Here is a 72,089-nt window from a genome sequence, read left to right on the forward strand (position 1 = left end):
CATCAAGTCCAAACTCACTTTATATGCCTTGTGGCAATTGAAGTTGAGTGATTTGCTCTATGTCATACAGTTGATTATGACAAATGTGGAATTTGAGGCCTCTAACACCATTCTATTAATTCCCACCATTTTCCTATCACTGTTAACATGACAAATGCATCCACTTTTGACATTTTAAGCATGTGTGAAAATGAATGCACCTTCAAAGCTTGAGAATATTCAGCTTTATGGGATCCAAATAGCATTTTAAAGCAGGAATTTTTAGACATAATTTGTATTTGAATTTCTTTTGTCCCCTTTTCAATGGGTGACTATTAGTCAGGGTTCTCCAGAGAAACAGAACCAACAGGATATATCTCTATCTCTATCACTATCTCTATCTATCTGTATATATCTATTTCTAGAAAGAGAAAGATTTATTATAAGAAACTGGCTTACATAATTATGGAGGATGAGAAGTCCCACAGTCTGCCATCTGAAAGCTGAAGGCCCAGGAAAGCTAGTGGCATAGCTTCAGTCCAATCCCAAAGACCTCGAGAATCAGGGGAGACAATGGTGTAAATCCCAGTCCCAGTCCAAAGGCCTGAGAACGAGGATAAATAATGCTGTAAGTTCCGGTCCAAGTGCAGGAAAAAGCCAGTCCCAGTTCAAGTGCTCAGACAGAGAGCAAGTTCTCTCTTTCTCTGTCTTTTTGTTGTACTCAGGCCCTCAAAGGATTGGATGAGGCCCATTCACTTTGGGGAGGCCAACCTGCTTTACTCGGTTTACCAGTCCAAATGCTAATCTCATCTGGAAACATCCTAACAGACGTGCCCAGAAGTAATGTATAGCCAAGTATCTGGCACCCACGATCCAGTCAAGTTGACTAATAAAATCAACCATCACAGTGACCTTGGCAAAACTGCTTACCTTTTCTGAGCCTCAGGTACTCTGCCTGTAAAATGAGGGAATTACTATCTATTCCACAGGGCTATTTTAAGGTTTAAATAAGATAAATAAGTTAAGAGACCTATCCTTGCACATAATGACTGTTCAATCAATGCCAGTTCCTTTCCCTCCCTTTCCCTGTATTGCTTATGAAAAGATCAGTTTAGTTGTACTACAAACCTGTTGTTATGGGTTGAATTCAGTCTCCCCAGGCAAAAATAATTACATGTTGAAGTTCTAATCCCCAGTACCTCATAATGTAACTCTGTTTAGACACAGGGTTGTTAAACAGGTAATCAAGTTAAAATGAGATCATTAAGGTGAGTCCTAATCCATTACAAATTGTATGTCTATAAAAAGGGAAACATTTGGACACAGAGACACACACACACAGGGAGAACTCTACTTGAAGATTGGAGTTATGCTTTCACAAGCCAAGGCACTCAGAGGCTATGAGATGGGCCTGGAACAAATCCTTTCCTGGGTCTTCAGAAGAGGCATGGCCTTGCCAATACCTTGATCTCAGATTTCTAGCCTCCAGAATAGTGAGACAAAAAATTTTTGTTGTTTAAGCCACTTAGTTTGTGATACTTTATTACAGCAGCCATAAGAAACAAATCTACCTGTATTTCTTAGATTGATCATAATTTGAGATGACATCTCTTAGGGATAATTCCTTATTAGTTCTTATCAGAATATGTAAGGTTCTTCTTTTCCAATTTCAAAGAAACTAGGTCCAAAACCCCTTCTGGCCCAACTCTTAGTTAACATGCCTCTTCAAGAATGGAGAAGGTGGGCTTCCCTGGTGGCGCAGTGGTTGAGAGTCTGCCTGCCGATGCAGGGGACACGGGTTCGTGCCCCGGTCCGGGAGGATCCCACATGCTGCGGAGCAGCTGGGCCCGTGAACCATGGCCGCTGAGCCTGTGCATCCGGAGCCTGTGCTCCACAACGGGAGAGGCCACAACAGTGAGAGGACCGCGTACCAAAAAAAAAAAAAAAAAAAAAAGGAGGAGGTAAGAAATCTCCCTGCTATATGACCTGGTTCTAGTTTTTCAGACTCTTACTAAGTCTAGGCTACTCATACAGGTCATGGGGTTGATGGAACAGATAGGTAGAACAGATGGATAGATAGATAGGTAGATAGATAGATAACAGATAAATATAGAAAGAGAGAGAAGGAGATCTCTATTTCTATCTCTGTATGTATGTCTATATTTGTAGTTACATTATCTGTATCTATATCTGTTCTGCTTTTTAACAAATGTGATACCACAAGGTTTTTTCTCCCCATTTTGTCAAAAACTTGCTGAAAACACCATTTTAATAAAATTGTCATGCTGTACTCTCATGCATTTGTACTTAATGATGACTTGCCAACCATTAACATATCATTAAGCAACTGATGTCCTTTCGCCTTTTGGCCACATCTTTTAAATAAAGCTTTGCCCACATTTCAGAATATTTTTTTCAGACAGTGTACCAGAAGGTCAATTACTAGGGCAAAGGCCATAAACATTTTTAAGATTCTTGATACTTATTGCAAAATTGCTTTGCAGTGAAGTGGTGTTCCTTCCTTTGGGGTTCAATCCCAAGACAATTCTTTGTAGCAAGAGAAGAAAGAAAGAAGGTCATGGAGGTCAGTTGGGAGTATTAGTGTTCAACTGCCACCAGCAGCAAGTAATGAATATTTCCTTGTGAAAAAGCTCAATGCCATGCATAACGATTACATCATATGTAGGTAATTCAAGAAATCTCTGGCTCAATCTTTCTGGAGCCCCAACATTTAAGTGCAATTTGGGTATTAAATTGTCCATTCATGCACTGAGTTGAAGGTATCTCTGTCCCCTCTATTCTCTGAGTGTTTCTGCTGACCCGCACACTTGAGTGTTTAGTTCAGAGATAATTTTCAATAAACTGTTGTCACTTGAAAATAAACAGTCTGGACAATGTATGGTTCATTTGGAACACTGAGAAAATAAACAACCTAGGATATGCTTCCTTCCTGTTTTACAGCCCTTTTTGGAATGTGTGTTCCAGATATTTCCCCTTCTTCCCTAAAGAAGAAGGTTTTATTTAAAATAAAGCTGTTTATTTGGCACTTCTGGGCAGCGAACCACAGCAATGGGTGGCTTTGCAGCCCATCTTCGAAGGAATCAGTTCATCCTCCTGGTGCTCTTTCTTTTGCAAATTCAGAGTCTGGGTCTGGACGTTGATAGTCGTCCTACGACTGAAGTCTGTGCCACACACATAGTTTCACCAGGACCCAAAGGTGAGGAAAGAAAAATGAAATGCTCATATCTAGTAAGTAAGCTCTCTTACTTCATCTCTCAACCCCTCTAGCCCCCAATGACTTTCTCTACTCCCTTCCTTAGAGTTCTCTCACTTTCCTTCTATTTTAGAAAAATCAATGTCTTGTTACTTATTTTAAGATCTCCCTTGGTGTTAGGTAAGAAAACGTGGGAAGGCGCTGGAAGGCTGGGGCAGGGATGTGATGGAATTCACCCAGGGCGGGGGGAAGTTCCATCTTCCATGCTGCTCCAGGGGAGATACACAAGCAAGACATCAACCTTCCGGAATCCTTTCCTTAAGAGCATCTCTGTTCATGGGCTGTTTTTACTCCAACTGCTTTCTCAGACTGATTTTGGTAAAGCTACTAGACAAAAGCTCAGTAAAGTAAAAATGAATTCTTTCATGTATTTCATACATTAATGGGCTTCTGGGTTCCAATGAAGAGGAGAATTTTCATCAAGGATTGGAGGTGGCATAGAAATGAACATTTCTTTATTTGAAAGTGGAGTTTTAGGGCCAAGTGCCTTCAGCTGAAGGATGATAGAATATTGCAAACATTGTTTTTCAAGTAGAGCCAAGGTCCAAATGCGCTTCAAGCAACTGGTTGGTAAAAAAAAAATGCTGCTGTTTTCCTGGTTTCAGCTCTGACCCTTTTGTTCTGAAAGTGGTCACTGCAGTACAAATTGGTGCTCCCTCATTCGTAATTCATGCTATGTTTCTCCAGGCTAGATGGTGGAAGAACTGCATCTGCTTAAAATTTTAAGTAGAAAAAAAGGGTCTTTAAAAAAAAAAAAGAAAAACATTGCCCCGTGCTTGTCAGTTATTTAAATGTGTATTGCTTAAAGTGCATTTTTCTTAATCAGTGAATTAATTTCCTCCTAAGATTGCAATCCAAGTTTTAACCTTTGATACCATAAAATAAATGCAGGGAAGGACAATGAGGCCTTGGGGCTTCCAAATCATTTCTTGGGTGAATAAATGAATAATGCGAGGGTAAATGTTCAGAAAACAAAGTATCAATTAGAAATAAAGTACTTACTTAAAACCATTGCTGGACTTTTCATAGAATAGAGGACATTTTGTATTATTCCTGGGCTTTCATGGGAAATGCTAAAAATTAAAATTAAAACTTGGTCCCTTCAAATGGGAGAATCCATTTTAGAACAGAACTGTTAAGCAGTTTTCCTTGCAGAGAAACTGCAACTTTCAAACTGGAAGAAGAATGGACAAAGAATTGTTAAAATCGTGTCCAAAATATCGTCCCATTCAACAATTCTATTCATTCCAACTCAGCCAGCATACATTGCATACCTATTAAGTGCTAAGCACGATTTTAGGCACAAGTGATGCATTCAATTATATATATTAGTGTCATGAGCAATGGAGACGTAAATAATTTAGGAGGGAGAGCGGGGGGCAATTAATATTTGCTGGATACCAGCGTGGGGTCCACCATGAGGCTTCCAACCCTCATTTTTTAACGTAACACAAAACTTCTCCCTTCCCATTAGAAACTCCAAGGTTTCAAACAATGGAAACCTCTTTAACTCTCTTCCTGAGCCTGTGTAGAAATTATGAGATGATTACAAGCAGAAATGTGACAGAATGAAGAAGCAAGTGCTCCTGGGGAGGAAAGACTTGGGAAGGAGCCCTCTAGAGCTCCGGGTTTCGGAACTAAGTTATGGACTTGGTATGATTTCTCCTTCCCCTAGAACCTGGGGACTTGGCATCAAATGGGTTCTCAGTGGCTTTTTTTATTAAAAAGATTCCAAGATTCTGGAACATACTGCATACCAACTAAGTCCCAGGCATCATGTGGGATTCTAAAGGTTTCAAGCTAAGGAAGAACTTGTACCTACATTGAAAGCTGGTGTTAGAGTGCAAACTCTTGGGGTCAGTTAACTCACTTTTAGTTTGCAAATTGCCTGTATGTGTACCACATGCATAACATCAAAAGCCTATTCATCACTACCCTTCCTCTGCTCTATGTCCTGTGCTAGACATTGTGGATACACCAAAACACAAGACATGTTTTTTTTTTGTCTTCTCTCAAGATATAAACTGCCATCTACTCTACTTCATCCTGTCATGAACACGGTGACAGTCCTCCCCACCCATGAATAAGGCAGATTTGTATATTTATCTCTACAAAATGACAAAAAAAAAAAAAAAAAGCTTGATGGCTAAGCAAACATTTTAAAGAACTGGATTATTGCTTTTGTTTAATATATTTTTTTAAGAGCATGCTGGTCTATATTTTTCTCCATGGCTAAACATCTCAATACCATAGTTATCAGCACTGTGAGCAGAAACTTCCAGATACTCTGAGAAACAAACAATAAAAGGAGTTTTCCCTAAATTCATTTGGGAGACTTGGAATTTAATAAAAATATAGAGAGTTGCAAATGGAAAGCCATTAATGCTGCTCTGTCATATAATATATCGTCTAAGACAGACACACCATTTTTTATTGCACTACTTCCCAAGCTTGACTTAGTGGGAAAAAAAGACATTGGATTGAATCTGCTTGATCTTCAGGATGGTATTACATCTGTTTATGCTTCCGTTCTTTATTTGCAAAATGAGCCTCATCACAGACCTCTTTTAAGAATAACATCGGATAATCAAAGTGAACTTTAAGCTGTGTAGACATTATGAATAGATACTTAACAGATTCTATTTATCTTTCCTTCTTCCTATTTGTCTAAGTCTTTTGAGTAGTCATTTTGAGAATAAGTATTGCTCCAGTTATAAAAAATTCTTCGTTGAAAGCCATCTTTATTTTTCTTTCTATGCCTTAAGCTTATTTTATGCTGCTTAGTAGGAAAATGTTCTCTTCTTTTTTCCCCCCACGTTGGTGGTTTCTTTAAACAATTTGTGTGAAATTCTGACCTCTAGTGGTTTTACTTGAAAACAGCAATGACAAGAAATTTTAACAAGAACTGTTAAAAAGAAATGTAAAACCGATAAGAAATATTTGGGTGATGCTTCACAATTTCCAAGGAACTTTCAAATACATTATCTTGTTTAAGTTTCATAATTTTTCAACGTGGTAGCAATTACTTTAACCTGAAAGATAAGGAAACAGTCTCTATGAGGCCAAGTGGAGGTCCCAAGGTCTTCCACGTAGATGTTATACAGTCATGCAATTTGAACTTGACCCCTGGCCTTCTGGCTCTGTGTCCACCATCATTCCATGACATCTACTAGAGTCTATTAGAATCATGTTTGAAAATACAGCCCACTGACCCCTTTTTGATAAATGGATAGGACTCTGCCTCAGAACATGGAATTTATGCAAGCTCACAGCCCAACATTGTACTGGACCCTAAAACATGCTGAAAGTGATCACGTGCCTCATCTTTGATAATGAACTCCATCACTTCATTCGTTTGTTTGGAAATTAATGATATTTCACCCTATTGCTTATTTTGGTTTTTGGTTTAGGAGGTTTTTCTTTCAATGAAATTTGGGTGTATGTCTATGTATGTGGTCTTAAAGCTCCTTTGCGATCCATCTGGCTTCTCCCAACTTCTCCCACCTCAAACTACTTGTCCACTTGTAGTCTGCTTCAGGCATCCTTGCTTTGTCTCCCACTCCCGACCCAGGATTTTTGCACTTGATGTTCCCTCTGTCTGACCCAAACTTGCCCCAGATCTTCCCAAGGAGAGTTCCTTCTTCTCATTCTGGTTTTAGCTCAAATGCCATTTGCACAGTGGGGCCCTGCCTGACGACCCCCTTCACTCTCTGTCATAGTTCCCAAGACATTTTGTTGTTATTTTCACAGACTTACTACTAAATGAAAATCCCTTGTGTTTTTATATATCTACGGTCAGCCCTAGAATACAAGCTTCATGAAAGCAGGGACCCTGTTCATCTTGCTGAGTGTATTTTCCTGCTGTCTAGAAGAGTTCCTGACACATAGCGATTGCTCAATAAATACTTTTTTTTTAAGATTCCTTTTTTTTTAAATGGTACAGTTACTTTTTAATTTATTTATTTAATTTATTTATTTATATTACTTTTGGCCGTGTTGGGTCTTCGTTTCTGTGCGAGGGCCTTCCCTAGTTGTGGCAAGTGGGGGCCACTCTTCATCGCAGTGTGCAGGCCTCTCACTATTGTGGCCTCTCTTGTTGCGGAGCATAGGCTCCAGATGCGCAGGCTCAGTAGTTGTGGCTCACGGGCCTAGTTGCTCCGCGGCATGTGGGATCTTCCCAGACCAGGGCTCGAACCCGTGTCCCCTGCATTAGCAGGTAGATTCTCAACCACTGCACCACCAGGGAAGCCCTCAATAAATACTTTTGATGAAATAAACAAACCCAAATTTTCCAAGATCCCCTGACCGTTGCTTGAAAATAGTTTCCAAGGATGTCTTGCAGTTCCCCAAAATGTGTTGCAATGCTTCCAAGAAAACAACTGGTCTTGGGAGACACTGTCATTGTACCACTTCAGTGGTCAAAGAACTTTCCCACCAGTGGCCACTGGTTTTCTGTAAGCACAGCCGTGCCACCATTTCCCTGGTACCCCCTGTCTCAACCTGGCCTGGCCATTAACTCAGTGCCACTTCACTCAGTAAGGAAGGCTTTCCTTTGCTTCTGAGGGCACTGCAACTCCTACAAGTCGCCATCTTGACTCCACGCAACTGGCCTGTGATGAACTCATGGGGCCAAGCAAGGCTCTCTCCCCTTCAGCGTGACTGTAATGACAACCTCAGTCCTGGTGGTGGCAGCAGTAATACTAACATACATTGACTAGACGCCATTGACCCGGCACTGCGTGAGTGCTATCCAGCCATTTTTAAGTTGAACTATCTCAGTAGACTCTGAGAAAGAAGACATTATAATTCTCATCTGACAGATGAGGAAACCGAGGTTAGAACTATTAAGTCACTAGCCTAAGGCCACACAGCTGGAAGGTGGCGGGTTGAAACCTGATTCAATTCTAGTTGGACTTCATGCTCCAATCAGAATGCTAAACCGTCTAATCAGCTGGAGGGGCCCCTAAGCAGTGTTGACTGCATCACAGGATTTTACAGGGCAGGATGAAACAGCTACTTTAGTTTTTGCTTAAAGCTCCTATTGGTCCCTATGGAACCCATGCACGGGTGGTCCAGGGCCCACATCTGAGTGCCATACACTACGAGGTACATGTGGCTTTGCCAGGACGTAAACCTCTGTCTTATGGGATAGTTTCTTTCCCAGAAAACCCCTTACCTCTAGGAAATGGACTTCAATCTGGCCAGTATTTTTTCTGAACATGGCTCTGCATCCCAGCAGTTGACACACTTGAGTTACTTCCCAGAAGTGTTCTCAGCCTCCAAACAGATGGCCAGTATGCCCAGCAATATCTGGGTCACTTTCACACTCCAATCAGAAGTCTCACTATGTGTAAAATAACTTCAGAGTTTATTTGGTTTAACCCCAGTTATCTTTACATTTGTGAAAACTGAAACCCAGAGAGGTAAAATCACTTGTTCTAGTTTACACAGCTGTTCATTGGTGGCAGAGCTAAAACTCCTCTTCCAGATTCCCAAGCCAGTCATTGTTCCATTCCGCCATGTTCTACCATTGTCCTCAGGTTTTTGTTTTGTTTTGTTTTTGTTTTTTTGTTTTTCGATATGTGGGCCTCTCACTGCCGTGGCCTCTTGCGTTGCGGAGCACACGCTCCGGACACGCAGGCTCAGCGGCCATGGCTCATGGGCCCAGCTGCTCCGCGGCATGTGCGATCCTCCCGGACCGGGGCACGAACCCGCGTCCCCTGCATCGGCAGGCGGACCCTCAACCACTGCGCCACCAGGGAAGCCCTGTCCTCAGGTTTTGTCATCCTCATTAGGCATGAAATGATCCTTCCTTAGGTTTTATAAATTAACATTAGAAAAGGAGGTCAATGTATAAACATGGTACAGAACTGTTTTAGCTGGGTCACCTTGGTACAAATTAAGTTGCTGATTTCTTTCTGGTGACTTTATCAGAGAGGTTAAGCAAGTAGGTATTTTCCCAAAACCTTTTTTTTAATTGTATTAATTCACCGGATTCTTTCATTAAGAGTTTTAATGTGTATGTTATGCACAAGGTCAGACCAAAATTTTAAGAGGCTTGGCTTTTTCAACTTTATATTCCAATGGATGGATGTTCTGAACCAATTTTTCTCCTCTTTTTCTCTTTGAATAGATGCCAAGAAAACATTTCAAGGTTAGGTCAGGAGGGGAGAAATAAAAGTCCAGTCAATCAAAGTGTGGGCAAAGATGAGTGAGGATGTAATAACCAAAAAAATAAAAAATAAATTAGCTTGTTTCATTTAAGAAAGTCGTATCCTTTACCTATACCATTTCTCCCCCCAACTCACATAATAATTTGGCTCTATATCAGTTGTTACTAGGGACTGTAGTAATAGGTGCTTGCATGTTGGTAAAGATCATGGGCTTTGGAGACAATATATGGTTTTGAATTTGAGCTCTGCCACTTACCTACCAATGTGATCTTAAGTCTCAGTGTCCTCATTTTTTAAATGGAGATAATTTTATTGCCAATCTCAAAAGCTGAATTTGAAAATTAAGACACGTTTAGCGTATAGCTCAGCTATCATCATTATTTTTCATTAGCTTCCATTGCTGTTACTAGTCACCATAAGTCTTCTCTCCCACATCCCTAAACAAAGGCTCATAGGTTGTAACCTTGGTTCTACAAACAGAAATCTACCAGGGAAATGCACCGCCTTCTGCTCCTTGCTGCCATTTCCTACCTATTTTAGTCTCACTGCAAAGTCAACTTTTATTCATCAGACACTCAAAAACTTGAGACCACCCTTTCTCTTCACTAATGGTGCTTGCTTTCTGTAGTTCTCCAATTGAGCCTGGGGCTTCTTATCAATTAAATAGGAATAATAATAGTGTAAATACACCCTAGTAGGATTAAATGAATTAAGACAGAAAAAACCAAGCCTCAGTCCTTTTATCTGTAACATGGGTTAATAATGGTATGACTACTTCATAGGATTGTGATGAGGAGAAATCAGCTAAGCCACATAAAGCATTTAGCACCATCTCTGACACATTGTTAAGGATTCTTTAAATATTAGGAAACCACAGATTGGCAAAACCCAAGGGAGAATGAGAATTATTTTTCCTTCTTCTTCTTTTTTTCCTTTAAGGAATATTTTCCTTTAGCCACTGTCTGTACCCTAGGGAGGCAATTCTGTTGGTCTTAGGTCATTAGCCATATGTGTAGGCCAGATACAACTTAGATGTCTTTTTTTATTTGTGTTTATAAAATACTACTTCTGGAAACTTTCTAATTCTGTTAGAAATGGTTTTATTTGGCCTCTCCACATCTTTTCAGGATATTCCAACTGATAACCAGTCTGTCTGGTTTTCACACTGCTATATGATCTGCAATATTCTATAATTTTCCAAAATTCTTTCAGTTATATTTTACAGCTTTCTCTGCTCTTTTATAAAGGAATTATAAATATATGCAGTTAAAATCTGACACTCAGAGACTCAAGTCAAGTAGCATCTGAATAATTTAATTGTTTTCATATTGTTTATCATGATTGTTCTTGATTTGAAAACTCTGGAAGCATCCTTTCAGGTCTCTTGACAATACTTGTATCTGTGAAATAAATCATATAAATATGAGTCTTTAAAATTTACAAAGGGTTTATCTATTATTTCGCTTTAGCTCCACTGACGTATTATAGGAATCATTATCCCTATCTAAAGAGAAGGAAACTAAAGCACAGTACTCTTGTTTGTGACCCTTCTGAAGGTCATTTATGTAACATATCACCCAGGGATGGGTGTATGTGTAAGACATTACAATATTGGTTGCAGTCTAAAATATTTTACATGGTGTTGTTCTGCCTGGCCTGAGATGAACAAATATTTAGAAAAAGATTTTGATATTCAGAGCCAATAGCTATGACTATATCATCTCTCTCATCAGACCACATGCTGAGTGACCAAATGACAGGACAACCAAAAGGAAGAGACCCATATGTCCAATGGGAAGTTGGCAGCAAGGGTGACAGTGTGCTCCAGACCAAAATGAAAGTCCCCAAAGAGACTGGGAGACTTTGATATACCACAAAGGAGCGTCTCTGGAACTGTTTTATCAGTGTTGCCCTAGCACTTGAAGAGCAAGGCTTGGACAATGCCACCAATGATCTTGGGAAAAAGCCAGTACTAGACCATAGGCACAGACCAAATACACTGAAATAAAGCTCACCTAGAGTGTACAAAGGCAAGGGCTATGACCAGCCTTCCTAGATTAGAGTACTCCTAAGGGGACATTATATTTTTATTAAAATGGGCAATTTTTGATTAACATATACATAGGTATCTATATCTATATTGAGAAATAAAATATTGCCTGTCATATCAGTAAACAAAGGATGTCACAGGTATCCGCGATTACAGATTGCAGCCGCCTCCAAAGGCCAGCTGGTGAGCCCTGAGGGAACACAAGAAGGAAAGAATACCTGCCGTCCAGCAGCCATCAGACTGCAGCGACCCCCAGCGGTGAACCCTGAGGAAACTCAAGTGTGAAAACACAGGATACTGGCCCCAGAGAGCTGAGGTGCACATCAAAGGAATGATTTCTGTGAGCCCAGACTCTTGCATCTTCCCATACATAGAAAAGCACTAAATTCCTAAACTTGAGATATCTAGTTTTCTTTCATAAACAGTAATCTTTTGTTCAGACTACCTGCCCTTTGTTGCAAAACTCCTCTATATCCTAGCTGCCCCCTCGCCTCCCCAGAACAGTTTTCTCAGGGTTACCTGAGATGCTGCCTCCAGGGCTTGAAGTCCTGTTTGTCTGCCAAATAAAACATAAGTCTCAACTTTGAGGTTGTACCTATTTTTTAATCAACAATATCTATATCTCTATCTACATCTATCATCTCCTGATGATCAAGGAAAGCAATACCATGTTGGTATTATTCTAATGTTGCCCAACAATACTAACATGGAACTTGTTCCTGCTCCCTCTTTCTTGACTAACATTTTAACTCTGAACAAATGAGCGTATGCAAAACTAAAACGTCCAGCATTCACAGCTCCCAAGGTGTTCCTGTGCCTTCCTAGAAAGTTTTATTACTGGGAACTGAAACTACCAAAATGCATCGTTCCACTGCCTGTCCTCCTATATCCCTTTCTGTCTTACCTTTTGGAATGAGGTTAGGGCGCAGTACTCTGCCATGTCAAAAAACATCACTCATGTAACAAAGTGACTTGTCAGTAGAGACCTAGTCTTGGAGCAGGGGTGTCCAGTGGAAGAGGAACTTAAGTTTCGCTCTACCTCCTTTTAGGTAAATAGGATGGATTTTTTTTTTTTTTTTTTTTTGCGGTACACGGGCCCCTCACTGTTGCAACCTCTCCCGTTGCGGAGCACAGGCTCCGGACGCGCAGGCTCAGCAGCCATGGCTCACGGGCCCAGCTGCTCCGCGGCATGTGGGATCTTCCCAGACCGGGGCACGAACCCGTGTCCCCTGCATCGGCAGGCGGACTCTCAACCACTGCGCCACCAGGGAAGCCCTAGGATGGATCTTTTAATAAGGTAGAAGACAGAATTTTTTCCCTATCCCAGCTCCAGTGGCTTCTATGTAAATATTCATATGCTTCATTATGCTTCCTTAACCTCATCTTCATCGTACCTTGGGTTTTCTTTTTTCTTCTCTTTCTTTCTTTCTTTCTTTCTTTTTTCCAGGTTTCATAGCTATTCTGTAGAAGTTGTATTTATTGGGTCTGAGCAGCCAAATGATCGTATAAACCAGAGTAGCCAATGGAAGTTTTTGAGTAGGAGAATGATGTAATTAAATTTGTTTTTCAGGCAGGTAAATCTCTTGGAAGGGATGATGATAGACTGAGGGATGTGAGAAGCTCCTGGTGGAACATGAATTACAAACAAGGGATGCATTAAGGCTGTTGGGAGAGGGTGTATTAGAGAGATTTTAGAAGCAAAATGGCAGATTATAATGAGTTCCACACTGTGTTTGAGCCACCTATGAACATCCAGATGGAAAAGTCCAATAGGCAGTTGAAAATAGACATCATAAATACTTTTTAGGCATTTTTTCTTAATAAAAGCTAATCACATGACCTGTAGCCTCGACTCTTAGTTTTTATATTTTGTCTTATTTAGTGATAGCAGGGAGGACTGCCTTTCTCACAGATAGTCGGGAGGATATTCGTTTATATAATAGCAGTTATGACTTACACTTAATAACAACACTACTCTTTTTCTTTAAATTTGTTTCTGCCCCACTTTGTACTGAAAGAAAATTTAGACAGAATATTGTATGTTACATCTATAGAGTATTGTAAACATTTCAATGCCAGAAGCACAAATCTCTGGAAGCAAAAATATATATCAGCCAGGGCGTGGCAAATCCGCACAGCCAAGGTGTGAGCTAAAAGATGCATTGCTTCCCCTTGGCCTCTTCTTTTTATCCCTCTAATTTCTTTTCTTTTTTCTTTCTTTCTTTTTTTTTTTGAGGGGGTTTCTCATTCTCTTTATTTTATTGTTCTTTAAATTGAAGTATAGTTCATTTACAATGTTGTATTAGTTTCAGGTATACATATATATGTATATATAAGTGTGTATATATATGTATATATATCCAAGATATACATATATTTTTTTTCAGATTCTTTTCCCTTATAGATTATTACAAAATATGTATCCCTCTAATTTCTAGTGGCTGGAAACTCTGGGGGCCGATTGGATGATATGTCATAATGTAATATTTGCTGAGCACTCACTGCATTCCAGGCACCGTTTGGCCCTTCACATGTATCATCACATTTACTCCTCTCCACAGCACCCTGGGGAAGATGTTTCACTGTTCTGGTTTACTGATGAGGAAACTGAGGCTGAAAGAATTGAAGTAGTTGCAAAATCTCACAGCCAGTGAGTGCTGATCCCAGATGCCCTGTTCTTAACCACTGCATTGCATTGCAGAAACACAGCACTCAGTCCTAGATGGATGGGATACCTCCTCCTTGCATTTGTTTCTGCTGACTTGGCTGTGACTGCATTTGAATAATGAATGATATGTTTAGGCAGAAGAAAACCTGCCCCACAAAACTTAATGTTGTATTTTTCATTAAGGATAATGTTAGTTGCGTTTTGTTTTTTGTTTTTTTCCTCCCTGTTACTCAGACATGCAGTGACTGCAAAAGACTTGTAGGTTCCAAGTAGGAATTCTTTTTAAACAAAATAAGCCTGAAAACAAAGAGTGGGTGCTTTGTAATTCAAGTAGGAAAGATTGCAGGATTCTTGAAATTCTCACTTTTCTTTGCTAGGTTACACAGGACTGAGGTGAAGGGGGAATGAAGTTTATGGGTCCCTGGAATGGATGGGTAACAGTAAAGGGATTGGCTGACAGCATTCCATGCATATTAACAACCCAGCTAGGGCCATATTAAGCACCTGATAAACATTAGCTGTTATCATTATTGACGTTGGTATTATTGTTATTGTGATAAATTAGTCACAATATACATATCTCCTTACATTTTGTATTTCCTTGCATTTGTTTAGCATATTAATATTGAAAAAGCACTTCCATTTTATTTTCTTATTTGATATGTAATCTTGTCATTTGAGGAGAAGCAGTAGAGATGAGTAAAAGCCTAGTCTCCTTACCCCTACATCATTGATCTTTCCAAAGGCTCACCTTGTTAGACGCCAACAAAACAGGCAGTAATTTCCCTTTCAGAACATTCGTGACATTTACAAGACCTTGCTTGGTGCCTCCTTCCCACCAAACTTTTCGGCTTAGGTCATGTCTTGTCCGAGCTAATGTTGTATCCCTAGGATCCAGCACAGAACTTGGTAGCTGGTTGAAACTCAGTAAATATTTGTCCAAGGAATGAATGAGTGAGCACATTGTGAAGTTTAAACAGCTCTTGAGAACAAAGTGTAGAATGTCTGCCCTTATCACAAGGAACTTACATTCTGAAGTTAAATAACAATGCAATTTAAAATAATACTTCAAAGCAGCAATTAGAAAGCAGTAACAAGACACCAGATGGTGAATTACCAAGGAAATAATTTTACCAGTAAATTCAGATAATTTAGAATTTAATTTGAGACACGACTCATTGGTACGATTTATAAAAGGAGAAAAGGGCCACAGTTCCTTTATATTATTTACGATTTATTTTTTAAATCATAAGAGTAATTCAGGCTTGTCGTAACACATAGCATGTATAAATGTGTACAAAATAAAGATATATAAAGAAACAGGTAATGATCTCTCTTTTCACTGTGACGCTGCCCTCGACAGATCCAAATCTCTCCTGTAACCATCATTAATAGCTTGGTATTAACACTTTTCTCTATATTTGCTCTGTTCATTTGTTCTTTCTTCTAAATGGGATCATATGCATATGACTCTCTAAGAGACATTCTTTACATAATATAACATGGAGCTCACTCCTTATTCAGAGATCTTTCTCATTATTTTTAGTAGTTGCACAATATTCCTCATATTTTCATCAGTCTCGTGATGATAAACTTTCAGATTGTTTATTTTTTTTGTTTTTGCCACTACAAGCAAACAGTCTCATGTATACATTTGTTCTTACAGTTAAGTCCCATAAAATATGTTCGTTAAGGTAAAACAGAGTATGTGGATTTTTAATTTTAATCATGATTGACAGATTATTTTGCAGAAATGTTGTAGCAATTTATGTTGCCAAAAGCAATGACTGAGTGCTTTCTGTAGCTATGGCAACTTCAGATGCAATTAATCTTTTATAATTATTACTAAATATGGAAAAATATGATATTGACATCTACACATGTATGTTTTTCTGACTAATAGTCTGGGCATTTTATCCATGATTTACTGTTTATATTTTTAGATTACCTTTTAATTTCATTTGTTGTCTTGTTTTGCAAAGCAATTTGCAAAAACTTTTTGTACGTTAAAAATATTAATCATTTTTTATGTCAGTGTTTGATTTTTTCCTTGTCTCTCATATTTTTGTTGGTAAACTTTATATATTTATGTGGCATATTTTGTCATATAAAGACTTTTAATTTCTCATATGGTCATATATGTCTTTTACTTTATAACTTTTTCCCCTGAGGAGATGAATTTCAAACAGAGAGAAAACCATGTGCCTTTCAATGGGAGCAAACATTGAAAGACATTTTAATGAACAATGAATAGACAAGTTGGGCAGGAATAGAAGGTTATGCAGGTCAATGTCAGAAAATAATGCCAGAAAGTTCCATTGATACCAGTCTGTGAAAGTCCAAACACTAGACTAATTAGTTTGGACTTGGCCTAGAAACACAGAGGAACTGCTGAAATGTTTTGAATGGGGCAGTTTTATAATGAAAATGTGATTTTATACAGATTAGTTTGCAAGATGGTTTGAAAAAGTGAAGTTCAGATCCAAAGAAACCAGGATTTCAACAACTATATATAGAACAGACACGATTCTAGGCCCTTGGAACCACCAGTGAATAAAACACCATGAAGACCATTTAGGGCTCACCTGCAAGGAACACGGGTTAGTGTACAAGGGCAGGAAGAGGTAAAACAATGGCAGTAGAGACAGAAGGAAAAAGAGAGGATGGACGTGAGAAAAAATAAGGATCAAGGTGGGAGTTAGGAAGGAGGAAGAGTCAAAGCCAGTTTGGGTGTCGAGCCTGGGGGATTGGAGCCTGGGGCATTGAAGCCTGGGGCATTGGAGCCTGGGGGACTGGAGCCTGGGGGATTGGAGCCTGGGGGACTGGAGTCTGGGGCATTGGAGCATGACACTGATACTGGAAGATGGGTAAATCAGAAGAGGAAACAAAAATATGAAGTGGAGGGAACAGTAGAGACAGATATTGGTGTACAGATCATACTCAACTTACAATGCGGTTGCATCCGGATAAACCCTTCCTAAGTGGAAAATATCATAGTTGAAAGTGCATTTAATACACCTAACCTAGGCAACGCCATAGCTTAGCCTAGCCTGCCTTAGACATGCTCAGAACACTTACATTAGCCTACAGTTGGGCAAAATTATCTTTTTAAAAATAAAGTGTTGAATATCTCATGTAATTTATTAGCTACTGTACTGAAAGTGAAAAACAGAATGGTTGTCTGGGTACAGATGGTTGTCAGTGTATTGATTGTTTACCCTCGTGATTGCATGACTGACTGGGAACTGCAGCTCACTGCCACCACCCAGCATCAAGAGAAAGTATCATCTTGCATATCGCTAGCCTAGGAAAAGAGCAAAATTCAAAAGCTGAAGTACAGTTTCTACTGAATGCCTATCACTTTTGTATCACTGTAAAGTCAAAAAATTGGTACGTCAAACCATCGTAAATCGGGGACTGTCTGTACTTGCCTGGGCTGTCTTACTAGATTATAAGCCTTTCCCATAGACCCCCCAGCAGGCTGAAGTCAATTCATTAATCAGCCATTATTAAGAATGACATTTCAATCAATTAGTAATTAATTTGACTGTATTTTCATTAACCTCACATTTATCCATCTTGGGTTTTTTTTAAACTTTTAAATTTATTTATTTATGGCTGTGTTGGGTCTTCGTTTCTGTGCGAGGGCCCTCTCTAGTTGCGGCAAGTGGGGTCCACTCCTCATCGCGGTGCGCAGGCCTCTCACTATCGCGGCCTCTCCTGTTGCAGAGCACAGGCTCCAGACGCGCAGGCTCAGTAATCGTGGCTCACGGGGCCAGCCGCTCTGCGGCATGCGGGATCCTCCCAGACCAGGGCTCGAACCCGTGTCCCCTGCATTGGCAGGCAGACTCTCAACCACTGCACCACCAGGGAAGCCCCTATCCATCTTGTTTTTAAGGATGTTATTCCTTTTACTTTGAAACCTTTATTGAGAAAGCACCTATTGCATCTGAGACCCTGTGCCATGTACTAGGGATACAAAGAAAATAATATATCATCCCCAATGCATCCCATCATCTATGACACAATGTGGTGGATGCTATGAAGTCCGAGGGGAATTACCTTCAGAGAATGAGATTAATCCAGACTGCTAAAGAGGGAGATGGGGGCAGATGCTGAGAAGACTCTTGGGTAGAGGAGGTGACACATTAGCTGGACCTACAGGGTGCATGGAATTGGACAAAAGATAAAAATCCACATGAATTTTATTGATGAGAACATTTTAGTATCAACCTGCCCTAATATATTGACAAATCTGTATTTTAGGTTATTTTCTTCTGCACTTACCTTGAGATATAGTTTATTCTGGTGGAGCCCAATGAAAGGGATCTCATTTACTTCTTCTGGAGAAAGAATAGAGGAGAGTTTTAGGTGTGAGCAAGCAGAGTTAGATATTTTCTCCTTTATGTTCCCATAACTGCTACTCTTCCAGCGTCTATCACAGTAATTATGTTTACTTGCCCATTCTCTCCTTAAGTTTTGATCTCCTCATAAGAAGATTCTGATCAATGTCTAGTAGTTATAATAGTAAGGAAACTTGTGTTTGCAAGTGAAAGAAACAAAACCAAATCCAACTTAAACTGGTTAATCATACAAACAAAAGAGAGAAGAGGAATTTATAGACTCATGTAACAGGGAGGGTTTCAGGCAGAGCTATATCCAGGCTCAAGTGATGTGTTCAGAATCAAACACACCTTGGTTCTCTTTTCCCTTATAATGACTTCATTTTAAAGAAGGTTCTTATTTTGTGGTGCTAAAATAGATTCAGATACTTCAGTAATAGTCTATCCTCTCTGCAACCCCTGCAGAAAGAGCAAGTCTCTGTCTTGAAATTCATAACTGTTTGAGTTATTGAGGAGACTTATCTATGAATTGAAATTTGTTGGCTCTCGTTGGGCCATATGTCTACTGCTGAACCAGTTACTGTGGAGAAGGTTCAAACTACTTGGATTGAGAATAAGCTAGTATTGTTTCCTATGGCAAGTTGTGGGGCTGTTACCAGAAGCACAGGTAGAAGCTCCCAGGTAGGTGAAAGTTACAGATTTTGTGGATTAATGAGTCCCCTCAGTGCAAGGGACTCCTCTATGAATTTTGCCATCCATAGTATTATTTAATATTACAGTAACTCCATGAGACACATGTAACTATCCTAATTTTCCAAGGTAGAAAATTGAAGCAGAGGGGATAATTATTTAGGATAAGATTAAAGAGCTGTTAAGTGGAGATTTAGGATTTGCACCTAGATCTCTGTGACTATGATTCCATTTGCTAGGGCTGCTGTAACAAAATATCACAAACCGGGGGGCTTAAACAACAGAAGTTTATTGTCTTACAGTTCTGGAGACTGGAAGCCCAAGGTCAAAGAGTTGGCAGATTTGGTCTCTCTTAGCCAAGACCTCTCTCCTTGGCTTGCAGTTGGCTGTCTTCTCACTGTCTCCTTACATGGCCTTTTCAGGGATGTGTGCACACATCCCTCATGTTCCTTTGTGTGTCCAAATTCCCTCTTCACATAAGGACACCAGTCAGATTGGATTAAAACTGCCCTAAAAGCCACAATTCAACTTAACCACCTATTTACAGGCCTTATCTCCAAATATAGTTCCATTCTGAAGTGCTGAGGTAGGGCTTCAACATACGGATTTTGGGGAGAAGATACAATTCAGCCCATAACAGACTATAAAACTCCTGCTCTGTTCATTGCACCAAGCTTCTGGAGGAAACTTGAATGACAGTCCTGTCACTCATTCAGTTTGAATAGACTTAATGGTTCTGAAGGCTGAGCCCCTTGAAAATTTCACCTTGATTAAAAGCTGTTACCTTCCATGTAAGATTCTCCCTGGGACAGCTTTCCTCCTTAAAGACATGAAGTTTCCTATGGACTAAGATGAACATGGTTCTTTGGTAAACATATCCCTACTGTGAACAGGAATAAACAGTATTTTGTGAACATGTCGAATGTGGAAAAGTTAGGAAAAGCGTTAACTGTTTAGAAGAATGGTCTTATTTCACGCACATTCATCATAACCAGGTGAGGTAATGTTAGGGAAGAATCTCAGAAAAATCTCTTAGAGGACGTATGTGCTACCACCATATTTTTACTAATCATGGAGAAACATACTGTTGTTTATTGTTCTTAAGCAAGGTTGACCAAGGTCAGGGTCTCCCCTATCAACAGATAAGCTACCTCATGGCCATGAAGATGGCAAACACAATGTTTACACGTGATTTTTCACTTAGAAATCATTCTTGCTTACTCAATTTTTATGTTTTCATTAAAAGAAATATGAAGAAAATTGCCCCTCAGAGTCTCAAATAAAGAAAGATGCTGTGATAAAATGTCACTATGGATCTGTAGTCTCTCTACACTGTATACCCAGTGCTATCTTTGGGGGATCAGTAAGACATACCTGGTTTTAAATTAAAGATAATCTTCTCCTTAAAAAAATTTAAAATATATATCTAAATGTAGTCTTTTCCTATTGGCTCCCAATAACCAAGTGATGGGTGCCAGTTCTAGGGTACAGGATTATTTAGACAGTTAAAGAATCCCACTTTCAGGCAATGAACAGGAGCTGTACAAGTAAGACTAGACAGGGAATAAAGGAAGTGAGAAACCTTGTTAGTGATGTTTTCCTCTGCCCACAATTACCATCCCAAAGCTATTAAAATGAATCAAAGTACCATGTGTCTCAGAGTAAGGAAACAGCCCTCAATATGGGAGACTAAACATGTAGGTACTCTAGTTATTTCCAATTACAGATAAAACAGAAACTTTGAAAGGTTAAATATTACGCCTAAGTTCACAAAGCTGGAAAGTGATATAATTAGGACTTGAACTCAGGATATGTAAGAGTGGAACCTGTGGGCTTCATCAATATATCACCCCAGCTTCCCAGGAACTGCTGTCTTCTGTGAAAGACCAGTGGAAATTTGTCTTCTTCCAATCACTCTGGTCATGGCAGTTTCTTAGTAGTCCTTTCAGAAGAGAAAATGAAATTATTTGTTATGATTTGTCTTCAAAGAACCTCGGTTTACTCCTCTAAATGTCTTCTCCTCTTTCTAAGTGCTTGCCTGTTTTTCATTAGATTATATGCAGCACAGCAGTATGGGCTCCAGATAAATGAAATCACAAAACACAAATCCCTGCAGCCCACTAAAAAGTAAGATTGATATAATGATATTTTGTTTACATAGGAGAATGTTCTTACCTTTTAGAGACACTTGCTGAAGTCTTTGAGAAATATAGGTTATAATTTACTTTAAAAAATCAGTAAAAATAAATAGATGAAGCAATGACAACTTGTTAATTGTTAAAGATACCTCAGTATCTTTAATGGGTGTATATTTACTTAGCTACCTTTGCGTGAAAATCTTCATAGTAATGAGTGAAAAAAAATGCATAGTCAAATAAAAAAGTAAGTAATGATTTTAAAATAAGGATTGAGATAGGTTCAAAAGAGATGACCTTTCATCGTAATCATCATCATCATTTTTGTACCTCCATTCTGTTCTCATTGAAACAAGAATAGATGAGTTTACCAAGCACCAGACACTGTGCTGAACACCTCTCATGCATTGTCTCCTTTAGTCTCTGACAACCCCTTGACGTAAGGATTTTTTCCTCCATTTTATGGATGAAACTGAGACTCAGAGAAATGAAATGACTTTCTCCAGAGCTCTTTTCTCCAGTGCAGTGCACTCCTTTTTCCTTAGGGCGAGCCTTGTGAATGTGACTGAGTTGAAGGGATCCAGGACCTATGGGGAGGTCGGTGGAGGCACAGAGGGACTGGTAACCTGGGTGAATAGAGGAAAGGCAAACAACAGCAGGTCCCAGTGAGGCCTAAAAGTTTTCTTTTTCTTTTATATTAAAACATTTTGGAGTAAAGTTGATTTACAGTGTTGTGTTAGTTTCAGGTGTACAGCAAAGTGAATCAGTTATACATATACATATATATCTACTCTTTTTTAAGATTCTTTTCCCATATAGGTCATTACAGAGTACTGAGTAGAGTTCCCTGTGCTCTACAGTAGGTCCTTATTAGTTATCTATTTTATATACAGTAGTGTGTACCTGTCAATCCCATCTCCCAATTTATCCCTTCCCCTCTTCTCTCCCAGTAACCATAAGTTTGTTTTCTACATCTGTGACTCTATTTCTGTTTTGTAAATAAGTTCATTTGTACCATTTTCTTTTAGATTTCACATATAAGTGATATCATACGATATTTGTCTTTGACTGACTTACTTCACTCAGTATAACAATTTCTAGGTCCATCCATCTTGCTGCAAATAGCATTATTTTGTTCTTTTTTATGTTTCTGTGGAATGATGAGGTCGTGATTGAGGAAGGAGAAGTACTGGGATGCGGTCCACTTTATGACCTTACTAGTGTATCTCATATATATGAGAGGTCCAGACGATAACTGATACAACTATGAAAATTTCCAAAAATGAAGATGCAATCAGCATACATGGAAAAAGGGCATAAGTAGGGTTGGGGAGGATATATTTTAGGTAGTAATCTGGCCTCATTGATAAAGCATACCATAACACCTGTATCACTCAATTCCAAGGCTGACCAAGAGAAGGACTGTTAACAACTTGCCCCCAGTCCATAAGATTATTCTGGCAGTGGGAAAAGTACAGCTTCCAGTGAATTTTCTTTGGCATTTCCAAAACCAATTCACTAAGTTTTAATAATTACTTCCTTTGAGCAGGGGTAATGACCTAGGTTCGGCTATTTCATTTCAAACTAGAATTTCACTTTAAAAGAGTTTTTGCTTTTTGGGGAAAAAAATTGTACCTAAGAAAAATTGGTCAGCTGTGTGCTCTGATGGAATTCTGCTGGAGAGATTATCACAGCAAGCTGGTGGCCTGGCAGGGGCTGAAACAAGTAATTTTTGTAAAACTGAAATTAGTTCATCACAGTTTATAGCTTTTCATTTAATTTTAAAATGTAAGTGGCTATTTTTAAAAGAAGGAAAGTAAATCTAAATTGCCCTACTAATCCAATGAAATATTGCCAAGAGGGTAAAAGCAGACAACTGTGCGTCATGTGGGAGATCCTTTCCAAAGCCTGCTTTTATGCCTCTCTTCTGGTCTCATTAAAACAAGTCCCAAAGATCAAATGAAGCTGGGACCCAAGCTGAAGGCAAGGGTACACGTTGTTTACTTCATCGCTGCCAGTAGCCCTCTCACCACCAGGCTGGGATTCAGGCACACAGGGCAGAAGAATAATAATCCTGTTTTCACCCTCCCAGGTCTCCATCAGGAACCACCAGGGAGCAGCAGATGACTAAGTCACTCACCTGGCTGCCTCCAGTTAGATACTTGCTTCAAAATGAATGGGCAAGCTCATAAGAAGGGGGAGAGAAGAAATAATAATGGCACCCATAATTCACACTAGTGTCGTTTTATGATTCACCAAACCACGTACATGCCTGCATTTGATTTTGCCTTTTGGTGAGCAGGACATGCATCTTTGGTCCCGTTGTGCAGAATAGCAATTCCCAAACCCAGAAATGTTAAAACAGAAATTTGTTCCCAATCATACACCTTGTTCAGAACAAAAGCTTTGAAGGCGTTTCCCCTGGTTTGAATTCTGACTTTATTACTTATGAGCTATGTGACCTTGGGAAGTTATTGAACCTCTCTTTGACCTCATTTTCTCATCTGTAAAATGGAGCTAAGGGGCTCCCCTGGTGGCGCAGTGGTTGAGAGTCCGCCTGCCGATGCAGGGGACGCAGGTCCGGGAAGATTCCACATGCCGCGGAGCAGCTGGGCCCGTGAGCCATGGCCGCTGAGCCTGCGCGTCCGGAGCCTGTGCTCGGCAACAGGGGAGGCCACAACAGTGAGAGGCCCGCGTACCGCAGGAAAAAAAACCAAAAAATACTCTCTGAAAAAAGTATTATTTTGTCCATTCTACAAACGGGTGAAACAAGGCCCAAGGTCAAGGACCTCCCAGGGTCCCTCAGCTCATGAGTGAGAAAGCCAGGTCTAACTTATAGTAAATTACCTCAAGGATACATTCCCTATGAATTAAGTCATTGAGACCTTGAGCTGGTTTCATCTTCCCCACTATCCATCTTATTTAAAAAGGAACAAGACTCACTTTCTGTATCTCCACTTTTCTCCCTGAAAAATGTGGCACAGTGCCAAGTTCTGTAAAATCCCCGGTCTGATGAGAGTCACGGAATCCTAGACTAGAAGGAACAATTACCTGCTAGTAGGGATCTGGAGAGGCAGAGACATACATATTGTTGAATCCTACTTCTATCACTCACAAGCTCTACGACAACAGGGTAACAACTTAACCTCGGTGGGTCTCAGTTTTTCGATCCAGAAAATGGAGCAGTAATTGTTTCCACCTCCTAGAATTGCTGTGGTGATCACATTAGCACAGTGCTGGCACCCAGGATAACTGCTTGATAAACAGTCACTAATAACTTTAGCTAGAGAAACACCATCTAGTTCATCCACTTCACCCCACTGGTTTGATCACACAAATCATCTGTACATTTTATTTTGAAACCTTCCCCAGAAGGAGATACTAGAGCTTCGTGTGTGAAGGGTTCCAATGCCTGACCAACCTCACAACTGGGAAATCTAACTGCTCCGTTTAAAATATTATTTCATTTAAAATATTAACGTTCTAAAAAAAATAAAATATTAACATTCATTCTCCGAAAAAAGTAGAGAATGACTTGTTATGCTTTTTCTGGATAAATGAACAAACACCTCAACATTCTCTCTCCCAAGCTAATCTAATCTAATCCCAGGAATTTCATTTTTGTCTTACGAAGTCTGTTATCTACCACTTTCCACTGGTGATGACGAGGATGCCTTCCTGTCCTGAGGTTGCTGTGTTGATAAGGCAGGTAGCTCGTCTTAATAATATTGTGTGGTGTGCTCTTTATTTTCAAAGCACATTCACATGCTTACCTTGTTGATCCTAATACAACTGGGAGAGTTAGGGAGGGTGGGGGTTATCTCTACATTAAGGATGAGGAACCTGAAGTACAAAGGAAAGAACAATGATAGCAACCATGGCTAAGCACTTATATTCCAGGTCTTTTTTTGTTAATTTTTATTTTATATTGGAATATAGTTGATTAACAATGTTGTGTAAGTTTCAGGTGTACAGCAACATTCCAGGTCTTTCACACATAATATCTTATTTAAACTTCTCAAGAGCCTTCTTTAGTAGGTGTTATTAGCTCAGTTTAGAGGAAACGAAAATGAGGCTCATAAAGGGAGGTGACATAGCCAACTTTCTCCAGATACTGAACAGTAGAGCTGAGAAACTCCAGATCTATCTCACTCCAAAGCCAATAAGCTCAGTCACTGACTTTTGAAAATTTGCTTAACCCATCAGTGACTAAAATGGCATTAAAATCCAGGATTCCTGATTCACAGTTGGGGACACCTTTCATCAAACCACTAATTCAGTTCTTCCTGACTGGGTAAGTTGCTAGAGCCAGACCCACCTATGACTAGAATAGCCACTGCTCACACAGAACTGCTTTGCAGCTGTTCCCCGTTCCTCGCTAGTCTTCTGCTCTTATCTTCCACGTCCATGCCTATGATTTGGGGGCTCTCAAGCATGTAGTCAGAGGGTTATAAATTTATATATATGTTTACATATCTACCTATCTATTATATATGTATACAATGTATATATATATATTTACATAATATATAAATATATATTTGTATTATATATTTATACATATTGTGCATAGATATTCATGTATATGGATATATATACATGCACAGGCTTCCAGAATTTGCCAGATTCTCCAGCAAGAATCAAGATTTGCCAGGCCAAACAAATTTCTCAGGGATTTGCCAATAAGTGTAATTCTTTAAATACAGATTTGGATGTGTGTTGGTTCGCAATTTTGGGAATTTCCTCGGTGAATTCTGAAACTGGCCCCATACACAGAGGGCAAGGGGAGATGAAGAAAGAGGCAGGCCACTCCAGATTGGTAGGTGAGAGGTTTAATAAGCAAGGGAAGTTACAAGGCTCGTCTTGAGTGGCCTTAAGACTAGTCGATCTCTGCACTCACCCACCAGAATCTTAAAGGTTTATATAGATGCCTTAACTGGGTTTGGGCATGTATTCAGTCCAGGTGGTCTCAAGGCTGCATCTTTGAAATGACTTGGACTAAGAGAACTGGGTGGAACATACATTCCAAGGACAGGGGAGAGGGTAAGGAGCCTCTGATTGCCAGGGTCTAGCTTGCTGGTCAACCAGTGGTCACATCCTCTTGATTACCTCTTCCAACAACATGGGAGAAGTGAAAGAAAAATGTTAATGGGAGTTTCTTCTCTTTCCCTGAGTGTCCCGTTCACATGGACCTATAGACATAATCAAATCGAAGTTGTAAGCCCAGCAGTGAGCTGAGGGATGGATTCTAACCATGTTCAGCTTTTCCTGGGGAGTCTGTGCTTATGTTCCTATTTGAGCTGCTCCACTCATCATTCATTTTCCATTTCAAAAGGAGATGAGGGTGAAAAAGGAGATCCAGGAGAGGAGGGAAAGCACGGCAAAGTGGGACGCATGGGGCCGAAAGGTAGGTAACATGATATGACTTGGACACTTTTCTCTCTCTCTACTGGACTTGCCTTGGAAGTTAGCAGCTTTCATAACGCCCTCTGCTCCAAAGATTCATGAGATGTGTTTCCTAGATGAATTTACTTGCCACCAGAGAGTTCCTATGAGATTGCCTGTCGACAAGACTCGGACACATTTCTCAAGCTTCATCCTTAGGGCTGGTGGGAGAGGAACACCCTGGGAGCCCTGGGGAATTGCAGTCTCTGGGAATATCTAAGAAACTCTGAGTTTTAGAAACACAGCCATGTTCACCGCTGTGTCTCCCCTCAGATGGCATGCTAAGCACCTCTGGCCGGCTGGCTTAGAGTGTGAGGGGAAAGAAAAGCAAGAGCAGAAAGAGCTGTCTGATCCATTGATTTACTCACTTTTCTCCAAGATCTCTTGGCAAATGGTGGGATATGTATGGGAAGAACAGGAGAAAAGAAAATGAGAATATAACACACAGGCTATTAGGGAATGGTTTTACTCACAGGCCAAAACTCAGCCTCGCCAGAATACAGCTTCTGGATTATGATGTGTCAGCGCGTGCCTTCCGAGCACTAGAACTATTCCTTGCCATCTGCTACAAGGTAGTGGCCCTAGACCACTGATTTTAAAATCTTCAGTAAGTTAAAGAGAGAAAAAGACTCATAGGATTTTGAGACATGCTGATTTAAACTCTTCTTATTCTATAATTATGTACAATCAACTGCAAAATTATTCTCACAACTAGATAGCTTTACAACTGGTAAATATTGTTTAGATAATCATAGATTAAAAATGCAAATTAGTAACAATTTTGTAGGCACTCAGGAACCCCTGATTATATTTTTTTTGATGAAAACTTGGTGGGGCAATCTCTGATGTCCCTTTAATCACTAGGTTTTATGATTGTATGTTCCCTCCCCTTTGAAAAAAATGGCTAAGCTAGTCCAATTTGTTTTAAAGTAGCGAGGAAATAGAATCCCAAAGTGAAGCCAAAATGGATCTCAGGAGGAACAGAATTCGAAAAAACTGCAAGAATTTTTTCACTCATCTCCTTATCTGACCTTTAGATTAAACATCCTCTGCTGTAGCTCTTTAGAAATATTGCATTTTAATATCATCAGGCCCAGGACTGTCACACTCACCCACATTTTAATTTTAATACATACATTATAATGCTATTAAAATAGTAAATATAGCACAAGATGTATATAATATAGCACAGGATGTTTATTATATACCACAGATAGAAGAATGCACTTTTCAGTATTTCCTTCAAGTGAATATCATATACTAGGCACATCATTAAAGGGAAGATAAAACCTTAGGATATAAAGATGACATGCTTTGCTTTTCAGGAATTAAAGGAGAACTGGGTGATGTAGGAGACCAAGGCAATATTGGCAAGACCGGGCCCTTTGGTAGGAAGGGTAAGCTACATTTTACTATTTATCCTCCAGGAGCAATTTAAAGCCAATTGAACCTACCCTCGATATATGCTGAAATGTTCTGTACCGTGAAAAACGATTCCTTTCCTTTCTTTTAAAACACGCGTTTTCTCTTTCCTCCTATGTTGGCAGTTTCTTCCATACGTAAGCAATGTGTCTTTAAAAAAAGGCCTTGAGCAAAATTCAACTGAAATTCAGGGACAGATTCAAACATAAAGTTCAGTTAGTCTCTACCCAGAACTCTCTCCTGGGATCTACTGGTTATAATCCTTTATGCAATTAAAACGGGTGTCATGACCATGAAGCACACTCAGTTGTAGAAAATAATTATTCATAAAACTCAAGGTAGTTGAGGGCAGTATAATATTCCTTTTTAATCTGAGTGGAATAATAATAAGTCTGTGTCTGAGATCTACTAATAGGATAGGAGTTTGAGGTGTGTGTATATACATCCTTTTGTTTTCAGTCATATCCTGATCCTGCAGGTTCCTGCTTCCATATTATAAAACAGAGGTAGCCTCCCCTTTATTATCTAAGCACCCTAACCTATCATATTCTCCTAAAGCACTACAATGGTAGCAGGTTCTTTTTTTTTTAGTAGATCTTTACTGAGTATAATTGCTTCATGATACTGTGTTAGTTTCTGTTGTACACCAAAGTGAATCAGCCATATGCATACATATGTCCCCATATCCTCTTCCTCTTGAGCCTCCTTCCCACCCTCCCTTATTGCTTCTGATATTCAGCAATTTGTACAGACATCGTTCTGTTGGTTTGAAGTTACAAAGCGATCTCCTTTTACCTGGATACACAATTTATTTGCGCATAGGAGAACGGGCTCAAGTGGGGATTATTTGCATCACAGGGGCATTTTAAGCAGATACTTGCTACACTGGAGCTCACCACAGTAGTAGTGGGAGGTGGCTACGAAATTATGACCTAAGTACAGTATTTACTCCAGTTAATTTTATGCAGTTATGATTTAATACTACATCTTTACATTTGCTTACACTTCTCGCAACTGGGAATGGCACCATGTATGGTCTGTAGTCGTGTCTGTAAGTTTTGATAAATTTTAACTTTTTATAATCAGTTTGTGTATATTTTATGGTGTAAATGATAAACTAGATTAGTATCTACATATATTTTATACATTGATGACATACCTAAATTTTTCTTAATTTTTTCAGTATTTCTAGGCTATGTGGTTTACCTGTGAGTTTTTTCAAATTGTTGCAAATCTCCCCAAACTTCCCCAATATATTTCTTTTAAAACTTTGTGCATAAGTGAACCCACACATTTCAAACCCGTGTTGTTCAAGGGTCAACTGTATAATGCTGCATAACTACAGGACTACTACAGGAACCATGTCAGAGAGTAAAGCCAGATTGGTATGAAGAAGAGCTGACTGAGGTCTTGAAGAATAGTAACATGTTTATGGAAACAGGGATAAAGCATTTGAGGAAGATGCAAGAGATACTTGTGCAAAGGTGCAGAGTGGGGAAACTCAGTGCTATGGGTAATAGAATTCTGCAGCCTTGATGTCCCCTCCAGCCTTCCATATGTGCTTGAGCAGCTGCATAGTTAAACCAGCAGTGGCCAGCAGTGTGTTCTCCTGGGCAGGTTGATGGACGACAGGCTGAGCTGAGGCTATGGCCCCTCTCCTCTCATTCTGTGGCTTGGAACACCCTCCAGTTCATTCCTTTGAGAAACTTCCTTCGACCTGCATTTGAGGGCAGAAATAGAAGGCAGTACCACTGAAAAGAAGTTATTATGGTTCCTTTTGATCCAGTGGCTTATATCCACTGTATAGTGTATATTCACTTGAAGTTGAAATCCTTGTAGCTGAAGAAGAGCTACATGGACCCCTCATAGTTCATGGTCCTGCTGTAGGATGTACCTGTGGTGGTTTTACCATGAAGCTGATGTTTTGGCTTCAGAGCCCCGCACTTGTTTGGGTTTTTCCCAAGCCACCAAGAGGAGCCTCGGCGATGGGTTCACATGGCCACAAGTCTTGGTGAAATTTATAAAATAACCTTAACTCATCAAAATGGTGCCTCTCAACATTTAAAAAAAATCAATGCCTTGCCAACAAGCCTTTTGAGATATATTGCCCCCTTAATGAGATTTTTAGACATATTTTCCTTCTTGCCCACCCCTCCGTGAAATTTTAACACCATCCATGGACTATATGTTATGTAGTTTGTGTGTATTTATACTTTATATATTAAAAAAGAGTAAGATTTTTTCACATCCCCTGCACTGACTTTTGCATCCATGAGGTGGTACTGTCCCCATTGGAATGCATGGATTAAGGGTACTGTCTCCTTTTGCTGTTTCCCAAACATGCCAAGGTGCCTTCTTCTGCCCTCTGCCTTTGCTCAGACAGTTTCCTACCCCTACACACCTCTTCGTCCATCACTGTGTGTCAAAATACCACTTATTCTTCAAGACCATGAAAAAATAGACTTCTTTATAAAGCTTTTCCTGAACCCTTCCTTTGTGCTCTCAACCTGAGTTTACACATCTGTTAAGGTGTGAACATCTCCCATCATGGACTATTTGGGCTGCCATACAGCAGAATATTTGAACTCTTGAGGTTCGAAATCGGAATGATTGGGTTTCAATCCTGACTCAGTGTCTTTCTTGCCATGTGACCTTGTATACATTTCTTAACCTATCTGTGCTTCAGTTCCCTCATGGACAAAATAAAGACAATAACAGCCTTAAAAAAATAAAGAGAGAGAGAGAGAGCAGTGTCTCCTGCGCCAACTTCCCTCCAACATACTTCTCCTTGTATCAGTTTTTGGAGTGGATACAAGTATTTTGGGAGCTAGCTAAGAAGAACTTGAGTGGGGGAGATATTTCCTTTGGACTTAATGAGATATATCTGTGTAGTTTGCAGTTACTTCTATGTACAGTTAAGTTCTTGCTAACAGTTCCAAAGTAGGAATAACTTCCAAGAATACTCCTACCACCGACTGTGCAGCTTTATCCAAAGTCATAATGAAAAAGTGCAGGGGCAGAAGTCAGATCATCATAAGAATGTGTCCGGGGCATTCAGCCCAAGAAATCTGTCGATTGTGCAAAAGAAAGCAGGCTTGAAGTGTACCAGGCCAGAGTTAATCTGTGGAAAAACTTTCCAAATCTAACAGCTCAGCTATGAACAAGACTTTACAGAGGTATTCTCAAAGTTGACAATATTCTTAATTTACAATACACCATCAATAACAAGCTGTGAAGGTGAAAGCAACTTCTTACATTATTAATAATAAAAATTAAAGTCAGGTTTCTGCTACGGGCCATGAGAGATTCACCTGCATTAATCCTTCTGCTAAGCATGACTAGTTGAGTCAAAAAATAAATAAAACCATATCTGAAGACATGAGAGGGCAACCAAATTGAAAAAGACTTTAGGGGAGCCACGCTAAGGTAAGCTCTACATCCTGTGCTAATTTTCCACATTTACCAATTCATACTTGAGGCAGCATTAAGAGACTAAGAGACTTGAGCAGAAAGCTGCTCAAACTGAATTGGGAATTCAGGGTCTGCCAGAGATGAGTAGCCCAGGAAATGCCACTCTTTTTCTCATTTCAAAAACAAAAATTTCCAGTTAAAATTCCAGGAATTCTGAAAAAACATTTAATTAAACATATGCCCATTCGTGTTAAAAAAATGTAGCAAACTAGAAATAGAGGGAAACATTTAATATGAAAAGAATGTCAACAACAACAGAAACCTATTTAAAAATCATAGTTGGTAGTGAAATATTGAACACTTCTCTCCTGATATTGGAAATGAGATGAGCATAGCCTTCATCACCAAGTCTAATCAGCAATTATACTCCAATAAAGATGTTAAAAAAGAAAAAAACATTATATTATAGAAGGGGTGCCAGCCAGAGCGAAAATGCAAGAACAAGAGATAAGAATCATAATAATTGGAAATGAAGAAGAGGGTGATTATTTCTTGATGACATGATAACATACCCAGAAAATACAAAAGATCTAGAAATTAGCTATTTGTATTAAGTTTTATAGACAGCTTAACTTATAAAAATCAATTTTGTTTCTAAATACTAGAAACAATTTTAAAAACTGAAATTAAAAAGATTCCATTTATTATAGCATCAAAATGGTCAAATATCTAAGAATAAATCCAACAAAAGATGCATAAGCTCTCTATGACAAACACCACATGTTGATAATAAGAGAAATGAAAGAATATCTAAGGAGATGGAGGTAAAGCTACATTCATAGATTGGTTGACTCAGTATTAAGATGATCAATATTATTAAGATGATCCTCAAATTGATCAATAGATTCAGTGCTATTTCATTAACATCCTAGAAGCAGTTCTCTTGGAATAGATAAGCCAATTCAAAATTTATATGGAAATGAAAAGGACCATGAATACCCAAGGACGATCTTGAAAAATAAAAACAAAAGTGAAAGATTTAAATTACTGCATTTAAATATTTATTATAAAGTTAAACAGTTAAGATAGTATTGATTTAGTGCAGAGACAAATAGAGCAATGGAATTGAATACAGCATGCAGAAACAGACCCCAAACTTGAATTATGCAAAGATGATATTTTTTTTGAAATGGGAAATTATGCACCTATCCATAGGTCAATGGATGTATATGAATGCAGCCAAACATATGCAGCACATAATATATGAAAAGAAAAGAATTATAGAAGTACAAAATTCTTTTATTAAAATTTTATGATTTTTAGTGAATTTTGTAATGTGGTAATTGGCTACTTTTAAAAGTTAGTGACTTAGTTTTCTTTTCTTATAATAAGGATTCATTTTTATAAGTACTTTGTCATTTGTAATTTAGTATTTTTTTTAAAGAAGTCTCCTCAAATTGTATAAGCTTCAGATAAAAATACATCATGAATCTGCTTCTGGCTCTATCAGCTTTATTTAACAAATGGTTAAAGGGAGGGAAAGGTGTAGCCAGAGTGTGGGATGTTGGACTTCAAGATTTCTGAGATGCGACCAAGTTATATAAGGTTAAGATCTCAAGTATTGCCCTAGAGATGAGCAGAAGTAGAGTGGGAGGCTAAGTCATTGCCACGAACACGTCCAGAATTCAAGGCCTTCATTAATTATTCTAGACGTTGCACATTCCTAGATTTAGATGTGCCAAATCTAGATGAGACTCCAACCAGGAGGGTTGAAGTTCATGATCTTGAGCCTGGTCTTAATCCTTTCATAGAATAAGACTAGGTAACTTTGGAAGGAAGGGTGGTGGATGACAGAGTCAAGGGGTAGGATCAAAAGTTTTCATATGATTTTCTGAGCCTTAAAATGGATGAACTTCCAAAAATTGGAGAAGTAAGAGTCTGGAACGGATAGGATTAACCAACCTTATCTTCTTCAGGCAATTCCTTATTCAAACTCAGTTGCCTACACACCTAGCGCACACCTCCATCAGTTTATTATCGTCATGGCTTATTAGGTTGTCTGTTTCATCCAATACACCATAGATTTCTGGAGGAAACAAATGAACAAAAGCTATATCAGGTCTCTTTGTTTAAAGTGTATGTGAGGATGCTGCTTTTTAACCATTTTATTCTAATGTCTACTATACAGTAGAAACTTTCTAAATGTTTGTTGCATTAAGGATGAAAAAATAAATGATATACATTATTTCCTATGATGTGACCTTCTTTTCTACTCTTTATTTCTAAGTACCACTTTCCCTTAACATCCGTTTTCACCATTGGTTAAGATTTTTTTCTCCTCCAGAGCTATGTCATGTCCTGGAATTTCAAATTTATGAGGGTGTCCTGGAATTCAAAAAAAAAAAATGGAAGTTCAGTGCTCTGGCTCACCCGGATAAATTTCATTTTTAATCTGAACTTTGAAATGTATTGTTCTCATTTTGTCATTGGTCCTTCTAAATTTTTCACTGACTCAGATTAATCTCAGCTTTCTGGGCTGACCTTAATGTTGTCACTTGAATGGATAAGGTAGCTTTCTGGATGTCAATATTTCATTTCAGGAATAGGAAAGGATGATTTAGTGTAGGTAAATTCAATCTCACAACAAAATAGATGCTTTTACTTGAGGTTAATAATCTTTTTTACAGTGAAAGTATTATGGTGCTTGTTTGTTTAAAGGCAATCTCTAATTCTTCAACATGAAGACAGTTAACACAAAGGTGTTCTCACTTATGGGTCAAAAATAAGTTTTTGTGTATGCTTTAAACCAGATTTCATTTTGGGGAGTAGACACTCTGAGCTCACATTCACCATGAATTGGCTAAGTACTTGGCACGCTTTTCTTTACCATAACTCTGATTTAGGGGGCAGAAGCTAACACTGGTTGAACATCCTCTGGGAGTCAAGCACAGACCTAATCCCATGATAACATTATCTAATTTATCCTTCTTAATGATCTTATGACTTAAGGTACCACTATTCCACTTTAAAAATGAAAGACATGGAGGCTTAAAGGAATTACGTAACCTGTCCATGTTTAGCTATTAAGTGGCATAGTCAAGATTCAAGCCCTGGTTTTTCAGACTTGCATGGTTTTGCATTCCACCACACTGCATTGACTTTCCCATCTGTTAAAAAAAAGGAAAGGAATTCATGTCAAAATACTAGAAAGTAGTCACAGTGCTTACATCTTCTCAGAAAAAAAAAATCCATGTATCAATTCAAGTATCTATTTCCCACATTAAGATCCAGTTAAAGGCTACTGCTTCAATGAATCTTTCCCTACTCTGATCCACAGCCGTCTTTACGTTCTCTGAAAACCTACCAGGCAATTCCTTTATTTCATTCTGTTTGTAGACAATGGTGCTAATGTCTCATCTCCTTGGTTTCTTATGTGCACTTTGTTTTCCTTAAAAACCTATTTTTTTGGCCGTGCTGCACGGCTTGCAGGATCTTCATTCCCTGACAAGGGATTGAACCCGTACCGTCGGCAGTGAAAGAGTCCCAGCCACTGGACGGCCAGGGAAGTCCCCCAAAACCTATCATTTTCTAAAGCAAATACTCTATGTATGCTTTTTAAAAAAATATTCATTATTGGGCTTAGACCAGAACTAGGATCATAGCAGAACTAGAATCAATTTTCAACCTATGTTGAATTGAAAGGATTCACATATAAAGAAAAGAAACTATTTTTGATTAAAAATTAAGCCATATTCATATGAACTTTCAAGTCCATATTGCTTTTGGTGATGATAGGACTGATATTCCTTTCAACTTTTTATAACATTTTTTGAAGACTTTGCTTCCCTTCATTAAGTCATTGTTATTTGAAAAACACCATGAATTGGGGAGTCAGAAGTGGTTGGGTTTCAATACCAGCACTGCTATTGAATTGCTGGATGTCCTTGAGCAATTTATTTTGCCTCTCTGATCTTCAATATCTTCAGTTGTAGAATAAAGATAATGATAGTACCTAGCTCATTGGATTTAATATGATAATACCTATAAAGTATCTAAACAGTATTTGACAAATGATTGGCACTCAGCAAGTATATATTCCTTTTCTTCCATTAACACACTCTCAAAATCTAGTCTTATCTTTTCCAATTTACAGATAAAGGAAATGAGGAGTTTGCAGGACGCAGCTTAGGTGTGTCCAGATCAATCTTCCTCATCAGGGTGCTCGGCATATTTTTATGCTTCTTTCCCAACTGTACCTCTGCTATACATTGTTTCCTATGTTGCTCCCACCTTCACCTGCTGAAGCTCCAATGCCATCTCCTCAGGAGAGCCTTCCTTCATTCTTCCAGCTGGGGCACTACCTCTTCCAACTCCCTTCTTCATTGGACAGGGTATGTTATCTCTGTTCATGGTCTTTCTTATGATGTTTATCACATTCCATTGTCATAGATTTCACCGTTGTCTCATTTCATCCAAGTACAAGTTCTGAGGCATTCCCCAGCATACTTAAACTACATTTGGGGTTTCAAGGACTCCCCTCCTTTTGTCTGGGGAACTCATGAATGTCTGGCATCACTGTAAAGAAAAGTGTCCACACGGGTCAATTTGGAAAGGCTCAGCAAATCCTGGGGGCCCTGGCAGGCATGCCTTTCTGCATGATCAGTGGCCAGTATGTACAGGACTCAATGAAAAGCAGTCAGCAGACAGTGATGAAAGAATAGCTAGTGGGCAGGCAACATGGGGAACCCTTTGGGTTTTAGAGTGGCTCCCAGGTTTTCCCTTTTGCTGGGAAAGGAAGGGGTTAGGCAGAACCTCAATGTTGACCCCATTGCCCCTTACATTGCTCCCTCGGTCGTATACCCAATTCCTGGCCACATCTTTATCCTACAAGAGTAAGCCTCATACTCTTCTCTAGCCTGGATGACCTTCATCCTGTATTCATCCCCCTGAATTCTTTCTTATTCTTTTTCCAGATCACCGTTGAAGCATAAACTCTATTTTACTTCTATCAGGGTCTTCTCTTTTGAAAAGAGAACTTCAGGGCCCAAAACTTCAGGCAAACATTTCCTCTTATAAATCAAAAGCTTTTGCTTTCAATTATTGTGCCTCATGTGGGCTTCAAGAGCTTATTTTGAAGTTGAAAAAATTCAACATTTTTTTTCTCTCTGCTTTAATAATTCTGATTCTCTGAGAACTGTTTTGTGGATGTCTCTGACTGAACAAGAAAAGGGTCAAATACAAAAAAGAGCAGAGAGGAAAATTATCAAGGTTGATATGTCAGTATAATATTTTGGACACAACTTTATATTATGGATATTTGCATACATCACATCTCTTCCAAAAAGCATAAACTCTTTCAAGCCAGATGTTTAATCTTGTCCCTCTTTATACCCTTTCAAAGTACCAAGCAAGTCTTCTGTCTTGCATAGAGTAAGTAAATAGTAAGTATTTGTTGAATTAAATTGAAAAAGCACGATACATGTTTTTGAAAATCCAAGGGCAAAGCCACATGGAAGAACTTGGGGGCATAATAAATACACAGACACTGTGTAGTGCTAATCAGTTGATCCAGATATGTAAAACAATGGCACTTTTTAAATTAAAAACATGCAGAATATTGTCTTAGCTTTGCCCAGAAGGCCACATTATAAAAACATGTTAGTAAGATCAGTGACACAAACTTAAGCATTTATACATCCACTGGAATTCTGCATTCCATCTAATTAAATTAAGACTTGTTTGATTTATTGTACCTGTACAGCCAACTCAAAATCAAATTATTTTTATAAAACCAAGGAATATTTGTTGGAGATATTGCAATGAATTTTAAAACCTCTTTCCTGTTATTTTAGGTGTATAAGATATTGTCTGCCTGAAATAATTCTATTTCATTAGATTTTATGTGTTCTATTCTGTTCATCAATAACACTATTTCATTTAGTTGTTCTTGTCATGGCTATTGTTTTTCTTCAGGTGACAAAGGGGAAAAGGGTTTGCCTGGGATACCTGGAGGAAAAGGCAAAGCAGGTATAATATACTTAGTTTTTCTTCTTAATTTTTAGCATCATTCCAAATCTATTCATCTTAAAAATGAATATAGTTCATAGAAAAACAATAGTCTTTTCAGTGGGATTAACCTCATTTTCCTTGGGCCAGAAGAAAAGGGAAGAATGAAAATTTCCTCTCTATCTACTGGTGACTTTCCAAGCCTCTGGGGAAGGGGAGGATGGTGCATTCCACCCCTCCCATGCTTACCATGAGGCAGCAAACCCAGCACATCAGGAAGCAGCCCTCATTCTCCGAGACGAGGAGGAAAATCCACGAGGGCCACAACAATTGGACCAGCACGTCTTACATTCCACCAACATCTCAGCCAAATACTGGCCAAGTAGTTTGCCAGCAGCAAACTGGCCTGATCCAGTGAGGCCCTGTGGTTACAGAACATGCCTCAATGGCCAGGGAGCTTCTCCCTGTTACTAAAAGAGAGGTCTATTTCCAGCGCTTGATGCAAGGGAAAAAGTAGCTTGTTCTTGGTGAGCTTCAATTATTTCTATCCGTAAAGGTGTAGTGCAGACTAATTCTAGGAGCTCTTTTAACTTCCTTATATTTAACTGTGAATGTGGATAAATAAAGCCACAGATTTTTTTTTTCCTTTGGCTAATAGAATTCATTTTGCTTTTCAACAACCAAAGAAACAAAGCAAATGGAAATGTTGACATGAAGCAGCCATTAAATAGGAAAAGGGAATCATTTGAAATTTTTTAACTTTTTATTTTATATTGGAGGATAGTTGATTAACAATGTGTTAGTTTCAGGTGTACAGCAAAGTGATTCAGTTATACATATACACGTGTCTATTCTTTTTCACATTCTTGTCCCATTGAGGTTGTTACATAATATTGAGCAGAGTTCCCTGTGCTATACAGCAGGCCCTTGTTGGTTATCTGGGAATCACTTGAATTTTACATAATTTTCCTTACAATTCTTTCTCTGCCACATTACCAGTAGGTAAGTGAAAAGGTAAATGAGCAAAGGGGAATTAATGGCAGAAGTTAAAAATCATAGTTAATCCACAAATGGAACAACTGACTCTTGAAATTGTAAGATAGATCTATTCACAAGATTTAAACTTAGTCCTTGAAACATTAAGCTATACTCCAAATGGATAATCAGAATTAACATTTATTTCATTGTGAAAGTTTTCTCCTGTCTTGGCAGAGTTGTGTGAGCCAGTGAACAATGCAGTAACACAAGAGAAGACTGGCTAGAAATATGTTTTTTAAAAGCTGTAAAGATTTTATTCTGAGACTGGTATGTTCTGTGTTCAACAAAAATGCCAAATGGTCCAAAATATGTGTACAGTGGTTAGTCATATTTACTGTTCTTTAAAAAAATCTGGTTTAGAAGTGTGTTTTAACTAATTTAAAATATTTAAAAAGATATTTTCTGAATTCCTAAAGACAAGGTATATCAGAAACCCTGTCTTAAATAAAAGACGAAAAGCATAGCCATTCACAGAGAGATGTAGCAAGACTAGAAGAAGACAGTAAATATTGGGAAGAGAGCAATTGGTCTTTTCAACCAGTCTGCTTGTGCTTCAACATGAATTCACAGCTTTGTCATTTAAAAGGGACTGTCTGTGATTGCGGAAGATACCGAAAAGTTGTTGGACAACTGGATGTCAGTGTGGCTCGCCTCAAGACATCAATGAAGTTTGTCAAGAATGGTGAGTCTCTTCTATTGCTTTGTACTATTTATCCATGGATTTATCTCTTTCAACACTGCAATTCCAACATCCCTAGCGGGAAATAATTTGGGCAAAGGCCTACTGAGATAGTGTCACCAGTTTAAAGGTCTCTCAAAATCCTAATTATCCACTCATTCTAGGACACTTCAGGTCCACTTCCTGTGGACATACATATGTGCGTTCCTATGGGTAGTAAAGGGTGCTTTAGCGAGAGAGGGGAATGAAGAAGAGGCAGCGTTTGGGTAGCTGGGCCTTAAGAAAAAAAGGGCCCAGCTTTCATCGGCCAGCATCTCAGAAGATAAAAGTCACAATAAAAACAACAGCTACTTTCTTGAGTACTTGGAATAATATTAATTTTTATGATTAGACCAAAGCTTAGAGAGATTATCTTACACATAGATACAAGCTAATGAACAGTGGAGCACGGCTCTGAACACAGGTTTCATGACTCCTCTACCCTAAGTGCAAATCAATAGGAATATTATGCATTTCTCTAAATTGTGCAATTTTCCATATCAGTCATTTTTGTTTTCCCTTGTATTTCCCTATTAAAGTTCTCAATAAAGCCCCTAAAGTGGGGCTTATGTGCCCTCTCCTGAGACAGTATGAATGAGGGAACTGTTTTAGTTACTGTTACGGTTGGTTTCACTTTGTTGTACTTTTATTTATTATAATCCAGCCATATTTATTGTACAATACTGGAGGCACACAGATGCCATATTGTGTCCATTCTCATCTTGTAATACTAAAGGCATAGGAAATGTTTGATATGAACTAACCCTCAGTTATAACTCTGGTTATAACCTATACAGAAGATGCTTCATCTGACATGACTTGTACCTTAATGAATAAACCAGACCCCAGAGGTTCAACATAGCACAATAGTCCTTAATATTTGAGTGCTCATAGATTTATTTGTAAATTTTAACTTATAGACCCTAAAAAGATGTATGTAGATGCCCCCATAGGCCAAAACGTACATAGCATATTATGAGCTCGGGATGATTCTGAGTCCCCAATTCTGTCCTGAATCTTACTCAGAAGCTCAGTCTACTTCATGTACCTGGAGTGAAGTATAGACCATCTCAGTTGATGTATATGTTCACAATCTAGGAATCTGTCCCATAGGGACAAACTTCTGTATTATTTCCATATCAGTCCAATAAGCCTTTACCACCCCCTAACGCTGTTCCAGGCACTGAGGCTACAGAGTGGCAAAGACATGGTCACTGGCCTCAAGATGCTCACAGTTCAGTAGAAGAGACACACAAACAATTAGACTAGAATGTGTCAAGTGCTGTGAAGTGAAAGGGACAATGGAAACATAGGGGAGAATGCACAAGAGTGCTCATGTCTGTCCAGGAGCATTGAAAAGGCTCTTACAGGAGAGAACACTTCCACTAAGATCTAAAGGACAGGTAGGAATTTGCCAGATAAAGCAGTAAGAAGACCTTCCAGCCATGAAAGGCACGGAAGTGGAAGAGAGAAGGTCATGCTCATGGAACTGTAAGTGTGGCAAAAGCATAAACTAGGAGGGGAAAATCTGTCTGAGATGAGCTGAGTGACAGTTCATATAACACATCTTTGTCAAAATAGTTCTCTGCTTCACATTGTGAGGGAAGTGAAGGAGAAAAAGACAAGGGAGGACCAATGATAGGAGTTTGTTCCCCATTTGACAACTAGAAAGGTGGAGAAAATATTGAACCAGTGCCCACCTAATGATAGGGTCTTGGAAAAGAATTTTAAACTTTGAATAAATGAATTTAAATTAGCAATATTTTATACTTAGCATTTCTCTTTTTGACATATATAATCACATTCTTCTTTTCCTTGCTGCAAAGTCATAGCAGGGATTAGGGAAACCGAAGAGAAATTCTACTACATCGTTCAGGAGGAGAAGAACTACAGGGAATCCCTGACCCACTGCCGGGTCCGGGGTGGAATGCTAGCCATGCCGAAGGATGAAGCTGCCAACATGCTCCTGGCAGACTACGTCTCCAAGAGTGGCTTCTTCCGGGTGTTCATCGGGGTGAACGACCTTGAGAGAGAGGGCCAGTACGTGTTCACCGACAACACTCCACTCCAGAACTACAGCAACTGGAAGGAGGGTGAGCCCAGCGACCCCTACGGCCACGAGGACTGTGTGGAAATGCTGAGTTCAGGCAGGTGGAATGACACAGAGTGCCATCTTACCATGTACTTTGTCTGTGAGTTTGTCAAGAAGAAAAAGTAACTTCCCTCTTGCTGCACATTTGTCATTTCCCTGTGACTACCATGGCAGTTATTTTTATCCATCTTTTTCTGTCTAATTACGCTAAATTCATTCTGACTCAAGGCAAGTGAGAAATGCTAGACTGAGATTTGGAATCTCCATCGCCATGCTCGTCCATGACGATTTTGAACATTTTCATACACAGTATGTTATTGAGCCATAAGCTCACCAGGTTATGGGTCCCAAGAGAGAGCTTGAATTACTGGTTGTGCAGGAGGTGGTTGTCTATGTCTCAAATGAAATTCTCACTTGGCATTTGCTCTGCCACCTCTCCCTAGAGCCGTAAACCACTGTCTATCTAGCCCAGTGGATAATTGGATAGTTGGTTGGGGATGATTAGGCTCCAAGCCAGACATATGAGAGGCTCTTCTCTTAGGAATGTCAAGGTATTATCTGTCTTTGAACCCAAGATCCCCAATTCTTTGACCAGTCACCCACCATGGCCATAGCCACACAAGCAAGGTCCTCTTCTTTGCATAGACTCAGAAATACTTCAACTCTAAGCCTCTGTATGAGGAACTTCTAGCCTAGTGCCCTGTTCCAGACCATATGGAATCATACAGATAACTTTTGTTCTTCTGGTTGACAGCCTTCACTGAAGTATACCAAGCCTTGGCCCACAGGTAAATTCCAGGCTTCCAGATTAACCCTCTGATCTGAGCAAAAGGGAGCCCTAGAAATTGAAAAGAAAAAAAGAAAAGGTTAGTTCCCACACAATATTATTTATAATCCTCCTGCTAAATTGCCCCCTTCTATTAATCTGGCTCCATTTTTCCTCATCTTTAGTTTATCCATAGCAACTTTTCTCCCCTTGGGCATGGAGAATGAAGGAAAGGGTTTGTGAAGCCTTCAGAAAACTCTAGAAGCTTCAGGGTGCTACCAACACCAAGTCTCTAAGACCCTTCTCTGCCTCTAATATATCATGCATGGTGACATTCTGTGGGAGGCCCTTTATTCTCTGCTACTGTATGTTGTAAAAATCTCACCTCAGTGATGCTTTCAAGTACTATGACATCACAAGAATGTGTCAAGTGTGGAGTTTGGAACATGCCTGAGACTCACATTTACTAAGCTGGTAAAATTCTACTTTGAACTGCAGATCAAACCTCAAAGCATGTCTAAATTGAAATTTAAAAATAAAAGTTCAACAAAACCCTAGATTATCCCCTTATAAACTGCTGCTCCAGTTATAGTTTGTGACATACAATTAAACATTTAAAATGCTGGCAAAACAATTAATGAAGTAAGAGAAACAGATCAACGACATATGTTCACCTTAAACCACCTGTCTATGATTTCAACCATGACTAACTGGTTATGAGATAGGACTTAATTAGGTTATTTCTGTGAGTTTATCAAGGGTCACAAGCTCAGGTTCTACAGAGGCCATACAGATGACATAAATAAATGAAGTGGAGCAGGTGGGGATCCTGGTACACTGAACACAGCTTGCCCTCCCAAAGGAACAGCTGCTTCTCAGTCACTGCTATTTTTGCCATGGAGGACCCAATGTTGCTACATGTTCTGATATTTAAGAGAAGTCAGAAAGCTGGAACTTTATAAGATATCTTTATATTTTTAAATGTTGGCAACTAATCAATTCTTAATCCACATTCTAAGTCATACAAAACAGTCTGCTAGCCAAAATTGTGACCTTTCCACTTCTTACCTCTGGGGAAAAGTTCTGAAGGTTCTAACTGTGTAGGATGTCATTAGGGCACAGTGACATCAAAGTCAAGATCTCCCATTTATACCTCATTCAATTCAGCTCATAACAGGACTTCAGTCAATGTTTGTCATTCCTCAGGTTAATAGATTAGTTACTAATTCAGACTTTTGAGAATGTGGCATATTTTGAACGCAGGGCAGTTAAATCAAAATTACAAAGCAGGATACCATATCAAATCCAGTATCCTGGGGTAGAATGCCGGCCAAAAGCTTGAGGAACAAGAATCTAGAAGCACTTAGAGGAAAAGAAAGGAATTAGGAAAGAGGAGAGAGGGAACAGACAGTAAACATTGCCTATGGGCAGCTCACACTGGGATTTATATTCTGATTTGTTCTAAGCCCCCCAAGTATGAATATTAATTGTGTGTACTGTCCATGCTATTCTAATTTCTATTATGATTATTATAATAATAACAACATTTCTCTCAATGACTCATCGTTGCTGCCAGTGCTTCCAAGAGAAGATGACAGAGTTTCAAAGGTAGGATTCATCCTGAGACCTTGCCTGGGAGAAATTTTGAAGGCACCACACAGTTAATTAGATTTGCTATAAAACTTACTTTGTGCTTTACAAAATAAATATCTTCACATAACATTTTCCATGTGATCCTGATAAACTCTGTGAAGTAAGAAGGGCTGACGTTTTTACTGCCATCTTTCCAATGAGAATACTGAGGTCCAAGGAAGCTAAGCAGTTTACCAAAATCAACTCATTTGAAAGAAAAGCAGGATTTCACTCTGCTGATTGAAACTGTCAATCCAGTGTTCTCTCCAGCCTATGCTTTTTGCTCTTATATTGAATGGAATTTCATCCATGATTCTCTTGTGATAACAGGGGCTCAAATAATCTCTCTTAATTACTTTCCAAAGTTAAATATTAGGGTTAATTAATAGAATTGCTGGGGATTCAGAAACTTGCCTTACAAATATGTTACTCACTGGTTTCTTTTTAAATTCAGGAATGTCTACACATGTCATTAATGTTGAGGGGGTGATTTAGTACAGTGTCACTACAGTTTTGCAAATAACTACAGATTTAGGGAAAGCAAGGCAGATATATTAAAATTGAGATTTACCAAAAATAAAAATGAGCAAGTAATTATTTGCCCCATAAGAGAATAAAGTAGATAATTCCCTTAAATAATTAGCATTTGAAATCAATTTCATTCTCAAAAGTTAAATGTATATTCAACTTTTCAGGAACATATCTGGGCACTCCCCAAGGATGACATAAAGGTTCCAGGGGAAGAAAATTAAAAATTTGTTCACAATTGCACAATGCTGCCTTTTCAAAGCAACACACACTATAGCCAGACAAGAAGAAATATCTTATGCCCAGAGTCATTGCCCAAACACTGTAGAAAGGTATACACCCTGTGTTGAGAGAAATATAACAAACATTGATTACACTTTGGACAACTCACCCATAAAAACTACTGGCATTAAAGAAAAGGTATTTTTTCCTGCTTAGATGTATGAGCTTCTTTGATTGTTATTAACCAATTAATTTTCAGCTCTCTGGATTGCATACCTGGAGACCATAAGACGTCTGTGGAATAAGAAAGGTTAACTAAATAACAGCACCCACTGCATTTGCCACAGATATGGTATACATTAATTTTTTTTGAATATAGGACTTTCTTTTACTGCACTCCTAACAGGTGGTCACACAGTCCATATTTGAAGGTTTTGGGTAATTTTCTAACCCCATTAGAAAGTTTTTCCTTACAGTGAAGTAAAATATGCTGTCTCTAATTTCCATCTATTTCCTTGTTCTCCCTTCTGCTGTTCATAACTCTGAGAGGTCTGACCCTGAGACCAGCTGGATCAGGCTCTAAATGAAAGTACAAATCAGGACAGGGAGAGGTGTGCTCACTGCGGCACTGGTTACTAAGGTGAATACCCAGTTTTGTACATTTCTCTAACCCTATATGGTATACCCCACTCCCAGTGAATTCAAATTTTGTTGGTGAGGCATTAGAGGCACAGATATAGAGTAGAACTGGCATTGAAAGTCATGTGGGGCATCTCAATTATAAGTAATCTATTTATTAGGAGAGAGTATTCAGTGGAGAGGGTTCAACCCTAAGGGAGGAGGCCGTTAAGAGGTTGATGGTTTGGTAAGACCTGATTGAGAGGGTTCAGGGCAGGTGTCCAGTGCCAGTGGGATGAAGTCCAAGTCAGAGACCAGGTTTGTGAAACTAACATGGTGAACAATTTGCTTAGGTACCTAGTAGACCTCACTAACTCATTAATTCATCAAATGTACTTATGGAGCATTTACCGTGTGATGAGGGCTGGAGACACAATGGAAAAGAAGACAGATCAGACTTCTAGCCTCATGAACAGAGCTCTCCTTCAGCTCATTGAACATCGAGGTTACCACACTGAAGCCCAAGAGTTAATCCACTGTCACGGATGGAATATATAAACCTATTCTATTTTTACTCCTACTTCCTCTTCAACATAACGCCTCTTCAAAATTATATTGAAATAAGTTGGACAAAGAGAATTTTTTTGTGTGTAAAAGTACAACGTTACCATTTCTTGAAGAGCAACATTGACACATCTCTTCAAGTACATTTATAAATTCCTGTAGGCTGGCTAATTTTGATGTGAACAAGAAGTTCTCATGTCGTTGTGTATACTCACCCACACCACTTCCTCACAAGACAGAATATATCCTTGTGATTGTGCATGGATGAGCATTAACACTTGGTAAATATTCCTCCACATTATTTTTTTCTGGTGACCTACAGCTGACATTCAGTGAAACCCAGATTTCCCACAGACTGTCACTTTCATACTAAAATAAAGACAGGTAGGGAGAAGGGGGAAGGGAATCAGAATTTTACAATTTATTAAAATGTGAGCACAGCAACCTTAAATTAATCACCATGTTGGCATCTGCAGCTGGGAAATAATGCAGATTCATGTGTGTCCACACAATTTTAAAGCTATGTAATGCTTTGGCCTATGTGTTTTTCACTTTAGAACCCTTAAACAGATGAATTTATCAAGAGGTAAGTCTTATCCTTTGTACAAACTGGGTTGTTGGGCTTCTGGGGGAGGTGATAGAGATGAGGATTGTCTACAACTCACCCCTTGATATATTGATAGAACGTCAGTCAGGAAGAATACTCATAAGCTCCGCCATGATATGTGAAAAACCAAGGCAGGCACAGAAATTTCCTAAGTCTTGAGAAAATGAGGTAAGTGGAGACATAATTGCAAAACATATTCAATTTACATCCAATAAAGTCTAGGTGAATATTTTTACTAAGTGTAGTGCACATAATAGACAACTGTGGGAGACTCTTTCCTAGGAGATCACAATTTCATATGGATATTTCCTGAATCAACTCGGAGAAAATGATTCTGGAGAAAGCTTACCGGGAGAAACATATGTGTTTTACAAATAGATGCTTTTTGGAAGTGTTTATGTTTAAAATAATAATGTTTCAAAATATGTTTCCCCAAACTCCCTGGTTTGTCTGATCTTATCTTTGATTCTGCTGATGTTGGTACTTTTCAGGGACTCAGTCTCCAGGAAGGATGAAGGATTTTTGTACAGGCACACAATTACAATCACCACAATTGTCTCTTCCACAGAATAGGGATATTATCTTTGCCCTAAAGGACCTTAGGGCTTAAAGAATAGAGTGAACAAATATCTCCAAGAGTCCAAAATTTTGATCTCTACATTTGAGAAAAAGGAGATCCAAAAATACATTTTGAGACACTGGAATGAAATATCAAAAAGCACGGTTTTTAAAGAAGCTTGAAAATATTTGTTCTGGAGTTTCTAACCCTAAACACCCTTGCATGGAGATATTTTATAAAAAGTGCAGGGCAGGGAGTAAATATATATGTTTGTGTCTCCATCTTTGAAAGTGTAAAAGAAAAAATACCTAAGCTCTTCTTTCCTCAGATAATCTATGTTACTGGGGATGGGATGGACCATTACACTACTGCTCCTTTTAAAAAGTTTTGTTGTAAGTTTTCCTCATTCTTACATTTTCAAAAATTCAGTAGCTCAGTATGCACTAATGTCCAGGCCTCACTGATTCATGCCTGTATGAATTATCAAGATAGTATCTGGAGGGTGAAATTATACATGAAAAAATGATGTGTTTCTTTGCTCACCACAAACAATCCCTCAGTTCCATATGGAGAGGAATAACGTGATATCTGGGCCCTGGTACGTAAACACCTTATACTGGAAATCTTTACTGTCAAACTGTCTGTAATCACTCCAGAGTGAATCAGCTGTAAGTATACATATATCCCCATATCCCCTCCCTCTTGCATTTCCCTTCCCCCCTCCCTATCCCACCCCTCTAGGTGGTCACAAAGCACCGAGCTGACCTCCCTGTGCTATGCGGCTGCTTCCCCTTAGCTATCTATTTTACATTTGTTAGTGTATATATGTCCATGCCACTCTCTCACTTCATCCCAGCTTACCCTTTCCCCTCCCTGTGTCCTCAAGTCCATTCTCTATGTCTGTGTCTTTATTCCTGTCCTGCCCCTAAGTTTATCAGAACCAATTTTTTTTTAGGTTTCATATATATGTGTTAGCATACAGTATTCGTTTTTCTCTTTCTGACTAAGTACTTCACTCTGTATGACAGACTCTATGTCCATCCACCTCAGTACAAATAACTCAATTTCGTTTCTTTTTATGGCTGAATAATATCCATTGCATATATGTGCCACATCTTCTTTATCCTTTCATCTGTTGATGGACATTTAGGTTGCTTCCATGTCCTGGCTATTGTAAATAGTGCTGCAGTGAACATTGCAGTACATGACTCTTTTTGAAATATGTTTTTTTTTCAGGGTATATGCCCAGTAGTGGGATTGCTGAGTTGTATTGTAGTTCTACTTTTAGTGTTTTTAAGGAACCTCCATACTGTTCTCCATAGTGGCTGTATCAATTTACATTCCCACCAGCAGTGCAAGAGGGTTCCCTTTTCTCCACACCCTCTCCAGCATTTATTGTTGGTAGATTTTTTGATGATGGCCATTCTGACTGGTGTGAGGTGATACCTCATTGTAGTTTTGATTTGCATTTCTGTAATGATTAGTGATGTTGAGCATCCTTTCACATGTTTGTTGGCAATCTGTATATCTTCTCTGGAGAAATGTCTATTTAGGTCTTCTGCCCATTTTTGGATTGGGTTGTTTGTTTTCTTGATATTGAGCTGCATGAGCTGCTTATAAATTTTGGAGATTAATCCTTTGTCAGTTGCTTCATTTGCAAATATTTTCTCCCATTCTGAGGGTTGTCTTTTGGTCTTGTTTATGGTTTCCTTTGCCGTGCAAAAGCTTTTAAGTTTCATTAGGGCCCATTTGTTTATTTTTGTTTTTATTTCCATTTCTCTAGGATAGCTAGAGAGATCAAGTTTAGCAGAAAGCTAGGACGCTGAGAATAGAACAGGGAAGCAGAAAGCGGAAACCTCCACCTCTCTAGGTCACATAGTAATCAAAAAGGCAGTACATGGAGTTGCTGATCACGCAGGTGACGGGGCCATTGGCCAGAAACCTCAATGCCCACCAGGAATCTTTAAGTTAGAGGGAATTCATTAAACATGAGACTTCTGAGGAAAGCCCTGGAAGAGCTGGGGTACAGAAAATGATCAAATATGACAAAGTCTCAAAGCTTTAATTCCTTGAGGTTTCTAAATTCCATTGAGTATCCCAGGTTCTTCTGCTGCTTGCCACTGAATATTTTCCACATTATCCTTTACCACAACCAGCAGCTTCAGCTGAGATCATCTAGTCGGAGTATGGTGAGAAGTGTTTGAGACCCAAGCTAGACAGTATAACTGTAAAAATGGCATTCTTCTAGGACAAATATTTCCTGAAGCTGGGATACCAGTTAGATAATCAATTTGACTGGTTTTGATGAGTTGAAGTGGACTTTATTGAACTTGATGGGAAGGAGATTCTCTAGATCAAAGGCTTAACCAAAAGTCCTTTATGGGTGTTGGGCACATAAGCCTAAATGAGGTTGGGGTTACTTTCAGTGATTTTTGCACAAGATAAAGTAGAATTGCATTTTACTCTTCATCATTGGATGTCAGTGGAAGAAGTCATGTTAAGAGTAAAGGAACTAACTTGCTCAGATGTATAATTTGGTAGTAAAAATTATCTAGTAACTTATATGGGAGGAAAGGAAGCAAGGATAATACAGCACTCTCCTCATGTCAGAGGAGGCTAATGCTAAGCTTGGTACCTGGTGGTAAAAGAATAAAAGTCTTATTGGGCACATTCCTTTTATGAGAAAAAAGAGGAATTTATGCTGATGGGTTCAAAAGGAGATAGATTAGAGACTAACACTTCTTTATTAGAGACTAACTCTAGGATAGCTCGTGATGCTAAACGTCTTAAACCTAGATCAGAGAAATCAAGGATGAACTCAAAAGACTGAAGAAATAAAACTCATTGAGGGCCTCCCTGGTGGCGCAAGTGGTTGAGAGTCCGCCTGCCGATGCAGGGGATACGGGTTCGTGCCCCGGTCTGGGAGGATCCCATATGCCGCGGAGCGGCTGGGCCCGTGAGCCATGGCCGCTGAGCCTGCGCGTCCGGAGCCTGCGCGTCCGGAGCCTGTGCTCCGCAACGGGGGAGGCCACAACAGTGAGAGGCCCGCATACCGCAAAAAAAAAAAAAAAAAAAAAAAAAAAAAAAAACTCATTGATACTTTATTAATTAGGAAGAGTGATATCCACCAAATTATACATCTGAGCAAGTTTCCTTTCTATTTCTCACTAAGAATCACTCAAAGCAGTGGTAATACTCAGCACCCCACATGAGGAGAGTAATGCACTATGTCTGAGAAGTCCTGAGCAATCAAGCTTCTTTCTCTTCAAAAGACCTTGTCAGAAACAACATATACTATTATATAACAATAATTCTGAAAATCAGCAAGCCATGTCATATATGCCTAAAGACCAGGTTCTAGACCTTGAAATTCTGTACTAGCAATTTTTAAATTTCAGTTTACTTGAGTCTGTATCATAACACATAGACATTTCCCATTTAATTTTAGAGACTTTCCATGGGCGGTCCTGGCCAGAGTCCCCCACAGCAATCCTGGGTGTAGAGCTGAGATTTGAAGGTACAGAAATGGGAGAAGTTGCTTTGGGTAAGAATACTGAGTGAGGAGAGCAGATATCCCAGGCCTGAGATCTAAGTTATTCTAATATTTAAAGGTTAGGAAGGATAAGGGTTGGTTTCTTATGGTTCATTGATAAAGGGTAGGCAGAGAATAGTAGTAGAATCAGGAACATTTCAGGAAGGGAGCATCAGATTTATTGAATGTCTCTGAGAGTTCAAGTACAAGCAGTTAAAAAGCACCTATTGGATTTGTCAACATGAAATCCTAAAGGAACTTAGCAAAGGTCTCAATAGTATGAGGGAGGCAAGAGATAAAGTAGAGCTGGGTTGATGGGGAAATGGGCTGCAAAGAAGTAGAGATAGTATATACTGGTAATATTTTCCAGAAGCTTTTCAGTAAAGGAGAGTTGAAGCAATCCAATCAAGAATGGAAGTTGGACATTGTCAATCAAAATAATAGTAATAACTAATATAATTTGAGTGCTATGTTAAGCATTTTATATGTGGTTTCAATTTAATCCACAAATCAACCCTATGTAGTACATACTATTACTACCTCCATTTACCTATGAATAAATAGAAACACAGAGATTAAGTAACATCTCTAAGGTCCATTGCTGGGCCTTAGAGCTGGGATTTCATTGCAGGCAGTTCAGTTCAGGGCTTTCATTGTTAAATCACTACACTATTCCATCTTACCATATGATAATGGGCATATTTTGAAAGTCCAGAGTTTCTGCTATGGCTTTGCTACCTAGGTTCTAGATGAATTTCACAACTCACTCAATTTTTCTGGGCATGTTGTCGGCATGTACAACACACTTATTGATGGATGTATGGAAAAGAGGAAAAACTGTACAAACACATTCCTGTTTCACAACACCTCCATCAGTCCTGAATATGCTTGAAACTTAAGAACATATTGTCCATGTCTCAAAAGGAACAAATAGATATTTCAAGAATTCTGAAGACTACTCTTTTTTATTTCCCTCAGAAGGCAAGGAAAATTACAGCTTCACATAAGGAAGTGACTAATAGAGACAGAGCGTTCCGAGGGGATCTGGCGGAAAGCACTTAAAGTCAGACATGAGGAAATTCCTGAAAAGAACCTTGAGAAGCAACTGCTCTGATCAAGAGGAGGAAAAATGACATAATTGGGGTCCCCTGGGCGGCTGAAGTGATGTGATCCTGGGATGCAGTGTGGCAGGAAGATGGAGAGCTCAGGGGTCTTCTTAAAGGACACCGTGAGTGCCTCTGGAGGGAAGTGTGGCTGTGTGGGTCCCCCTTAGTGAGGACATTGAGTCCTCTGTTTGGGATTCTGAAAGCATTCAGGTCCCGCTGCTGTAGACAGTATTCTAGCCTGGAAAAACTACTCCCTGTCTTCCTCTTTTATTACTGTGATGTATATAGTGGGATATGCTGTTTTTATTTAATTTTAAGAATGAAGTATCACTTGTTCCATGATGGCAATAATGTTCTAGCCTTTGCAGTTCTACATCACAGAAATCTTGCCTCCAATCCTGTCCAGTACTCTTATAGTCCTATGGGATAAAGCCAAGAATTCATAATATAACATACTATGAAACTTAGATACTTGATGAACGAATATGCAATCTTTGTAATATGGCTTCTGCCTACATTTTCAGCCCCTCCGTTCATGACCCCTTCTAAGTACACACCTCCAAATCTGCACATGTACTAGAAGTTTCCATGGCAGTTTCATCTCTCTAATTTGTGTATGTTGCCTTTGCATATTTTTCCCTATTGTCTGCTTAGCAAATTTTCACTCATCCAATGAAATGCAACTTATACATCTCAGCTTTCTAAGACCCTCAGGGGTTTCTTCCACAGCTCTCTCTCCACACAATTCTATATGTTCCTGTCAGGGCATTTCTGTTGAGGCCAGGGATTATACCACATTCATCTTTGTAGCACGATGGCTGAGGAAAATATCTAGGATATAATAAGTAACCAGTATATGTAGGCTCAATAACTACCTTATAAAAGGTGAATCCAGGAACAGAATTCAAAGTCTCTTGGTGTACCTTTGTCCTACTATGTTCAGAGCAGCACTTTAGGACCAAGGGGTGTTTTATTCAGGGTCCTTATGGGAAAGAGATGGCACATGCAAATGAGGTGATTGAGAAGCCTTGAAAAGGGAAATTTTACAAAGGTGTAGACAGAGTTAAGGGAAACCACCAAGAGGTGATGAAACATGTAGGGTAGTAACAGCAGGACCTGTAGGGCCAATGTGAGGAATGGGTTACCAGACCTGGAGAGAGCTTATGGGACAGCTACCCAAGAGGATCTGTGGCCTTAGAGGTAGGAAAGCAACCTGCTGCCAGGTAGGGAGGGAAACCAATAGATCATTAGCTGACTAGCATCTCCTAGTGCTTCCTGTTAACCCACAAGTGCTTCCCATTGGCCAATCCCAACCAGAAACCAGAGAGTAAAGGATCCAGTTGTTGTAGGCGAAAAAATTCAACCTCCCCAGTCTCTAAACATGGTGGAGCCAGGTAAAGATGTAGTTGAAGGGCGAACAAAAATATCTAGCACAGAGACCGGAGTCCAAGCTTTCTTCTTCAGCAAGCAGAGGCTGACAATGCCTATTAGGGATTTTAGGAGCTAGGATAAGATAAGGAAGTTGGAAGATCATTGAAATTAGAAAGGCAGCAAGCAGTGGACAGCCAGGATTAATAGAGACAGTCCTAATAAAGCATCAGAATAAAGAGCTAGGCAGAATGGTGGATACAATTTGTGAGGCAATGGGACATGAACCCAGGATTGAACAGGAAATTGTCAATGGAAATTAGAAGGCGGGGCCAGGAGACACTCTCTAAAATAATAGAGTTCATTGTAGGGACTTTTCACAAAATGTTTACAGATTTATTCACAGGAGAAGAAGGAGCTACTAAGTCTACAGAGCTGGGTTTTGCATATGCAAAGGGGACTAATGTATGAGTCCTAACTTTAGGAGCTTTCTAAATTGCCAATGCAAAAGGATCAGATGGAATTCAAGTGTACTGTCCACCCCTTGGCATATCCTGGCTTCTCAGGTCTTGGAGGACACTCTTATGATCCCCAATCCTTGAGAACTATATTTTAAAAATTCCATAAGACCCTGAAATTCTTTGCTGTCATGGCCATCGTGCTTATAGAATGAAAATGTATATATACAGTTATATGTTTAAATTCTTCAAAAAGTTACCAATAAGTTCGTTATCATGAGTCTATTTTAATTCTAATTAAAACTCAACACACAGGTCAACTCAAAATTTTATTCTCAATCACAATCAGCTCAATCAAGCAAAAGTCATTTGTGCAAGTAGTATGATTACGCTAGAAATGTGGTTCCCCATTCCCTCTGCACCACCACTTCTGGGCTTATAGCTCTCCCTTTGTGCTTCTTTGGGCCAGAATATTTTAATAGCAAGAAAGAGAAACTCAACTCAGACTAACTGAAGTAGGGAAGGAAAGTGGGAAACATAGGGCTACAGCTGGATTGTGCTCATCTGGATCCAGGACCTGAAAGGACTCTGCCTTCTCTGGGTTCTCCTTGTCTTTGTCTCCTTACAGACTCTCATCCCACGATGGAATGCTGGTCACTTGTAAGCCTCATGTTGATTCTCATTCTTCCTCAAGGAAGAATGACCTCAAGGAAAATACAGTGCGTCTTGCTGACTGGGACACAATGTCCTGTTGTTGTCCCCAAGTAGCTCAGTTTGGTCTTATGCCCTCCACTATGGCAGAAGAATAGGTCGGATGGGGCAGGACTAAGTAACAATTCCATTAACTCATGGAATCTCTTTCTGTGTGTCTCTCTTTTTTTCTTTCTATATTTTGATTTATCTATCTATCTATCTATCTATCTATCTTGAAATACATCTATCTTTGTATGGAGTAATAATATTTTGAATTATGTTGATTTGAATTGGACTGAAGGGCTGAATAGCAGAAAGGAAAAGAAATGAAAAAGGATAAAGGACATAGCTGTGCTATTACTCCACCTTCATTTCACCTGGGAGACATCATACATCACAATAAACCCCAATTCCTTGTAAGGAACATTCATCCTTAAAAGTCCTAGACCTGAATTTTGTTCTTCTACCCAGTGACTTAAGACCAGTGGGATTTTAGATATAAATACCTAAAGGAGGCACCAATATCCATCCTGCTAAATTGTAAAATGCCTCCTACACCCCTTCTCTCCTTCTGTTCCCTCTCACCTCCCCGTTTCTCAGTTAACTAAGGCAGGCAAAATTGTCTCTGCCAAGTGATTCAGCCCAGGGAAGCTGAAGTCTGCCAATGCCTCAAAAATACATTTATTTGCAGTTCCATAGCTCATCTCAAAAATTCATCTAAATGTCGCAATCTCACCTACAATATAGTGTGTTTATTTTAATATAAAACAATGTGCCTACCGGCTGTTTCAGGAAAACTGGCGGCAGAGAAAAGCAGACCACATTTCTCCTTTCCACTGTACCTTTGTGGCATACTGCTTGGAATACCTCAGTCCAATAAGCAAGACGGTGCTACTCTCTCACATGGAAACCAAAGTTGGGTAAGACCACGGGGATATGATTGCCAGCTGGAAATCCATCCGATTGTGCAGTATCACTTTCACATTTAATGAAATTTTAGTTGCTCTGAGTGTTTTGACAATTACTAGACATTTCCCAGATGAGGGACTAGCAATTATTGCAACGGCCATGAGATATTTCAAGTTGTTATAATGTTCATGGTGATCTTATTATCTATTTATTTTTTTATCAAGTTGACATTTTTGAGATGAAAAAGGCTCTTTCTATGATTTAAAGCAGCATATGGCTATGAAATTGACACATTATACCTGGCAATTTGACAGGGCCATCAGCCAATTCAAGAATCTAAAATTGTTCAGGCTGCAAGAATAAATGCGTGTGTGCTCTTTTATTCTGCTGACCTACCACTCTCTTTCTACTCCTAGGGGAATGCATTTGACCATTGTACTTTACCACCACTAGTTCTATCTGCAAGGAAGTTCTTCCTAGTTCATTATTCTCCTTGGCCATATCTGATGTGGGTGTTAGAGACCATGCCTTCTTTGGGGGTTAAATAGCCTTTGAAGCTTGACTATTTTCCTCAAAACTTTGGGACCTATGGGTTGTTTTAAGTCTCATCCAGTCAAAGGATTCTTTTTTTAAGCCAGAGTTGTGTTTTCTTTAACAATGCAATTCCTTAAAAATTTAGTAGGCTTCTGATCTTGCTTTAGGTTCCATCAGCAACCACATACAAAATTCTTTATAGGAAGAATTTTCAAGCCTGATGTATTTCTCTGCTTCCTTGCTCTGTGCCTGTGCCATCCCCTCTCTTTGAGGCTCTCTGGAACTGTGTTTGGGAAGTCTACAGTCTTCATCTGTCTTTGCTCAGATTATTTGATTCATCTCAGAAGTTTTATTAGACCTTTTTCTTGAATGTCTTCTGACATCTCATCTTCTTTAATTATTTGGCATCTTCTGACATAGCAAGACCCCAATTTCTGCATTCTACTCTCTTTCAATTCTATTTATTACTGGCCAGTTTTTTTTCCCCAATTTTTTTTGGTAATAACCTTGCCAAAGGCAGCCAATAATAGCCAGTAGACACTAGTGGTCTTTTATTCATCTATTTCTCCTAAAACTACAAGTTAAATGTTCCTATCCTGTCTCCCGAGTTACTAAAAGCAACAGTTATTTCCAGTTGCTCTTCCACAGTATTAAAAGAATAGCTAGTTTCTCATATATCCTAGCCTTTGATATGGACCTTCTTGATGCCTAACAATGAAGCCAATGTCATATAATTGATTTTAAAGCAATCTGATTCAAAATACCAATTTCTTTATTAGTCAGGATACATCAAGTTATGTGCAAGTAAATGTACTCTCAAATCATAGTGGTTTAATGTAATAAATGTTTCTTTCTCATTCATATTATCATTGAAAACAGATTGGGGAGTCCGTCTACATCTCTTGGTGGTCCCATGTGGAACCCCTGGCTTCCTAGTTGCCAAAAGAGAGCGATCTGGAGGACAACAAAGAATGATTTTAAAGGCCAAGCCTGGAAGGAAGTTTACATCATTATTGCCTACATTCTTCTGGCCAGAACTCAGTCATTGGGACTTATCTAGTTTCAGGGCAATCGAGGAACTGTAGCCTTTCTGTGTGATCTGGAAGAGGAAAATGTTGTAGTAAACACATACCATTTTCTCTGCTACCTGCGACTACAAACTTGTAGTTAAGTGTCATGATTCTGATCTTACCATATAATGGCCGTGGGACATTGAGCAAGTTACTTAACCTCTGTGTGCTTCAGTTTCTTCCCCTGTAAAGTGGGGATCATGAAAGGGTAACTACATCAGACGGTCATAGGTTTACACACACATATATATATATATATATATATATATATATATATATATATATGGTAATTAGAAAAAGCCTGGCATACAGTAAGTGCTATGTAAGGTTATATAAGTGTTATATAGCAAGTTGTTGAAATGCCAGTAGAGAGCACACCAGGATAATTAGCAAATGAGCCATTTTGTTTAATTTATATTTTTAATACATTTATTTATTTATTTATCTTTGACTGTGTTGGGTCTGTTGCTGTGTGCAGGCTTTCTCTAGTTGTGGCGAGCAGGGGCTACTCTTCATTGCAGTTGCTTATTTTGTTGCGGAGCACGGGCTCTAGGCGGGGGCTTCAGTAGTTGTGGCTCGCAGGCTGTAGAGCACTAGCTCAGTAGTTGTGGTGCACGGGCTTAGTTGCTCCACGGCATCTGGGATCTTCCAGGATGAGGGATTGAACCTGTGTCCCCTGCATTGGCAGGAAGATTCTTAGCCACTGTGCCACCAGGGAAGTCCCCGCAAATGAGCCATTTTATAATAAGTCTATTTGACTAGAAAGACAGATATTTAAAAACGCCAGCCCAAGCTGAGGCTCCGCCTTCAGTCGGATCCGAGGGAGAGAACTGGGTTAGCTGTGTGAACACAGCCTGAAGGGGGCTAGTGCGCCACGGCTAACCGGGAGGGAGTCCGGGAAAAGGTCTGGAGCTGCCGAAGAGGCAAGAGACTTTTTCTTGCCTCTGTTTCCTGGTGCATGAGGAGAGGGGATTAACAGCGCTGCTTAAAGGAGCTCCAGAGACGGGCGCGAGCTGCGGCTAAAAGCGCGGACCCCAGAGACGGGCATGAGACGCTAAGGCTGCTGCTGCCGCCACCAAGAAGCCTGTGTGCGAGCACAGGTCACTGTCCACACCTCCCCTCCCAGGAGCCTGTGCAGCTCGCCACTGCCAGGGTCCCGGGATCCAGGGTCAACTTCCCCGGGAGAACGCACGGCGCACCACAGGCTGGCGCAACGTCACGCCGGCCTCTGCCGCCACAGGATCGCCCCACATCCGTGCCCCTCCCTCCCCCCGGCCTGAGTGAGCCAGAGCCCCCGAATCAGCGGCTCCTTTAACCCCGTCCTGTCTGAGTGAAGAACAGATGCCCTCCGGCGACCTACATGCAGACGTGGGGCCAAATCCAAAGCTGAGCCCCGGGAGCTGTGCTAACAAAGAAGAGACAGGGAAACTCTCCCAGCAGCCTTAGGAGCAGCGGATTAAAGCTCCACAATCAACTTGATGTACCCTGCATCGGTGGAATACCTGAAGAGACAACGAATCATCCCAAATTGAGGAGGTGGACTTTGGGAGCAAAGATATATATATTTTTCCCTTTTTCTCTTTTTGTGAGTGTGTATGTGTATGATTCTGTGTGTGATTTTGTCTGTATAGCTTTGCTTGCTTTTACTATTTGTCCTAGGGTCCTGTCTGTCCATTCTTTTTTTTTTTTTTAGTATAGTTTTCAGTGCTTGTTATCATTGGCGGATTTGTTTTTTGGTTTGGTTGTTTTTTCTTTCTTTCTTTTTTTTAATTAATTAAAAATATTTTTAATAACTACTTTTTATTTTAATAACTTTTAAATTTTATTTTATTTTATCTTTTTCTTTCTCTCTTTTTTTCTCCCTTTTATTCTGAGGTGTGTGGAGGACAGGCTCTTGGTGCTCCAGCCAGCTGTCAGGGCTGTGCCTCTGAGTTGGAAGAGCCAAGTCCAGGACACTGGTCCACCAGAGGTCTCCCAGCTCCACGTAATATCAAATGGCAAAAATCTCCAAGAGATCTCCATCTCAATGCCAAGACCCAGCTCCACTCAACAACCAGCAGACTACAGTGCTGGACACCCTATGCCAAACAACTAGCAAGGCAGGAACACAATCCCACCCATTAGCAGAGAGGCTGCCCCGAATCATAATAAGATCACAGACACCCCAAAACACACCACAAGATGTGGACCTGCCCACCAGAAAGACAAGATCCAGCCTCATCCACCAGAAAACAGGCACTTGTCTCCTCCACCAGGAAGCCTACACAACCCACTGAACCAAACTTAGCCACTGGGGACACACACCGAAAACAACGGGAACTACGAACCTTCAGCCTGTGAAAAGGAGATCCCAAACACAGTAAGTTAAGCAAAATGGGAGGACAGAGAAACACACAGCAGATGAAGGAGCAAGGTAAAAACCCCCCAGACATAACAAATGAAGAGCAAATAGGCAGTCTACCTGAAAAAGAATTCAGAATAATGATAGTAAAGATGATCCAAAATCTTGGAAATAGAATGGAGAAAATACAAGAAACGTTTAACAGGACTGAGAAGAGCTAAAGAGCAAACAAACAATCATGAACAAGACAATAAATGAAATTAAAAATTCTCTAGAAGGGATCAACAGCAGAATAACTGAGGCAGAAGAACGGATAAGTGACCTGGAAGATAAAATAGTGGAAATAGCTACTGCAGAGCAGAATAAAGAAAAAAGAATGAAAAGAATTGAGGACAGTCTCAGAGACCTCTGGGACAATATTTAATGTACCAACATTCGAATTATAGGAGTCCAGGAAGAAGAAGAGAAAAAGAAAGGGACTGAGAAAATATTGGAAGAGATTATAGTTGAAAACTTTTATTATACTTATATTTTTATTATATTACACTTATATTGTATTATACTTTTATTATTGAAAACTTTTATTATAGTTGAAAACTTCCCTAATATTCCCTAATATGGGTAAGGATGTCAATCAAGTCCAGGAAGCACAGAGAGTCCCATACAGGATAAATCCAAGGAGAAACACGCCAAGACACACATTAATCACACTATCAAAACTTAAATACGAAGGAAAAATATTAAAAGCAGAAAGGGAAAAACAACAAATAACATACAAGGGAATCCCCATAAGGTTAACAGCTGATCTTTCAGCAGAAACTCTGCAAGCCAGAAGGGAGTGGCAGGAGATATTTAAAGTGATGAAAGGGAAAAACCTACTACAAAAATGACTCTACCCAGCAAGGATATCATTCACATTTGATGGAGAAATTAAAACCTTTACAGACAAGCAAAAGCTAAGAGAATTCAGCACCACCAAGCCAGCTTCACAACAAATGCTAAAGGAACTTCCCTAGGCAGGAAACACAAGAGAAGGAAAAGACCTACAATAACAAACCCAAAACAATTAAGAAAATGGTAACAGAAACATATATATCGATAATTACCTTAAATGTAAATTGATGAGATACTCCAACCAAAAGACATAGACTGGCTGAATGGATACAAAAACAAGACCTGTATATATGTTGTCTATAAGAGACCCACTTCAGACCTAGGGACACATACAGACTGAAAGTAAGGGGATGGAAAAAGATATTCCATGCAAATGGAAATCAAAAGAAAGCTGGAGTAGCAATTCTCATATCAGAAAAAATAGACTTTAAAATAAAGACTATTATACTACATAATGATCAAAGGATCAATCCAAGAAGAAGATACAAAAATTGTAAATATTTATGCACCCAACAGAGGAGCACCTCAATACATAAGGCAAATGCTAACAGCCATAAAAGGGGAAATCGACAGTAACACAATCATAGCAGGGGACTTTAACACCCCACTTTCACCAATGGACAGATCATCCAAAGTGAAAATAAATAAGGAAACACAAATTTTAAATGATACATTAAACAAGATGGATGTGATTGATATTTATAGGACATTCCATCCCAAAACAACAGAATACAATTTCTTCTCAGGTACCCATGGAACATTTTCCAGGATAGATCATATCTCGGGTCACAAATGAAGCCTTGGTAAATTTAAGAAAATAGAAATCATATCAAATATCTTTTCTGACCACAATACTATGAGACTAGATATCAATTACAGGAAAAATATCTGTAAAAACTACAAACACATGGAGGCTAAACAATACACTACTTAATAACCAAGAGATCACTGAAGATTCAAAGAGGAAATCAAAAAATACCTAGAAATAAATGACAATGAAAACAAAACATATGGGATACAGCAAAAGCAGTTCTAAGAGGGAAGTTTATAGCAATACAATCCTACCTGAAGAAACAAGAAGCATATCAAATAAACTACCTAACCTTACGCCTAAAGCAATTAGAAAAAGAAGAAGAAAAAAACGCCAAAGTTAGCAGAATGAAAGAAATCATAAAGATCAGATCAGAAATAAATGAAAAAGAAATGAAGGAAATGATAGGAAAGATCAATAAAACTAAAAGCTGGTTCTTTGAGAAGATAAACAAAATTGATAAACCATTAGCCAGACTCATCAAGAAAAAAAGAGAGAAGACTCAAATGAGTAGAATTAGAAATGAAAAAGGAGAAGTAACAACTGACACTGCAGAAATACAAAGGATCATGAGAGATTACTACAAGCAAACATATGCCAATAAAATGAACAACCTGGAATAAATGGACAAGTTCTTAGAAAAGCACAACCTTCCAAGACTGAACCAGGAAGAAATAGCAAATATAAACAGACCAATCCCAAGCACTGAATTTGAAACTGTGATAAAAAATCTTCCAAAAAGCAAAAGCCCAGGACCAGATGGCTTCACAGGCTAATTCTATTAAACATTTAGAGAAGAGCTAACACCTATCCTTCTCAGAGTCTTCCAAAATATAGCAGAGGGAGGAATACTCCCAAACACATTGTACGAGGCCACGATCACCCTGATACCAAAATCAAAGATGTCACAAAAAAGGAAAACTACAGACCAATATCACCGATGAACATAGATGCAAAAATCCTCAACAAGTCTATTTTGTCTGATATGAGAATTGCTACTCCAGCTTTCTTTTGGTTTCCATTTGCATGGAATATCTTTTTCCATCCCCTTACTTTCAGTCTGTATGTGTCTCTAGGTCTGAAGTGGGTCTCTTGTAGACAGCATATATATGGGTCTTGTTTTTGTATCCATTCAGCCACTCTGTGTCTTTTGGTGGGAGCATTTAGTCCATTTACATTTAAGGTAATTATTGATATGTATGTTCCTATTCCCATTTTCTTAATTGTTTTGGGTTCGTTATTGTAGGTCTTTTCCTTCTGTTGTGTTTCTTGCCTAGAGAAGTTCCTTTAGCATTTGTTGTAAAGCTGGTTTGGTGGTGCTGAACTCTCTCAGCTTTTGCTTGTCTGTAAAGGTTTTAATTTCTCCATCAAATCTGAATGAGATCCTTGCTGGGTAGAGTAATCTTGGTTGCAGGTTTTTCTCCTTCATCACTTTAAGTATGTCCTGCCACTCCCTTCTGGCTTGTAGAGTTTCTGCTGAGAGATCAGCTGTTATCCTGATGGGGATTCCCTTGTGTGTTATTTGTTGTTTTTGCCTTGCTGCTTTTAATATGATTTCTTTGTGTTTAATTTTTGACAGTTTGATTAATATGTGTCTTGGTGTATTTCTCCTTGGATTTATTCTGTATGGGACTCTCTGTGCCTCCTGGACTTGATTAACTATTTCCTTTCCCATATTAGGGAAGTTTTCAACTATAATCTCTTCAAATATTTTCTCAGTCCCTTTCTTTTTCTCTTCTTCTTCTGGAACCCCTATAATTCGAATGTTGGTGCGTTTAATGTTGTCCCAGAGGTCTCTGAGACTGTCCTCTGTTCTTTTCATTCTTTTTTCTTTATTTTGCTGTGCAGCAGTTATTTCCACTATTTTATCTTCCACCTCACTTATCCGTTCTTCTGCCTCAGTTATTCTGCTATTGATCCCATCTAGAGTATTTTTTATTTCATTTATTGTGTTTTTAATCGATGCTTGATTCGTCTTTAGTTCTTCTAGGTCCTTGTTAACTGTTTCTTGCATTTTGTCTATTCTATTTCCAAGATTTTGGATCATCTTTACCATCATTATTCTGAATTCTTTTTCAGATAGACTGCCTATTACTTCTTCATTTGTTAGGTCTGGTGGGTTTTTATCGTGCTCCTTCTCCTGCTGTGTGTTTTTCTGTCTTCTCATTTTGCTTATGTTACTGTGTTTGGGGTCTCCTTTTTGCAGGCTGCAGGTTCGTAGTTCCCGTTGTTTTTGGTGTCTGTCCCCAGTGGCTAAGGTTAGTTTAGTGGGTTGTGTAGGCTTCTTGGTGGAGGGGACTACTGCCTGTGTTCTGGTGGATGAGGCTGGATCTTGTCTTTCTGGTGGGCAGGTCCACGTCTGGTGGTGTGTTTTGGGGTGTTTGCGGACTTTTTATGATTTGAGGCAGCCTCTCTGCTAATGGGTGGCATTGTGTTCCTGTCTTGCTAGTTGTTTGGCATAGGGTGTCCAGCACTGTAGCTTGCTGGTCGTTGAGTGAAGCTGGGTGCTGGTGTTGAGATGGAGATCTCTGGAGGATTTTCGCCGTTTGATATTATGTGGAGCTGGGAGGTCTCTTGTGGACCAGTGTCCTGAAGTTCGCTCTCCCACCTCAGAGGCACAGCACTGACTCCTGGCTCCTCAATTTGGGATGATTTGTTGTCTATTCATGTATTCCACAGATGCAGGGTACATCAAGTTGATTGTGGAGCTTTAATCCGCTGCTTCTGAGGCTGCTGGGAGAGGTTTCCCTTTCTCTTCTTTGTTCTCACAGCTCCTGGGTCTCAGCTTTGGATTTGGCCCCGCCTCTGCGTGTAGGTCGCCGGAGGGCGTCTGTTCTTCGCTCAGACAGGACAGGGTTAAAGGAGCAGCCTCTTCGGGGACTCTGGCACACTCAGGCCGGGCGGGCGGGAGGGGCACGGAGTGCGGGGCGAGCCTGCAGCGGCAGAGGTCGGCGTGACGTTGCACCAGCCCGAGGCGCGACGTGCGTTCTCCCAGGGAAGCCGCCCCTGGATCCCGGGACCCCGGCAGTGGCGGGCTGCACAGGCTCCCGGAAGGGCGGTGTGGACAGTGACCTGCGCTCGCACACAGGCTTCTTGGCGGCGGCAGCAGCAGCCCCAGCGTCCCACGCCCGTCTCTGGGCTCCGCGCTTTCAGCCGCGACTCGCGCCCGTCTCTGGAGCTCCTTTACGCGGCGCTCTTAATCCCCTCTCCTCGCGCACCAGGAAACCAAGAGGGAAGAAAAAGTCTCCTGCCTCTTCGGCAGCTCCAGAGTTTTCCCGGACTCCTCCCGGCTAGCTGTGGCACATTAGCCCCCTTCAGGCTGAGTTCTCGCCGCCAGCCCCAGTCCTCTCCCTGCGCTCTGACCGAAGCCCGAGCCTCAGCTCCAGCGCCGCCTGCCCCGGCGGGGGAGCAGACAAGCATCTCGGGCTGGTGAGTGCCGCTCGGCACCGCTCCTCTGTGCGGGAATCTCTCTGCTTTGCCCTACCCAGGTATGTGGGGAGTTTCTTGCCTTTTGGGAGGTCTGGGGTCTTCTGCCAGCGTTCCGTAGGTGTTCTGTAGGAGTTGTTCCACGTGTAGCTGTATTTCTGGTGTATCTGTGGGGAGGAAGGTGATCTCCGCGTCTTACTCTTCGGCCATCTTACCCGGAAGTGAAAGTAAGGGGATGGAAAAAGATATTCCATGCAAATGGAAACCAAAAGAAAGCTGGAGTAGCAATTCTCATATCAGACAAAATAGACTTTAAAATAAAGACTACTAGAAGAGACAAAGAAGGACACTACATAATGATCAAGGGATCAATCCAAGAAGAAGATATAACAATTGTAAATATTTATGCACCAAACATAGGAGCACCTCAATACATAAGGCAAATACTAACAGCCATAAAAGGAGAAATCGACAGTAACACAATCATAGTAGGGGACTTTAACACCCCACTTTCACCAATGGACAGATCATCCAAAATGAAAATAAATAAGGAAACACAAGCTTTAAATGATACATTAAACAAGATGGACTTAATTGATATTTATAGGACATTCCATCCAAAAACAACAGAATACACATTTTTCTCAAGTGCTCATGGAACATTCTCCAGGATAGATCATATCTTGGGTCACAAATCAAGCCTTGGTAAATTTAAGAAAATTGAAATTGTATCAAGTATCTTTTCCGACCACAATGCTATGAGACTAGATATCAATTACAGGAAAAGAGCTGTAAAACATACAAACACATGGAGGCTAAACAATACACTACTTAATAACGAAGTGATCACTGAAGAAATCAAAGAGGAAATTAAAAAATACCTAGAAACAAATGACAATGGAGACACGACGACTCAAAACCTATGGGATGCAGCAAAAGCAGTTCTAAGAGGGAAGTTTATGGCAATACAATCCCACCTTAAGAAACAGGAAATATCTCGAATAAACAACCTAACCTTGCACCTAAAGCAATTAGAGAAAGAAGAACAAAAACATCCCAAAGTTAGCAGAAGGAAAGAAATCATAAAAATCAGATCAGAAATAAATGAAAAAGAAATGAAGGAAACGATAGCAAAGATCAATAAAACTAAAAGTTGGTTCTTTGAGAAGATAAACAAAATTGATAAACCATTAGCCAGACTCATCAAGAAAAAAAGGGAGAAGACTCAAATCAATAGAATTAGAAATGAAAAAGGAGAAGTAACAACTGACACTGCAGAAATACAAAAGATCATGAGAGATTACTATAAGCAACTCTATGCCAATAAAATGGACAACCTGGAAGAAATGGACAAATTCTTAGAAATGCACAACCTGCCAAGACTGAATCAGGAAGAAATAGAAAATATGAACAGACCAATCACAAGCACTGAAATTGAAACTGTGATTAAAAATCTTCCAACAAACAAAAGCCCAGGACCAGATGGCTTCACAGGCGAATTCTATCAAGCATTTAGAGAAGAGCTAACACCTATCCTTCTCAAACTCTTCCAAAATATAGCAGAGGGAGGAACACTCCCAAACTCATTCTACGAGGCCACCATCACCTTGATACCAAAACCAGACAAGGATGTCACAAAGAAAGAAAACTACAGGCCAATATCACTGATGAACATAGATGCAAAAATCCTCAACAAAATACTAGCAAACAGAATCCAACAGCACATTAAAAGGATCATACACCATGATCAAGTGGGGTTTATTCCAGGAATGCAAGGATTCTTCAATATACGCAAATCAATCAATGTGATACACCATATTAACAAACTGAAGGAGAAAAACCATATGATCATCTCAATAGATGCAGAGAAAGCTTTTGACAAAATTCAACACCCATTTATGATAAAAACCCTGCAGAAAGTAGGCATAGAGGGAACTTTCCTCAACATAATAAAGGCCATATATGACAAACCCACAGCCAGCATCGTCCTCAATGGTGAAAAACTGAAACCATTTCCACTAAGATCAGGAACAAGACAAGGTTGCCCACTCTCACCACTCTTATTCAACATAGTTTTGGAAGTTTTAGCCACAGCAATCAGAGAAGAAAAGGAAATAAAAGGAATCCAAATGGGAAAAGAAGAAGTAAAGCTGTCACTGTTTGCAGATGACATGATACTATACATAGAGAATCCTAAAGATGCTACCAGAAAACTACTAGAGCTAATCAATGAATTTGGTAAAGTTGCAGGATACAAAATTAATGCACAGAAATCTCTGGCATTCCTATATACTAATGATGAAAAATCTGAAAGTGAAATCAAGGAAACACTCCCATTTACCATTGCAACAAAAAGAATAAAATATCTAGGAATAAACCTACCTAAGGAGACAAAAGACCTGTATGCAGAAAATTATAAGACACTGATGAAAGAAATTAAAGATGATACAAATAGATGGAGAGATGTACCATGTTCTTGGATTGGAAGAATCAACATTGTGAAAATGACTCTACTACCCAAAGCAATCTACAGATTCAATGCAATCCCTATCAAACTACCAATGGCATTTTTCACAGAACTAGAACAAAAAATTTCACAATTTGTATGGAAACACAAAAGACCCCGAATAGCCAAAGCAATCTTGAGAACGAAAAACGGAGCTGGAGGAATCAGGCTCCCTGACTTCAGACTATACTACAAAGCTACAGTAATCAAGACAGTATGGTACTGGCACAAAAACAGAAATATAGATCAATGGAACAGGATAGAAAGCCCAGAGATAAACCCACGGACATATGGTCACCTTATCTTTGATAAAGGAGGCAGGAATGTACAGTGGAGAAAGGACAGTCTCTTCAATAAGTGGTGCTGGGAAAACTGGACAGGGACATGTAAAAGTATGAGATTAGATCACTCCCTAACACCATACACAAAAATTAGCTCAAAATGGATTAAAGACCTAAATGTAAGGCCAGACACTATCAAACTCCTAGAGGAAAACATAGGCAGAACACTCTATGACATAAATCACAGCAAGATCCTTTTTGACCCACCTCCTAGAGAAATGGAAATAAAGACAAAAATAAACACATGGGACCTAATGAAACTTAAAAGCTTTTGCACAGCAAAGGAAACCATAAACCAGACCAAAAGACAACCCTCAGAATGGGAGAAAATATTTGCAAATGAAGCAACTGACAAAGGATTAATCTCCAAAATTTATAAGCAGCTCATGCAGCTCAATAGCAAAAAAACAAACAACCCAATCCAAAAATGGGCAGAAGACTTAAATAGACATTTCTCCACAGAAGATATACAGACAGCCAACAAACACATGAAAGGATGCTCAACATCTTTACTCATTAGAGAAATGCAAATCAAAACTACAATGAGATATCATCTCACACCAGTCAGAATGGCCATCATCAAAAAATCTAGAAACAATAAATGCTGGAGAGGGTGTGGAAAAAAGGGAACACTCTTGCACTGCTGGTGGGAATGTGAATTGGTACAGCCACTATGGAGAACGGTATGGAGGTTCCTTAAAAAACTACAAATAGAACTACCATATGACCCAGCAATCCCACTACTTGGCGTATACCCTGAGAAAACCATAATTCAAAAAGAGACATGTACCAAAATGTTCATAGCAGCCCTATTTACAATAGCCCGGAGATGGAAACAACCTAAGTGTCCATCATCGGATGAATGGATAAAGAAGATGTGGCACATATATACAATGGAATATTACTCAGCCATAAAAAGAAATGAAATTGAGCTATTTGTAATGAGGTGGATGGACCTAGAGTCTGTCATACAGAGTGAAGTAAGTCAGAAAGAGAAAGACAAATACTGTATGCTGACACATATATATGGAATTTAAGAAAAAAATGTCATCAAGAACATAGGGGTAAGACAGGAATAAAGACACAGACCTACTAGAGCATGGACTTGAGGATATGGGGAGGGGGAAGGGTAAGCTGTGACAAAGTGAAAGAGCGGCATGGACATATATACACTACCAAACGTAAGGTAGATAGCTAGTGGGAAGCAGCCGCATAGCACAGGGAGATCAGCTCGGTTCTTTGTGACCGCCTGGAGGGGTGGGATAGGGAGGGTGGGAGGGAGACGCAAAAGGGAGGGGATTTGGGAACATATGTATATGTATAACTGAATAAATTTGTAAAAAAAAAAAAAAAAAAAAATCCTCAACAAAATACTAGCAAACAGAATCCAACAGCACATTAAAAGGATCATACACCACGATCAAGTGGGGTTTATCCCAGAAATGCAAGAATTTTTCAATATTCACAAATCAATCAACCAGGAATTGAATTTGTGTGAGAAAACATTGTCTTTCATTCATAAAATGATTTATTCATTTATCAAAATTTGATGAGCATTTCATACATGCTAGGCACTGAGTTACACAAAAAAGCTATAAATAATTGATTTTCCCTATGGTGGTAGAAGCAGACTGTGTGCCTATGGAGTAGAATTCCTTATTATCTATATTTTAATAAATAAGAAATTGGAGTTTGGAAAGGTACCATAGATGCTCTACTTTTATCCACTTAGCGTAGGAAATGATAGTGTTCAGATTTACATCTAGGACTGTCTCATGCCAACACCACATCCTTTATCCTCCTCCAGCATATCAGTCATGGTGCTGGCAGGAAATCACTGGTACACTCAAAATGGATAAGTCAAGGTGAGTTTTAAAAAGGGATTATGAACAAAAGTGTGAGCAAAGTATGGGGAGACACAAGCAATAATGTAGTGCACAAGGGCCAGTAAAAACTGAGTGTGCTCAGTTTCAGACCTGTAGGTCTGAAAGGAAAGAAGAAAAAATGACTATAGGAAGTCAGAAAGAAGAGGCTACCTGTCAGAAAATGAGAACTTAGATCCATCGAGAGATGAACAGATAAAGAAGTGGTACATATATACAGTGGAATATTACTCAGCCATAAAAAAGAATGACATCATGCCATTTGCAGCAACATGGATGGACCTAGAGATTATCATACTAAGTGAAGTAAGTCAGAGAAAGGGAAAACTATGGGGAGAGGGATAAATCAGGAGCTTGGGATGAACATACACACACTACTGTATATAAGATAGATAACCAACAAAGACATGCTGTATAACACAGGGAACTATACTCAATATTCTGTGATAACCTATAAGAGAAAATAATCTAAAAAAGAATGAATGTATGTATATATATACACACATTCACTTTGCTGTACACCTGAATCTAACAGAACATTGTAAATCAACTATATGGCAAAAATTTAAAATAAAAAAAAAGAAAATGAGAACTTAGGTCCAGGATGTAGCATATCCAATATGACCCCACAGGAAAGGAACTGGGGCTGTAAACACTCAAAACCTCCCTCCCTTGGATCTCCTGCCAGTGTTTCTCATTGGCCTGAAGCAAGTAGAAGCTGGAGAGTTGCTGTTCAGCCTCCAGAAGAAAAGAAGGTGGAAAAAGGAGAAAGAGAGTGAATTACAGGGGAGCATCAGAAGACACACAAGGTGGAAAATGGAGGAGAATGAATCTGAAGTGGCAAACAGATAGTCATCACAACCACTTTCATAAAGGGTGAGCTCACCTAACTATACAGCCATTTTTTCTGGAAAGTTATATTAGTCAAGATTTTACAATGGATTTAACAGTCACAGAAACAACCCACTTTTACTATAAATATTACCTCTGTTCATTAATATTTAATTATTTTATTATAGTAATAACTGAACTGGAAAACAGGTTTGGGAACAAACACACTTGACTCTTAGTAAGCGCACATAGCAACGGTTGGTAGTTGAAGCAGGCAGGCATAACCCAGATGCCCACTTTCTGCAAGAATTCAGTGACCAGTGGAATGGGTCATTGTGATTTACCAAGTGATGAAGTACATCAGTGAAACCAGCAAATCAGATTGGAAAGGCAGAGAAGAGCTTCTAGTGAAGTTCTGTGCTGAGCATCTGGTCATTATACTTGATAACTTAAATGGATAAATATTTGTCTAGCTAGATAATATCAAATCATTTTTTCCTAATCTTATCTTATAGTGTCAACAATCTTCAGTTTCTTATCAAAGCTGTCAATGACGGTTAATTTCTGTGCAGTCCTCGTGCCTGAAAATTTCATAGATCAGCCTCCCCTGCACCAGGTGCTTGGTCCATTTTAACAGACCAGTTTCGCAGGCAACATCAATGATTAATGAATCCTATGTGCTGAACTAGCAGCTTGCTTGGTGTATCTGAACTGGGCGCTTTAAAACTCATTACTGGTACCTACTGAAGCTTTTCTAATAGATTTAAAGTAGATTGCACTGCTGTTAACACGATTCTGCTCTTATGTGATCTAGATTTTCATGTTCCTTGTTTGTGTGTTGTAATTTATTGTTAGGCACTATTAACAGACATGCATTAAAAAATCAATCTACATTCAGGATAACAATTTACCATGTACCATTTAGAAAAGAAAGACTTTTACTCTAAAGTTACATGTCTAAACGATGGACGTTTGACACAAGATAGCACTCCTTTAATGTAGAGTTTATATATTTAATATTATAAATAAAGCCAGATCTATACGAAAATAGTGCCCTCTAATACTCCCTATAGTGGATATTGGTTATTTGCTCAATATTTGTCCTTCTGTGTGGTTGTGATGGAGCTGGTAAACATGTTACTCTATCTCTTCCCTCATGATGGGAACATGTTCTAGGCTGGCCAAGCAAATAAACTTCTTTTCCTAATCACTGTGATTGGTTCAAAAACGTGACTCAAGCACAAGGCCAATCACTTTTTGTCAAGGTTTAACATATGGGTAATGGGAGATATGATGTATCTCTCTTCCTCTAGGATTACAAGTAATAAAGGTGATGGGAACTGGAGTTGTCACAGACATCTTTCCTCCTTGAATGGAGGAATCCACCTACGCTAGGAGAGAGTAGGAATAACTCATAATCACCTAATTTAGCACATAAAAAATACATTATTACCACTCCTTTCTCTGATGTAAAGTATAAAATCTAGAATCTCCCTGCATTCTTAGATGACTAATTTATGCTAATTTAGACTTCAGTTTTTAAGGCTTTAGACACCTCTTGGTTTAGGAAGGTCAGGGAAACCTGATGGATATCCCACAAAGGCTTCTTTCTGTAAGGGAGGAAAATTGGGCTTAACAGAAGAAAAAGGAATGAATGTGAATGACCAGGAAGAAAACAAAATGAAGGGAAAAAATAAAATTATTAGCCACCAAATCTGGATTGAAAACCAAATCGTGGTCAAACTTGGTGGTTGCTTAAACAAATAAAATAGATGAAATAGATAGAAGATTTTATATATGTTTAAGATTTATTGCCTTCTGCTTTTACACAAAAAAGCTATAAATAATTGATTTTCCCTATGGTGGTAGAAGCAGATTGTGTGCCTATGGAGTAGAATTCCTTATTATCTACATTTTAATAAATAAGAAATTAGAGTTTGGAAAGGTACCAGAGATGCTCTACTTTTATCCACTTAGCATAGGAAATGATAGTGTTCATATTTACATCCAGGACTGTCTCATGGCAACACCCACATCCTTTATCCTCCTCCAGCATATCAGTCATGGTGCTGGCAGCTTCATGATTCCAGGAGGACTGATGGTATCAACAGCCAAGAAATGTTATAGTCATTCAGGGAAACTGGATGCATTAACAAAAAAGCCACAGTGAATAAATAGAACTGCACACAGCAAATGGAAAATCATAGGATCTACCCAAACTCTGGACTGTGGAGCAACTTTGAAAATACAATATTTATGGTAATAACTTCTGAAAACTTTGTCATGACAAAGGATGGCAAACTTAAAGCAATACCCATTGCACAGTAGAGGCAAATCTTTCTGTTTATTGATACTTAGAACATTGCATTTGTGGAAGGAAATCTCATGATCAGAGGGAAGCAGTTAAATGGAGATGATCCAAAAAGAAAGAATGCATAGGAAAAGT

At 39.3% G+C, this 72,089-nt stretch overlaps 1 protein-coding gene across 1 annotated transcript; it reads left to right on the forward strand.

The window, feature by feature from the left end:
• Positions 1 to 3,048: 3,048 nt before the first annotated feature.
• On the forward strand, positions 3,049 to 41,570 carry COLEC10 (collectin subfamily member 10). The gene is made up of 6 exons (XM_060116355.1): positions 3,049 to 3,196; positions 26,648 to 26,719; positions 28,083 to 28,154; positions 37,564 to 37,617; positions 39,221 to 39,316; positions 41,179 to 41,570. Exons 1-6 carry the CDS (start codon positions 3,049 to 3,051, stop codon positions 41,568 to 41,570), a joined length of 834 nt encoding a protein of 277 aa, XP_059972338.1.
• The last annotated feature ends 30,519 nt before the right edge of the window (positions 41,571 to 72,089 follow it).

The sequence above is a fragment of the Mesoplodon densirostris genome, chromosome 13 (genome assembly GCF_025265405.1).
Source record: "Mesoplodon densirostris isolate mMesDen1 chromosome 13, mMesDen1 primary haplotype, whole genome shotgun sequence".
NCBI classification, from domain to species: Eukaryota; Metazoa; Chordata; class Mammalia; order Artiodactyla; family Ziphiidae; genus Mesoplodon; species Mesoplodon densirostris.

Coding starts and splice junctions, on each gene's coding strand:
- COLEC10 (XM_060116355.1), top strand. CDS start 3,049: ATGGGTGGCTTTGCAGCCCATCTTCGAAGGAATCAGTTCATCCTCCTG. Junction 3,197..26,647: donor AGTTTCACCAGGACCCAAAG/GTGAGGAAAGAA, acceptor CCATTTCAAAAG/GAGATGAGGGTGAAAAAGGA. Junction 37,618..39,220: donor TGGAGGAAAAGGCAAAGCAG/GTATAATATACT, acceptor GTCATTTAAAAG/GGACTGTCTGTGATTGCGGA.